General features: G+C 47.6%; 1 pseudogene; it reads right to left on the bottom strand.

Moving 5' to 3' along the window:
* Nucleotides 1–31,016: 31,016 nt before the first annotated feature.
* Nucleotides 31,017–64,215, bottom strand: LOC125947764 (uncharacterized; annotated as a pseudogene).
* Between the last annotated feature and the right edge of the window lie 7,874 nt (nucleotides 64,216–72,089).

Raw genomic sequence — 72,089 nt, 5'->3', positions numbered from 1 at the left:
ATGTTTTTGCCGCTAGCGTGGCCATACCCTAATGACACGTACACACTAGCGGCAAAACGCGCGCGGCGGTACTGCCGGCGGCAAGACGAGCGCCGCGAAAGCAGCCGCGGAAGTGTTTTTTCTTGCCGCGGCAGGGATCGCTCCTGGACCGATTTTTTGCGGTTTGCCGCGTGCAGCGGATGAAGGATTCCAATGTGAGCAGCCCGCTTCCGTGACGTGCACGCGGTAAACTGGTGTGTTGCGGACCCGCCCGACCGCTCGTTTCGTACTCACGTCCGGTGTTAGCCGGAAACTCGTTTCGCACTATTATCTGCACGCGTCAGCTACTAAGTGCTTCGTTTGGAAAAGGAAAGGTTGGCGCTATCTTCTGCAGCCCTTGAGGAAGCACGGCTCAGCTCCCGGACCGAGCTAACGGATAGTTCGAGAAGGGGGGAAATAGTCTAGTCTGTCACGTGATTGCCGCAGCGGCGCGCCGCCGGTTGGTGTGGCCGCCCTAGCTGCCGCTGCTGCGTTTTGCCGCCGGCGGCGCGCCGCGCGCGTTTTGCCGCTAGTGTGTACGTGCCATTAGACTCCCGCTACGTAAGCAGCCGGCAAGTACGAAGTGGGGAATGACGTCACTAGCCCTGCTCACAATGGAAAGCACGTAGCGCTCCTCGCATACGTTTATCGATTGCATACGCTGCCGCGGCACCGGCAGCCTACGAAGTCTTTCATATAACTATCATGCACCAAGATTTGAAAATATGGAAATGCCACGCAGCTGGACAGAACCAAGGTAATGTTTACTGTGGCTTGAAGATACTCTATTTTTCTCACTCCGCCTAATTACAAAGTTAGCCTTAAGTAATTAATCAACTTCTCAAATACTATCATTAGAGGAAAAGTTTGAATGTGAAAATTGAAGAACACCATCAAAAAACTCAGGATACTACTTTCTGTTGATCAATACGTGCTATATAAAAGCGTTTTTCCGAGCGTGAAAGAAGCCCGGGAATACACGCAAAATTGCCGTGCGACTGGCCGCTCGAGGCACTTTGCGTTGTATGACAACAAGGACAGGGAGTCGTTATGGGATATTGTAAAGCACGAATGCATAGATGACGATTTCGTGGACCTGCTGAGGGAGATATATAGACAACCGCGTAAAAATTTTATGCGAAAGCCAAAATTGCAATGAAGTGGTGGAATTTCACCAAGGAATGAAGCAAGGATGTCCTCTATCGCCATTGCTGTTCGCGCTTTATGTTAATGCTATAGAAAAATAACTGGAAAACAGTCAACTAGGATTTGATTTATCATACACTCGTAATGGGCAAACGGGGCCACAGAAGGTCCCATGTATGCAGACGACACAGTACTGCTAGCGGACAATACGAGAGACTTACAGACACTGGCCAACATATGTGGGAACGCAACGACTAATCTAGGCGTTTAATTTAGCACAGCGGAATCGGGACTCATTATCTTTAATGAAGAGACGAGTAACTACGTGGTGTCGATTCAACAGCAAGTCATACCCATTGCCAAGCAATTTAAATACCAGCCATATACATAAATGAAGGACAGACTTAGGCAAGCACCTACCAATGTAACCTCGAAATAACAGGGAAGTCGAATGCAGCAATTATGAAACACAGGGCGCTTTGGGTCCCGCAGGGGTGTCTACGTAAGCAAGCGTTTGGTGAGTTGCGCCACCACGTACCCGAGCACACGAGGGTTGGACCCTCCCGCGCGTAGCTTGCGCGGCTTAGCCGTGTCCGGGGAAAAGGGGATCCTGGGAGTTGAGCCGAAGCCGGGTGTTTGGACCTTTATGGCCCCTCGGCAGAGGCAACACACTCCTTTGGCCTCCGCTTCACGTAGACGGCCCCCCAGGGCTGACCCACCCGGGGGAAATCGGTAGTCGCCTTTTTCTGTCCTTCTCTTCAATCTTCGTCTTTCTCTCTCACTCTCAATCTATCCTGGCTTCTTTTCTCTTCCATTTACTTCCAGCCTTCCTGGTGGTGAGGGTTAACCTTGTCTGTTTAACCACCCTTGGTTATACGTATTTGGTTATAGCGGGTACGTACAGCTGACTTTTGTGGGACTTGTGTTTACAGGTCCCACATCGTCCCCTTGTTGGGCTCCATGGTGGGTGGCTGGTGTTCCTGCCGAAAAATTATTATTTTTGATATAATAATAATATAATAATAATAATAATAATAATAATATTTCCATCAACTTGGTGGAGGAGGCTGCAAGTAAAAGCTGCTCCAGTAGAGGCAGCTTGACGAGGCCCGCAGCCCCCTTTCAGAGTATTCGGCAACAACAATTCATACATGTATAGACATGTGCATTATATATACATACACATATATGTACCCACATAAGCCTTTTGATGGCCTTTTCTTTCCCCGCATTACCCGATCGCCCCCTTAAGCGGGGGCGCACCTAAGACGTATTCAAATTTTTTGGCCGGCAAACTGACAATTTCCCTCGATACCACGTAATCCATTGTGAAAAACCCGAAAAGTCGGTGAGAACGATCTCACCTTTTGAAGTTTCAAAATGCCTGACAGAGACAATAGGGGCCGGCTACAAAGCTACGAAATTGGCTAGCGGCGACCTTCTTCCTGAACTCCGAGATATCAAACAACATGAGAAACTGCAGACCCTCGTATCAATTGGAGACTTTCCTGTCACTGTGACCCCACACCGCACTATGAACACAAATCGTGGTGTTGTTTCGGATGATGATTTGATGGATCGAAGTGACACAGAACTATTAGAGGGATGGAGTGACCAAAATGTCATCGATGTCAGAAGAATCAAGATGAGGCGTGACGGAAATGAAATTCTGACCAAGCATCTCATTCTAACCTTCCACTCAAGTGTACTACCCTAGACTATCGAGGCAGGCTACGTAAAGATCAGAGTCAGGCCGTATATCCCTAATCCCCTGCGATGTTTCAAATGCCAGAGGTTTGGCCATAGCTCCCAGAGCTGTCGAGGTCGAACTACTTGTGCCAAATGCAGTGCTTCGGAAAACACATCTGAGTCGTGCAATAATACTCCACATTGCGTAAACTGTGAAGGAGAGCATGCCGCATACTCGCGGTCCTGCCCATCCTGGAAAAAAGAAAAAGAAATTGTCACGATTAAAGTTAAACAAAATATTTCGTTTAAAGAGGCACGAAGGCAGGTGTCCTACCTGCCAAAAACCAGCTTTGCCGATGTGACGCTTCAGGGGGCAGCGTCGCAGCGGCTTCCGGCTGCTGTCCGGCCCGCGTGTAGTGAGCCGGTGGTGAAGCCATCTGCCCCCTCGGCGGCTGCAGCTAGCACTGCTCCGCAATCCGAGAAGGGACCATCGACCTCCGGGCTGGTGGCCTCCAAGGTCTCGTCCCTCGAGACGAGGCCTTCACCGCGAACAAACCGCTCTCAAGAGCGGGTGTCCAGCGTGCCGCAAGAGCCGATGGACACATCTTCAAGCCAGACAGCGCAGCCAGCGCCTAAGGAGCGGCGAGAATCTCTCGACCGCTCCAAATAAGAAAAAGCCCGCAACACAGGGCCCAACAAGGGCTCTGTAAGTTAAGTTAGTGTTTTCACACGAGACATACAGCACAAACATCGTCTGCAACATGGCCACACAGATAATACAGTGGAAGCTCAGAGGACTACTTTGTAACCTCGACGACATCACAGAACTCATACATAAATTTAATCCGAAGGTGCTGTGTGTCCAAGAAACACACTTAAAACCTACACAGTTCAACTTTCTCAAGCAATATGCCATTTTCCGTAAAGATCGTGACAACGCTTCTGCCTTGTCCGGAGGTGTAGCCATAGTTGTAAATAAGTCTGTTGCTTGCCAACTGTTCGCCCTTCACACGCCTCTCGAGGCTGTATCTGTGCGAGCAATTTTATTCAACAAGCTTATAACGATTTGCTCCATTTACATACCACCCAACCATCACCTCAGTAAAACGGAATTTTACAGCCTCATCGACCAGCTCCCAGAACCATACATTATCACTGGTGATTTTAATGCTCATCATACTCTTTGGGGAGACTAGTGATGCGACGCGAGAGGTCGACTCATTGAAAACTTCCTTGTTAACTCCGGTGCGTGCCTCTTCAATAAGAAGGAACCGACATATTACAATATCCATCATAGTTCATATTCATCAATAGACCTGTCAATTGGCTCTGCCTCACTTTTCCCTGATTTAGAATGGCATGTAATTAAAGACCCATTCGGAAGTGATCATTTCCCAGTAACCCTAAACTTAGTAACCGAACATGACTCTCTTCCCCATCTCCCTCGCTGGAAACTGGCCTCAGCTGACTAGGAATGCTTTAGGGAATCCACGTACTTATCACGAGATTTTATAAATAATTTTACTGTAGATCACGCCGTATCATATTTTACTGCTTTTATCATTGACGCCGCTGAGAAGTTCATCCCTCAAACATGTGGCACTTCATTCAAAAGACGGATCCCCTGGTGGAATAACGATTGTAGACAGGCACGAAGGAGACAAAATAAAGCTTGGGGCAAACTACGTGAATGTCCTACAGCTGAAAACCTAATAGAATTTAAACATGTTATATCCCAGGGAAGAAGGACGCAAAGACAGGCTAAGAGGGCAAGTTGAGAGAGATTTCTCTCAGGTATCAACTCGTATACTCAAGAGGCAAAAGTATGGGACAGGCTAGTGAGGCTAAAGGGAAAAGAAATCCATCCGTTGCCGCTAGTGAACGACGAAGCGAACAGCTTGGAAGACCAAGCTGACCCTCTTGGCGAACACTTCGAGCGCATGTCTAGTTCGAATAATTATTCCGAGGCATTCCTAAATCACAAACAAATCTCAGAACGCAAGGCTATTGACCGCAAATGCAGACAGAACAAACCCTATAACATGCCTTTCAACATCGCCGAATTGAGAGCCTCCTTGACTGCATGTCGGAGCTCTGCACCTGGACCCGACAGGATCATGTACGACATGATAAAACACATCCACAGTGATACTCAAATAACACTACTCGCACTTTTCAATGCTATATGGGCTGCCGGGTACCTACCTACTGCATGGAGAGAATCCCTTGTCGTTCCGATTCTGAAACAAGGTAAAGACCCCACATTAGCAACAAGTTACCGCCCAATAGCCCTCACAAGTTGTATCTGCAAACTTTTTGAAAAAATGATAAACCGTCGCCTTTACAGTTCCTTGAGTCAAACAAAATGCTTGATCCATATCAGTGCGACTTCAGAGAAGGACAGTCTACAACCGACCATCTCGTGCGCATCGAAGCAAACATTCGTGATACCTTCATACATAAACAATACTTCCTGTCCGTGTTTCTCGATACGGAAAAAGCGTACGATACGACCTGGCGTTACGGAATCCTACGCAATCTGTCGGCAATGGGCATCCGCGGTAATATGTTAACTATTATTGAAAGCTACCTACACAACCGCACATTCCGGGTTAAAATAGGTAATGCACTGTCGCGTCCATTTATACAGGAAACTGGTGTACCCCAGGGAGGCGTGCTCAGCTGCACACTGTTTATCGTGAAGATGAACACACTTCGTGCCTCATTACCACCGGCTATTTTTTATTCCGTCTACGTGGACGATATACAAATGGGCTTCAAGTCCTGTAACCTGGCCGTGTGCGAGAGACAGGTACAGCAGGGGCTGAACAAAGTGTCCAAGTGGGCAGACGAATACGCGTTCAAAGTTAACCCCCACAAAAGTTCTTGTGTTCTTTTCACCAGGAAGAAAGGTCTCGTTGCAGATGCCACTATCAAAATGTATGGAGAACAAATACCTATAAACAAAGAACACAAATTCTTTGGCATCATACTTGAGTCGAAGCTTACTTTCATTAACCACATAAAACATCTCAAGGCGAAATGCCTAAAAACAATGAACTTACTCAAAATTTTATCGTGAGGCAGCGACAGGAAGTGTTTACTGAATCTTCACAAGAACCTCATTCGGTCACGTTTGGACTGTGGTGCCATAGTATATCACGGCGCCGCCCCGAGCGCGCCAAAAATGCTAGATCCTGACCATCATCTAGGTATCCGCCTGGCCACTGGCGCATTCAGAACAAGCCCCGTCGAAAGTTTATACGTAGAATCAAATGAGTGGTCACTCCATCTCCAGAGAACATACATCAGCTTCACCTATTTTCTCAAAGTACACTCCGATCGTGAACATCCTTGTTCTACGACCCTTATTGATTCGAAGTGTGCAACGCTTTTCTATAACCGACCTTCTATAAGGCGGCCTTTCTCACTGCGTGTAAGAGAACTTAGCGAAGAGATGGATGTCCCACTTCTAGAACATCGCCTAATGCCTCCAGCTAAGCTGTCACCGCCCTGGGAGTGGCAGGTTATAGAATGTGATCTATCCTTTTTAGAGGTCACAAAGCACGCTCCCAAGCTCGAAATTGCAGTGCATTTCCGCGAACTTCAATCGAAGTACTCGTGTTCGGAATTCTACACCGACGCATCCAAGTCCCATGCTGGTTTATCTTACGCGGCTGTTGGCCCCTCTTTTTCTAAATCTGACGTATTGAACCCCCTAACAAGTATCCTCACAGCAGAAGCCTACGCAGTACTGTTTGCGGTGAAACATATAAAGAAATTAAAACTAGAAAAAGCAATAATATTCACAGACTCGTTAAGTCTTGTAAAAGCGCTTACATCTTTACAAAAGCATAAGAATCCTGTTTTTATTGAGCTATACTCGCTCTTGTGTAACATTTACCTATCTCATAGACATGTAATAATATGCTGGGTTCCCGGCCATAGAGGAATCGAGGGTAATGTGCTTGCCGACGAAATCGCCAAATCAACAGCATCGCAAGGTATTGGTCTTCCCGCTGCTTTCCCTGCTACAGATCTGAAGCCTTTCCTACGACACAAACTGCGAAGCCACTGGCAACACTTTTGGGACACCGAAGCAAATAATAAACTCCACTTGACCCCCGCAGGGGCATCTGCTTCAGCAGGCGTTTGGTGTGTTGCGACACCACGTACCCGAGCACATGAGGGTCGGACCCTCCCACGCTTAACCGTGCGTGGCTTAGCCGTGTCCGGGGAAAAGGGGATCCTGGAGATTGAGCCGAAGCTGGGTGTTCGGACCTTTATGGCCCCCCAGCGGAGGCAACACACCTCTTTGGCCTCGGCATCACGTAGACGGCACCCCCGGACTGACCCACCCGGGGGAAATCGGTAGTTGCCTTTTCCTGTCTCTCTACCCTCATCTTCGTCTTTCCCTTCCACTTTTAATCTTTCCTGTGCTCTCATCTTTCCATTCACTTCGACTTTTCCTGGCGGCAAGGGTTAACCTGGTGTGGCTGTCCTACCTTGGGTATACCATATTGGGTTATAGTAACGGCATACTGCTGGCGCTGTGCAGACCTTTTTCATGTTCTGCCACGCCCCCTTGTTAGGTTCCGTGGTGGATGGCAGACGCCGTTGCCGAATGAATAATTTCTTTCCATGGGATCCTCGAACCCCTTTTCTACCGATCATGCCTCGAAAAGGGTACGCACCGACGCAACCTCGCTATTCTGTCCCAAAAACAAAGAAGTTTTCCCGAAAATCCACGTCCTTCACTGTGAGCAGTCATCTACGAAAGCTAGAGCAATTTCCCCAATTCTTGTGGCCAAGTGCCTAAAAGAGACCATTGGAGCGGGTTATAAGGTAACAAAGATGTCAAGTGGAGATTTGCTCCTCGAACAATACGACAAAGAACAATACAACAGACTCGCACACCTCGTAGGCTTTGGTAACATCCCTGTTTCTGTAAGCGCACATCGAACAATGAACACAGTAAAAGGCGTAGTATCAGACGAATACCTAATGACATTGAATGAAGAACAACTCCTGGATGGATGGAAGGACCAAGGGGTAATCCATGTGCAGCGCATCAAAATCAGACGGAGTGACAACGAAATCCCAACAAAGCATTTAATACTCACTTTCAGTTTAACTACTTTACCCGAGACTCTTGAAACCGGCTACGTAAAACTTCATGTTCTACCATACATTCCGAACGCGCGACGTTGCTTCAAATGTCAAAGATTTGGTCACGCATCCCAGAGCTGCCGAGGGCAGCTTATGTGCGCAAAGTGTGGCACAACCGGTCACTCTTCTGACGATTGCAATCATGACGAGGTACATTGTGCTAACTGCGATGGCAGTCACCCTGCATACTCCAGAGCTTGTCCAGCCTGGAAGAAAGAAAAAGAAATAATTACTGTAAAAGTGAAGGAGAACATAACATTCCGTGAAGCACGACAACGTATCTCCTCGTTATTCTTGCTCAAAACATCTTTCGCCGAAGTGGTGCAACGGGGGGCGGCGCCACAACGGCCTCTGGCGGCAACCCGGACCAGGCCTAGCGTGCCGAGGCCAACGCCACCCGCCCCTAAGGTGGGAGCGGCCAACGCTGCCCTGCCATCTCTCAAATTGTCCACACCAGTGGCCTCTACAAGCTCCGGCAGCAGCCAGGGCACCGCAGAGACCACAGGGGTCCTGTCGACCTCCGGTCCGATGGGGACGAAGACTTGGTCGCTCGAGATGAAGTCTACGCGACGCACACATCGCTCTCTGGAGTGGGAGTCCAGTGCCTCTCAAGAGGCTATGGACACCAGTCCAAGCCCAACGGCGCTAGTAGCGTCGATGGAGCGGCGAGGTTCCCTTGACCGCTCCAAAAAAGACAAAACACCAATTACAGGTATGACAAGGAAGTCTAGCACGGCTGTGGACGACACGAAGGACGCCGATAGGAAGACACAGCAGTGTAGGTTTAGCCAGGCGCACCAGGAACAGCGTCGAGCCCGAGCCCCACTTCAGTAGCGCTGGCGATCCGGCTGCGGAGCTCTACACGACGCACTTCTTCTTCCTTACACAGGGCCTAACAAAGGCTCTGTAAAGTAAGTCACTCTCCTCCCTTTTGAGACACGCAGCACATTTTTTTTCTCAACATGGACAACATCATACAGTGGAATATTAGAGGACTATTAAGAAACCTAGATGACGTCCAAGAAATTCTCTGTAAGTTTAATCCTAAAGTGCTGTGTAAGCAAGAAACACACCTAACTTCCAAGCATACCAATTTCCTCCGACAATACATGGTTTTCCGAAAAGACCGCGAGGATGCTGTTGTATCATCTGGTGGTGTAGCTATCATTGCTGATAGAGGTGTAGCGTGTCAGCATTTGAAGCTTCAAACTGCCCTTGAGGCAGTGGCCGTTCGAGCCGTACTTTTAAACAAAATCATTGCCATCTGTTCCTTGTACATACCACCACACTACCAGCTTCACAGACGCGACTTAAAATCATTAATAGATGATCTCCCAGAGCCCTATCTGATTCTTGGTGATTTAAATGCACACAGTAGTTTGTGGGGCGATTCATGTTGTGATGCGCGAGGTCGCGTTATTGAACAGCTCCTTTTTTCCTCTGGAGCATGTCTCTTGAATACGAAGGAGCCCACGTATTTTAACCTCGCTAACAAGTCATACTGTGCCATAGATCTTAGCATTTTATCGCCGACGCTTTTACCATATTTTAAATGGAATGTGCTTAATAACCCGTATGGGAGTGACCACTTCCCAATAATCCTGAGTACGCCGAAACAAGATCAGCTTCCCCCGCAGGTTCCTCGGTGGAAGGTTGACTCAGCCGATTGGGAACGGTACCGAACTCTTACTCACATGACGTGGGCTGAGATGTCCGGTCTAACCATAGATGATGCTGTTAAATATTTTACAGCTTTCATACTTGATGCCGCCTGTAAATGTATTACTCAAGCGAGCGGCATGGGCTCCAAGCGGCGTGTTCCCTGGTGGAACGATGCATGTAGGCAAGCACGGAGGAACCAGAACAAAGCGTGGGCGCTGCTTCGCGAATCTCCAACAGCGGAAATCCTGGAAAACTTTAAGCTTGTCAAATCGCAGGCAAGGAGAACGCGCCGACAAGCAAGACGAGAGAGTTGGGCAAAGTTTATATCAAGCATCAACTCGTACACAGATGAAAGGAAAGTATGGAATAGAGTGAACAAAGTTAACGGGCAACAAACGTATTCCCTGCCTTTAGTAAACAGCCACGGAGAAAGCCTGGAAGATCAAGCAAACTTTCTTGGTGCTCATTTTGAACACATATCGAGCTCCTCACACTACTCCGAAACCTTCCTAAATTACAAAACGCGAATGGAACAACAAAAGCTAGAAAGAAAATGTGCGGGAAGTGAGGCGTACAACAAACCATTCTGCATAGCAGAACTGCAGGCAGCACTGAACTGTTGCAATACATCCGCCCCAGGTTCAGACCGCATAATATATGATATGTTGAAACAACGACCCTCCGAAACACAAAAAAGCCTCCTTTCCCTTTACAACGTTATATGGCTTTCCGGCGAGATCCCCTCTCTTTGGAAGAAGGCTATTATCATTACAATTCTGAGGCACGGAAAGGATCCTTCATCTGTATCAACTTACAGACCTATAGCGTTAACAAGCTGTCTCTGCAAAGTATTTGAAAAAATGATTAACTGTCGCTTACTACACTTCCTCGAATCAAAGAAATTGCTCGACCCATACCAGTGCGGATTTCGGGAGGGCCGATCCACCAGTGACCACCTCATACGTATCGAGGCACGTATCCGTGAAGCTTTTGTTCATAAGCAGTTTTTCTTATCTGTATTCCTTGATATGGAGAAAGCCTATGATACTACGTGGCGGTTTGGGATATTGAGAGACCTCTCACACTTAGGTATACGCGGTAATATGTTCAATGTTATCGAAAGTTATCTAATCGCGCATTCCGTGTTCGAGTGGGCAGCGTGTTATCACGGAAATTTGTACAGGAAACTGGAGTGCCGCCGGGCGGGGGGCTCAGCTGCACGCTCTTTATAGTAAAAATGAATTCTCTTCGCCTATACATACCACGTAACATCTTCTATTCAACATATGTTGACGATGTGCAGATCGGATTCCAATCATGCTCTCGCAATGTGTGAGCGACAGGTCCAGCTTGGTCTCAACAAGGTCTCCAAATGGGCTGATGAGAACGGGTTCAGACTGAACCCACAAAAAAGCGCCTGTGTAGCTTTCTCTAGAATAACAGGCCTGCACCCTGATCCTGAAATTGTGTTGCGTGGTGAGCGTCTGCCTGTAAACAGGGAACATAAATTTTTAGGCATAATTTTAGACGCAAAATAACCTTTGTACAGCACATAAAGTATATTAAAAACAAATGTATGAAAACAATGAATATCTTAAAGGTGCTGTCACGCACAACCTGGGGTAGTGATAGAAAATGTCTTATGAACTTGTACAAAAGCCTTGTACGCACACGACTAGACTATGGAGCCATAGTTTACCAGTCGGCTACTCCAACTGCTCTGAAGATGCTGGAGCCTGTCCACCACTTAGGCATTCGCCTATCCACAGGCGCATTTAGAACAAGCCCAGTGGAAAGCCTTTACGTTGAATCGGATGAGTGGTCACTTCATCTGCACTTCATCTCATGTATTTCCTGAGAGTGAACGCAAACAGTGAGCAGCCCGCGTATTCCACCATAAATGATTTGTCCAGTTCTCAACTATTCTGCAACCGGCCCAGAGTGGCACAGCCTTTCTCACTGCATGTTAGAGACATAGCTGACGAAACAAGGGTTCCACTGTTTGAAAACCACCTTATGCCCCCTGCTATACGGCGCCCGCCGTGGCAGTGGCAACTTATACACTGTGACACATCTTTCGTAGCTATTACAAAGCGCGCAAATGTCGCGCATATCCGAATGTACTTCCTCGAACTGCAGCACAAATACTCCTCTCCTGATTTTTTTTACAGATGCATCGAAGTGTAATTCCGGCGTGTCTTACGCAGCGGTCGGTCCATCATTTTCGGATGCCGGTGTTCTGCACCCTAACACAAGTATTTTCACAGCAGAGGCCCATGCAATATTGGCCGCCGGTAAACACATTAAAGAATTTAATATCCCAAGGGCAGTTATATACACAGACTCTTTGAGCGTCGTAAACGCTTTGAAAACTGTGAAAAAATATAAAAATGCTGTAATTGCATCCCTTTACTTAGTACAATGCGCCACGTATGCGTTCAAGCAACATATCGTGGTATGCTGGGTGCCGGGGCACCGAGCGATTGAAGGAAACGTATTGGTTGACCAGCTAGCCACATCCGTCCACGCGAACGTTGTCAACTCTTCCACGACTGTCCCTGTAATGGACCTCAAGCCCGCCCTAAAGAAAAAGCTCAGGGCTTACTGGCAGCGGTTGTGGGATAGAGAAACAGAAAATAAACCACACGTTATCAAACCGTATCTTGGCAACTGGCCGCCGGTATCAAAGAACCGCCGCACAGAAGTAACACTTTGCAGACTTAGGATAGGACACACATACAGTACACACGCTTACCTCTTGTCCGGTGGTGATCCACCCACGTGTGATGAATGTGGTGGGCCACTTACCGTGCTTCACGTCCTGCTGCAATGCACTGAATTAAATGCTAATAGGAAAAAGCACTTTCCATTACCACAACGACAGCAAATTCCACTTCACGACAAATGATCTTAGGTATAGAACCTCTCTTTAATTACCAATCCTTGTTCCAATTTTTAAAAGATGTACACAGGTTTCATGTTATAGCCCCAGAAAATCCGTAGCACGGCCTCCTAACAGAGGTTGCTGCGGTAGCTGCATTGCAGAAAGCACCTGCCTCCTAGCCTTTGGGGCTTGGGCTCAAAGGCCTTAAGAAGGCATACGTGCTATTTCCATATTCTTGCATTTTAGCCTCATGATCACTTGTCATTCGTACTGTACCCATAGAGTACTCCACATATCGCTGTCATAATTTTATACTATATATCGTTTTACGCTTCTACGATAGCGATTGATTTTAGGCCACTTTACAGCCATGTTGCATCCTATAATCGCAACTAATCAATCAGCGCTTAACACAGCATTATCAGTCATGGCGCTCTTTGGCCATACCTGGCCCTTGCGCCACAAAAAACCACATATCATCATCATGATCAAGCTCCACTTCATTAAGCCACAGTTAGGGTTCTGGCCCCGTACAACTAAAACACGACGAACTGATGTCCTATTCTGTCGTCTCAGAATGGGACACACATATGGTACTCACAATTTTCTATTGAATGGAAATGATCCTCCAACCTGTGGTAGATGTGGCGAGAGGCTTACCGTCCTCCACGTCCTCCTGGAGTGCCGGGAAGCCGAAAGAGAAAGAAAGAAACATTTCCCGCTATCATATCGCTATTGTGTCCCTCTCAATCCCGCTATGTTTCTCGGTAAAGAACCACTTTTTAGCACCAACGCAGTTATTGCTTTCTTGAAAGATGTTGTGCTACATGTTATTAGCCCAATAAGTTCGTAGCGCATCCTCTCTCCAGAGGATGTTGCTGCGATAGTATTATAGCACATGCCTCCGGGCCCTTGTGCTTAAAGGGCTCTGTTTAGGTACTTGTGCTTCTGGCCAATTCTCGCATCTTTAATATTTTGCATGTCGTATCATTCCTTCGCAATGCATTACGCCCATAGTACACATAATTAGTCATTGCCATAAGCTTATTACGTATAGATTTTACGCACTTTACAGCCATGCCACATCTAATGTTCATGTAATTCACTATTCATGTACAACTAACAAGTCATTACCATCGTCTTGGCGCTCTTTGGCCACATCTGGCCATTGCGCCAATAAACCACAATCATCATCATTATTATCATTATCATCAGGGCGCTTTGGGGCCACAATAAATATGAGGTGGTGCGTGGAACCTGGAAAGGTATCATGGTGCCAGCGCTGACGTTCGCAAATGTCATTGTTTGGCTAAAATGGGATATGCTGTCGGGTTTGGAAGTTAACCAAAGATCAGTGTACCGTTTGGTTATGGGCGCCCACGGCAAAACCACAAATGAAACAGTGCAGGGTGACATGGGCTGGGCCTCGTTTCGAGTCAGAAAAGCTCCGAGAAAAATTAGTTTTGAGGAAGGACTCAGGAACGTAAACCAAAGTAAATGGGCGGCTAAAGTGCACAAGTATCTGTACCTAAACAGCGTGGACACAGAATCGAAGAAGAGGTCAAGAAAATTGGCAACCAAGTACAGGGTAGTTGTAAGTGTAGATAGACAACCAAGATTAATCAGACAGAAAGGGAGAGAAAAAGATACAGAGAATACAATGCAAAGAATGAAAACAAAAAGGACCATGCAAATATACAATAATGAGGAAAAAGAAATTGGAAGGGAGAATCTGAACGATAACGCCTTGGGGAAGTGCCATTTGAGGCTCGGACTCAAAGGACAAAAACATACCGGAGCAAATATTCGCAATTAGAAAAGGCATGTGTATGCTGCTGTAAAAGCCGGAGACCTCTCAGCACATGCTAATGGAATGCGAAAAGGAATTCACTCGACGCGACCCGTACGTAACGCACAACTTCCAGAAGAAAGTAGATGGAAGTATCAACCGGTCAGCAGTCGGGATACGCAAGAGTCGTTTAGAGTATTGGAGGAAAAAAACGCAGGGTGATGCGAGTGGATCCATTACAGGCATAGTCATCGGTACGAGGTAGATAGAGAAAATTAAAAAGGTGCACACAAGAACGCTAGAATTAAAAGCATTGATAGCATACCAGAGTAACTCAAGCAGGCAAAATTACCATTTGTCCCCGCCCCGTTTCAAAGGCAATGGCAATAAATCATCATCATCATCATCACGTGAACGCGCCAGTCTACTGCAAGACGAATGGCCTAATGACATTTCCTAGTACTAGCAGCCACTCAGTTGACGTCGCGAAGACCTTCCCGTTTGCCACCGCCAGGCCGCTATATCTCACTGCAGAGCCGACAGTACACAGGCCCAAATCGTGGCTAATCCGTCAGCCCTTACCCGGAAAACTGAAAGCAGCAGTCTGTGCAAGTATGGTTTCTGTTCATCTAAATCACGAAGAACCTACACCGCTCATGAAGACGCCGAAAAGACCATCTCGACGACGTACCTACGACACAACGCCACCCGAATGAAGTCTCGAAGCTAAGAAAACGCTGCCTAAAGAAAGACCCTACGACACGACCTAAGATCACTAACACAACACGACGCAGCCGTGATCCGGCGCCGTGACTTAACTGCAATGGTAGACAAAGAACCACCGATCTCGACATGCCTCTTGATGGCAAAGAAGTCACCGCGTTTGTTGACATAGGAGCCTACTATTCCATCATCAGTGGATACTTCGCCACCAAGTTGAAGAAAGTCAATACTGCATAAGACGGCCACAGATCTCGACAACTGGAGTACAGCTAATAACAGGGACTGGAATTGGCACAGCAATAGTTACAGTTCATAACAAGACTACTCTGCAGTGCTTGTTATCTTGCCAACAAACGTCAGTCATAGATATAAAGTCCAATTCGATAACCCTGCGTACATATCAAGTGATACCGTTGTACAGGGCTCCGTAACTGTGTTTTGAGTGTATTGAAGGTCAAGTCAGTATCCCGTCTCAGTGCCATCATGGTAATTTCTGGGAGTGTAGAAGGGGCCGGAGGCATAGAACGACTGCCCGGCCGTTCCACTATGAATCAGATCGCGCGGAGCGTTAGGGTGCTTTTACTTGGTTTATTCGTCGTTTTACAACCATGCTGAGAGCGCGACGCTGGCGTCCCGGGGAGACACGCTTGTGAATAAGGAAAATCTACTCTATTCACATGCAGCCACCAGTGCTCGTAAAACGTGAGTGAAGCGGAGAAGCCGAAAGCGGAGACCCGAAAGAAATCAGGAACAGCAAATAAAGCAGTTTGGCGGTTTTCTTTCCGGCGAAAACGCACTAGCCCGAGATTCCTGTCAGAACTATTGTTAGCGAACACGGAGCGTGGCGGCCCTGCGTGAGCCTTTTTCTTTTGAAAAAGCTAAAGAAGCTTGATGTAGACGATCTACTCCGCGTGAAAAGTTCTTCGGAGGTTGTGCAATTCGTCAAGTGTAATGACGGTATTGAGTACGGTTTATCTGTTGATGCAGAAGATAGTTACTACTCAATTCCCCAGGATACGCTTCATGTTTTCATAAGGGAATGTATTTAGTTTAATGATGTGGTCGACTTCCAGAACTCAGCTGGCTTGTCAATGGACAAATTTCTAACATTACCTGAGTTTTGTTTAAGTGTGACTTTTATTCTTTTCAACGAGGAGCCATATCTGCAAAGCCGGGGAGTGTGTATAGGCTCACGTGTCGCTCCTATCTTATGAAACAATATTTTGTCTTTTGTTGACAGGTCTTTGGAGCATGTTTATGATGGGGGCAAGTTTTAATAGTTTTTAGGTATGTTGATGATTTTTTAGTGCTTTTAAATGAAAAGGGTGGCCTTACATCCCCTGCTACCATTTCAGAAGCTTTTAACAACGAAGGCCAAGGGCTAGTTTTACGCATGAACTCCCTGACGCCACAAGCCTGCAGTTCTCAGATTTAAAGCTGTCTTTTGGTATTAGTGACGTCTGCTGGGTTTATCAACCACGTGCCCTGAAGTGATTACCGCCCTATAATTGCGCACATTCTAAGGTGGTGAAGCGAACAGTAGGCAGTCTGTGCTTGGAGTCAGCTCTGCGAAAATTGTGCGCGCACCAAATATGGTCTAGTTTTACAAACCAAGCAGGCCGCCTTTTGCTAGCTGGTTTCTTTTTGACGGTTGTCAATGCTATAGCCGAGTCTCTGTTGCAAAAAGTAAAGCTTAGAACACGAAGGAAAAGAGGTCCGTCGACCGAAATTGAGGCCGGAGGTTGTACCCGATGTGCACAAAGTGTCACTTAACCTTATAAATGTTGCTAACCGTCATGGCACACCTCTTGTTTTTTGTGAGCCAACAAGCTTTCGATGGTTTGCTTTCTAGTTTGCTGTGAGAGCAGGCGAGGCTGCTGCTCTAGGCAGGAAAAACCCGTTGTTAAGTGCTCCAGAGGGGTCCTGTATGCCATCCACTTGCACCCTTGTGGGTAATTGTATGTCTGCCAAACCGAACGTTGCCTGAACGACCGCTAAAGGGAACATAGCCCTTCCCCTATCGAGGAAATGGGGATAAGCGAAGCTTGTCGTGTGTTTCTTAGGTGTTCCTCCGAACGAATTGCACTGCAGAGTACCACGTTGTGCTCGAACCACAGCCGGTCATACGCACTGCAGCTGGCTCCGAAGTTCCGGTTGAGAAACTCGCGTTGAAGGCTGGCCGTCACACCGGGGAGGTTGGCGCTGGCGTTGCGGAGGCATGCACCACCGTTGTCGGGTTCCTGGAAGGCTAGACGACGCCGACATTTGGCCTCAATATCGCGCTCCAGCTACTTGGGGTCGGCGGCTCCCCCACACCCGAATACTAAACCGCATGTACCCGATCCAGTACGGGCAAGAGTGCCCACGTGTCACCAGCCAGGTACACTCCAACACATGATAGCAGAATGCAAGTTTAGCAAACAACACCCACCAGTTCTCACCAACCCTAACCCCAACACGATCCCCTTACCCATCCAACCCCTTAGAGAGCGATGAAAGATCTTGCTGTCCAGCCCCGCCTTGGAAGACCAGCTTGGGCTCGTAACCAGGGGCCAGGCGGCGAGAGCAGCATATGGATTCCCGTGAAGTGGGAACCACTTCCATCTGGCGCATGCGCTGAAAAGCTCATTAAATAAAGTTTTTCATTCATTCAGTCATTCATTCGCGTTCCCTGAACTCGGGGTCCGGAGCTCTTCACTGACGTTTCACCTGGGCTTCGGAAGCCCTCACGCTAAAATCGGCACGTCGAAGACGAGCCCTTTCTCGAGCGCGTTCATTCTGGATGAATTTGCATGAAATTTCTTCAAACTTCAATCTATCCGTTACGTAAGACAATGAATGGCTCATATCCCCTTAAGCAATGGCTCAAACCCCCGTAAACACGGCCTCCCCATTACGACAACAGAAGAGAAGTGAAATTCTACGCTGGAATGATTAGCGGCTTTGCAGCCAGCTGTGGAAGCAGACGACGACGACGAACGCGGCAGCAGGGAATGAGTGCGTGCCGATCACCTGCGCAGATCTTAGAGTAGCTGGTTTTTTAGCGTTACATCGCCAGCGCCAGCTAGCGTATGAAAGGTTCGCTTGAAAAAATTAACGCAGCTTGCACTGAACTGTGCAAGGCTGGAGAAACAGCGGATGTGTGTGGTGATCACCTAGCTTCTTCCAGTTTCGCTACGCTCGGCTAAGTTCTGCTACGTTCCGCTAAGTTTTGCTAGGCTCCGGATGATACTCCAGATGTTACTCCAGTTGAGCACGCAAGCACCGCATTCGTTCTCGGCTAGCAGCACGACGAGCTTCCAGCTGAACGGCTTCTTCTTCGGGAGTCTTGTACTTCTTCGGCCGTCCCATGTTACATTTACTCAGTGCAAAGTCTTCGAGAGTTGTGTGTGTCGTCGAGGCGACATGATCTTTATAGTCAATGTGACGTTGTGATGTGTGGAGTGCGCGACACGGTGCTGCGTATGGAGACAAACAAGAAGCAGACGGCAAGCAAGGCGCGCGCGGAGGCGAATTTCGTACTGGATGGAAGATATGACAACGACGAAGAGCGTCCGACACGCGAACACGTGGCGCAAGAAGAGAAAATAAAAGGAATAGTCATCCAATAAGAACAGACGGAGCTTTGAGTGGCCAATCAGCAAAAGAGGAATCATCTAGACCGCCAGAAAAGCGAGGCATGCTGGCCGAAGGGGAGGAAGTTCCAGTAAGCGACAACAGGAGAAGGTCGGCCGCTGGACCGGGAGATGAAGACAGGACGTCGGGTTCCGGACCCGAGCCACCAGGACTTCACCCGACCGGGGCCTCCTGCTAACTCGTTGCCGGGCGTCGCTACTCCAACCGATCAAGAACTGCTGACCGAGGCCGGCGAGCTTCAGCGCCCGTGGGCGAAACGTGAGCAATCGGGCTACAGGCCCGAGTTCTACGCCCAGCTGCCTGGACAGAACGCTGCCGCCATCTGCCCGTGACGCCAAGCCGCCTGCCTTCCCTCTCCAAGCCAGAGCTGCCGCACTCTGATCGCCTATTCGGCGGTCCTATGCACGATCTTTGGTGAGACCAACGCCGCTTCTTGCATCGTCTCATCTCCGCTTCTCCGTGTCGAAACTGTTGCGCGCACTCACACGCGTGATATGCCCGAACTTGTGCGCAATTGATACCATTATAGCTCTGACTGCGTTTCTTGCCAAGATATTGTTGCAATACTTTGTTACAATATTTCTTTGAGTGTTTATTTAAGGGTTGCTTTTCGTTTTAGTTTTATTCAAAGTTTGTGTGCGTTTTACAACAAACGGCTTTGTCCTCATTTGGGCTTTGTCCCCCAATTGAGGCATCGTCTGCAAAGCTAAAGGGCAAAGTTACGCTGCATCACAGACGTCATGGCCAAGCTTCAAAAAGTGTTGTCATGACTAAGCAAATCAAGAATTGAGGCGCGAAGCAATGACATGGCTGGGCGAAGTTGCGTAAGTGATTGCTACGCGACCACATTGATGGATAGGTTCTGCTGGAACGCGGTGTCGGCATCGCAACGTGGTGGAGCCGGTGTTGGCATTGGAACGCGGTGTCGGTGTTGCAAGGTGCGCTATGCAACGCGCAGTGACGTCATTGCTGGCGCGGCGGCCGAGGAGTGTTGCCGGAGCTACAAGTGAGGCGCAGCTGGGGCAGGTGGTTGTTAGGCAACGCAGGTGACGTCATCGTTCAGCGAGGTTTTTTGTTCGCGACACACGGACTAACCGTCGGCTTAAACAGCTCCGCTTTTAAAAGGAGAATAAGGGTGCACATGTGGTCGCCCATGTTACCGCGTGTGGGTGCGACGCTCGATTTTCTGAGAGAAGTATTCTGGGCAGGAGCGGCAGTTCCTCTTCTAGACTTGCACTGGACGCCTTATTTATCAAGAAGAATAGAGACTGGCGTATAAGTGGCCATCTGCCTCTGCGCAACTGCCTTTGATATACACGTGCTCGTTCTTACGGTTCGGTATGCCCATGCATTACTAGAAGATATACATGTAAAATATTTCCCTTCCATTAAACAGTCGCGAGCAGCGTTTGTCTTTGTCTCCCTTTGTTGTGTATGTTTTTTATTGCGCTAAGTTACATGTTCAGTTATGGAAAACCAACTAGCCCAATAATTTTTTTTTTTCAAGAGGACGGAAATCAGTTACAATAATGTTGGGGGTTATAGAAAGCGTCCCAGACATGTCCCATTAAAATTCAGTACACGCCAAACTAACTGTGCCACAGTGGTGGACCTGTCTTTCACTAACGGCGTCACAGGGGCACTGCGGCCAACGTACCCAAATAATACCGAAAGTAGCTATAATATTGTTAGGGGTCAAATAAAGCGGCACAAAGATATCCCAGTAACGTTGAGTACACGACAAACTGCCAGAGTGGTAGACCTGCCTTTCGCGAACTCCCTCGAAGGGGCCCTGTGGCCAACATGCCCAAAATTATCAAAATAAGCTATATTATTGTTCGGGGTCAAAGAACGCGGCACAAAGATGTCCCAGTAACAGTCAGCACTGTTGTGTTATCACAGCCGCGTTCTGACTTGCAGTCATGTGGTGTCGTTGTGTTTGTTGTGCTATCAGAGTCGCGTTCTTGCGTCTCTTATGAGGTTCGTCGCTGCGCAATTGTGTCTGCGCGTGTCATGTGCCTGCGGGTGTTCTGCTTGCTGGCGTGCCTATATAAGCACCTGGTACTGCTGCATTTTGGGTTGATTCTTTCCGTTACGGCCCAGCTTGCCCAATGAACAGGTTGATTCCGTTGCTCTGCTTTGGCATTTCCCTCCCCGGCTACAACATGATGGTGACGAGATGAGATTCCATCAGTTTGCAGAACGCGGTTAACTGAAGAATCCAGCGTGCGTCGCGGAGACGTCTCGGGATGGCAATGCTTGGAATGTTCGACTGGTTCACCGAAGACGGCAACGAAGATCATCGCGCTAATGTTTCCCGGTCCGTCCTTGCGAAAAAGGGCAGCAGGTTTCCAGTGGCCTCCAGAACATCGCGTACACAGTATTCGGCTGACCTGCAAAAGCAGTAATAACCACGTGAAGGGCATCGCTTCCGTAGTGCCGGCTCTGTCAAAATTGCTTGAATATATACACATTGAATGGCTGCCAGCGCACGGATCAGACAGTACTTTGTATGCTTATTTCAATAAATTGTACATCGATGAGAAATGTGCCACGTGAGGTAACCGTGTCATCATCCCTGAACGTTTACGTGAGGAAGTGCTCCGCCTATTACACGAAGGTCACCCAGGCACGACGCGCATGAAAACGCTCGCTCGTAGCTATGTCTGCTGGCCGAGTTTAGACGAATACAATGGTTGTCTAGTTCAGCGACGGAGCTCTTCCCAGTTGGCACACAATGCTCCACGAAAAGTGGCATTGCTGACGTGGGGGTGGCCGACACGCCTGTGGCAGCGAGTGCATCTCGACTTCGCGTTCACAGGGAACCAGTGTTTGTTGGCGTTGATTGGTGCGCATTCAAAGTGGTAGATGGCTAGTAAAGACGTTAATTTTGTTTTTCAAGTGGGCGTCGCTGGTGCGAGAAGAAGGATATAATATCGCATGTGGCTATTTCGCACTATTAGCTGGGTTAGTACACAATCTCAACTTCGCCGATTATCACGTCTGCTGCACAGATCGAGCGTTTGCATTTTGACGTGCAGTATTACTAGATGGTGTACAGGCACACTTTGCTAGGTATCCATCGTGTTTTCATAGATGGTCTCACGAGCTTTGAGGATATCGGCCGTTGCTTTCTGCGTGAACAGCGACGTGCCAAGGTCGCGAGCTTGCTTATGTTTGTGTGAGAATTCCGCTTAAATTTGTGAGCACTGAGCTAGCTTAATTACAGCGGTTAACTGGCACAACGAGCGAGAGTGTGACGTAAACTACGTTTTGCGAACACGTTCTATGCGCTCAGGAAGCGATTCCACAGTGCGAGCTTCGAAACTACACTACCTCGGAGGCCACGTTATTGAATTCGCTGGGTAGTGGGATTATCTGCAAGCAGACGACGGCAACCAGGGGAGTTACTTCCGGTCACGGTATTTTCGAGCGAAACCTCCAACAGTCACTGGCAGCTGTATCACGTGACGGTGACGTATCCTTCTGTCAGGGCTAGCAAGACTGGAAGCCGCAGATGATTTGCGGATTGTCCGGGACCGGATAATCGCAGATGTCCTGTGTGGTCTTCCCATCCTTTGCTGGTTCTGGATGCGCAGGCAGGCGAGTTGTCGCTTCTTCAGCGCGCTGCAGTTAAGCGGTGACGTCGAGATGCTCTTTGTCCGTGACGTGCGATAGCATGACGTCAAGCTCCGTCGCAGGGTTCCTTCTCTAAACCAACTTGAACGATACCATTTGCGTCGTTTCCAGTATTGCGGTGTTGCAGGCAAATAGTTCGTACGGGAAAACGACATCCCACGTCTTCTTTTCGACATATACGTACAGCGAACCGCAAAAGCTTACGGGATGCAATTTCCCTGAAAATGTGAATTATTGAACTTCTCATGGAACTTCTGAACTTGATGTAACTTCTACTTTAATGAATCACTGTGTAGTGAGCGAAGGCTAATGCATGCTGGAACATTTTATTTGAGGCTGTGAGACCACGCTTCGCGAGAATTGAGCTTCTTGCCAGATCCTGCGTCCCGTAAAATTTGCGGTTGACGGTACATCGCTAACATGTCAGCCAGCGCCTTGTTCAGGCGTTCCGTTAGACCATTCGTCTGCGCGTAATACGCGGTTGTCCTCCGGGGACTCGCCGTGCTATTTATTGCAGGATGGCTCGACTAAAAGCTCAGCTGTAAACGCCGTTCGTTGTCGGTAACGAGGAGTTCTGGCGCACCAGGTCGCAGCACAATGTTCTCGCCGAAGAATTTCCCTACTTCCGCCGCACTCTCCCTACGGGCAGGGCTTTCCTTTTGTGGCAGCGGGTAACGTAGTCGGTAGCCACAACGATCCACTTGTTTCCAAATGCTGACGACGGAAAGGGCTCCAAGTGAATCCCCATCTGCTGAAACGGTGTCCGAAGAGCCTCGATGCGCTGTAGCCATCCCACAGGCCTTGTCGCGGATGCCTTGCGCGTCTGGCAGTCTCGGTATGTCTTGGCCTAAGGCAAGGCTTTGTCTTCGCCTTGGCCTCTGGACATTCTGCCATTTTTTTTTCGAGGCGTGACGTAAGCGCGACGCGTACAGAATGTACGATTGCGGACGAATGCCACGATTTGCTTTCGTAACATGACGCCAATTTGACGTTTAGCCTAACTGTAATGTAGGCATTGATACTAATGTTCGTGGCAAATAAAACCAATTTTCCTCCTGGTAATACACAGCACGAGAACAAACACGGGGACGAATAGCAGACACGGACAACCCGCCGTGGTTGCTGAGTGGCTATGGTGTTGGGCTGCTGAGCACGAAGTCGCGGGATCGAATCCCGGTCACGGCGGCCGCATTTAGATGAGGGCGAAATGCGAAAACGCCCGTGTACTTAGATTTGTGTGCACGTTAAAGAATCCCAGGCGGTCCAAATTTCCGGAGTCCCCCACTACGGCGTGCCTGATAATTAGAACTTACCCGCCGCGGTTGCTCAGTGGCTATGGTGTTGGGCTGCTGAGCACGAGGTCGCGGGATCGAATCCCGGCCACGGCGGCCGCATTTCGATGGGGGCGAAATGCGAAAACACCCGTGTACTTAGATTTAGGTGCACGTTAAAGAACCCCAGGTGGTCCAAATTTCCGGAGTCCCCCACTACGGCGTGCCTCATAATCAGCACTGGTTTTGGCACGTAAAACCCCATAATTTATTTCAATTTTAAGCAGACATGGACAAGCGCTTTCCTCTTCGGCAAGTTTTCCTCCTGAGTAAAAACAAAGCAGCTAGGTCGAGGTGTACGTTTATTCCGTCGAAAACGCTTCTCGCATACGGCGTCTGCGGCGTCCTATCCATCGTCTGGTTCTTTACCCAGGATGAGTTTCCCCGAGAAACGTTGAGTGATCGTATATTGGCGCCAACGTCCTTGCTTTCCACCTTGACACAACATACGCCACCAACCACGTGGTGATGAACGCCCTTCTAGGCCGCGTTATCACTATCGCGTGAAACGCAAATGTCTCAACCCGATTCGGATGGCTGAAAAGCGGCCGGATGTTTCCGATAGCTTCGCGCGACGCAAATGTCGGTGCCGTCATCTGTTCTTCACTTCGCTGCTTACTCAACCGCGTCGCGTACATTGCTTTTTATAAAAAGCCACCGTTGAGATAACCTCTGACGATGTGAAAAGTAAATGATATTGACAACTATACGAACTCACCCGCGAAAAGTGGAAGAGGTCGCAGGAGGTTTGTAATGTTCAACCGTAGAGAGAGAAGTTCAAGAGCGGACACTGATACATAGCCCAGCGGCCTAATTGACTGCAGCGCACCAAACTTCGGCATTAATACCTGAATCACATTACCGGTTTCCGTATTGTGCGCGCGCGCGTTTTGAACGCTAGCTGGCTCGCGTTGCGCCAGTTGCGCCTCTGGGCGCAGCATTTTCTCGCTTCTGCTGCTCAAGCGCGTGCTGTCTTGGTGCGGAATCATTTTATTTAGTTAATATCATTGCGAACGATCTTTGGAAGCCTCCATCGTACCGGTGCGACGTGCAATTTCATAAATTAGACACAAGACGTCTTGTGCAATGAGTAAAAGTTTATTTCGTCTATACAAATGCTCGTTCCGGGCTTATTGTGCATTCATCCAAGCTTGTGGCACCAGTTAACAGCAGTACTTTCCGTACGAAGATCCACCGGTCGGCATCAGCTGACAGAAGTAAAGTACAAGTATGTGTCATTTTTTTTATTTAGACATAGGAATACTGCGTGTAGACGCGAAACATACGAGAGTGGTAAATGGGTGGCATTAGAAACAAAAGCAGTTTGCTTTCACATACATGGCTCAGCACACGACCTGACTTCAAGGTCGTGTGCTGTTGCCGAATTCCGATTGCACTCGAGCCGTACAGGTAATGGTGACAGATTCTAATCGCACGTACCATAAAATGTCCTAGGACGTCAGAATTAGTTTGGAACAGGTACATTGGCAGATCGTAGCCGTGAATGAAGCGGTTGCTTGAAGGAAAGTATTGTCATTTTCATGTATCGCAAGCTTTGCGCAAGTTTTCGTGCGTATTATTCTAAATGTGCGACAAAGTTTTCAAACCCGATTTTCTTTGTCAATATACCCTATAAAACACCAACGGATTAATATGCCCGACTGACTCAGAACTGCGCTTATTAATCTTACTCGCACGAGCAGACTGACGAGGATTGACGGTCCATTGCACTCCGTACCATACCTCCTTGGCGAACTCCGACGCATAATAGTATTTGAATCGCGAGCTTTATTTGAAGCAAATGTAGAATCACGCACGCACACACACACGCACACACACGCATGCACGCACATGCACGCAGACAAACACGCATGCACGCGCACGCACACACATATGCGCACACGCACGCACACACACACGCACGCACGCACGCACGCACGCACGCACGCACGCACACACACACACACACACACACACACACACACACACACACACACACACACACACACACACACACACACACACACACACACACGCACGCACGCACGCACGCACGCACACACAAACACACGCACATACAAATATAAAATACGCGTCCAAACTTTACGCCCACGCCAGCCGCATCTGCAGACTGCACTCTCTCCGGGTTTAACACGGAGAAAGGTGGCCTGGCAGCTGCAGTGGCGCCGCAGCGCGGCGGCTTCATGCGACATATCAAGCTCTCCCATAGATTAACTGCGGTAGGAGTTTCGTGATCAGAAACGTATAGAGGGACTATGCTGTTACCAACGCACTACTTTTTGGCCGCGAACGACGGCAGTGTTCGAAGTCGCTTTAGCGCTCACAGAATGACATGCTAATTTTGAAAATTATGCCGTTAACGTTGGTTTTTAACTATTCTGAATTAATAGTTTCGTGTTTACTTACGTTTGATGTTGCTTTCCGAGAGTAAGATCCCATATGTGCGAGCATGTGAGTTGTAATTCTGAAAACAGCACAGCTGCTCGCTAGACCGTTTTGAGGCACACAGTATCGTAGCTATATATACTAGCAGGGTTGCATCTTCTTCTGTGTCGCGTGTACGTTGGATGTCTTTCAAAGTTCTTCATTGGGCGTTTCTCAAAGGTTTGTTTTTATCTATGTCATGGTTTGTGTGGTCTCGTTCACTTGTTTCGCAGAATTTAGGTTAGTCTTGTGTGTATATTTCGAAATTTGACCCGTAGCCTCTACATATAAAATTTTCCACGCAAATTGACGAGATAATTATTCTTATACTTCCGAAGAACATCCAAAAAAGTCCGTCCAGCCCGAAGTAAAAAAGAAAAAAAAAAAAAAACTCCCAAGACGCCACACAAAACTTCCGCCCGCACGGAGTAAACAATATACTCCGTTCATTCGGAGCACAATAAACTCCCAAGCGGAGGTCGCTAGAGGACAAACAATATACTCCCGCAGTGTAGTTCTATCAGCTGCATAAACTTAGACACATTCGCTTGCTAACTGAATTAACAAACATGGTGACAGCGCGCATAAGCAGGCATGAATATTTCACACTCGATGACCTCAGACAAGCACTGTCAAAGCGCTAGCATGAGCAAGCACGCTGGGATCAGCGACCGAAGGTTCGTGCGGTCTACCGCCTCAACGGCCACTGAGCGGCCAAAGCACAGTGCTTACAAACGTCCGAGCCGTGTGGAGATCGCTGTGAAGATACGGTGCGTGCGACAATCCTCAGCCGCGCAACGTAAAAGTACACGCACTTGTTGGCAGAGTAGAAGCCACACCTCCTCCCTCACGTGCTGCCCTCCCGCTTTCCTCCTTTCGCATGGGAGACTGAGTCGCCAGTTCCCCTTGCGCTCGGTCGCAAGATGCGCATTTAGTGCCGCAGCTGAACGTCGCCTCCCCACCCTCCCTCCCTCCCATCCCCCCCACCCCGGCCTTTGCACGACGGGGGACGTCGCGCTTGCTCTCCGCCGTGCGTTCGCTATCCGTGAAAGCACACATCCCTCGCGCACTTTCACTCGCACATACAGCAAATGGCGCGCGGTCTTTAAACTTTACACGGAACCTCACGGTGACGACGACGGCAGGAATGCGCTTTGAGTGTCCGTATAATTGCCATACACAGACGGGTCGCCGAACAGGCGAGCACTCACATGCGTTGCCAGCCTCACTGGCTTCGGTGGTGTTCTGGCGCATCACGCATGCATCTGACGCTTTATTGGCCTGTCCTAGGTAAAGCAAGAAAAAAACTGTCAAACTATAGGTTCATTTATACGGAAAAGTTTTTCATTGTAGTGGCAAAGACTAAAAAACAATAAAACAATGTTAACTTAATTTCAATTTTTTTTCGATGCTCGCAGCCGCTAACGGACGGCATTCATACTAGCGTGACTTATTTCCTGTTGCCAGTTTTCGCCGAGTGTCCCATCTTGTTGAATTTATTTCTCAGAGGTTCAACCTAGATTATTTCAAGCAAAGTCGTTTAAAAAAATGATGGCTCAAAACGCAAGTCCCTCGACAAACCGAGATCGATGCAAATGCTATGAGCACGCCTTACGGGCAGAACTTTTTCATGTCCCCAAACGACGGGGAAACTGCGGCGATACACACGCCTCTTGGCAGCCATTGTACATGGCGCCCATTAGCACAATGTGCGCTGCTCATCGCACCACAAATAACGGCGCAAAACGTCTACATGGCGGCCCAGTGCCACGTCACGCAACGTCAAATTGACGTTTACGAAACGTCGCCCACCAGCGGCAACTGCCGCTCCGTCCTCCTCGCTTTCGCAGCACACTGGCCAACTGTTGCTGGATGACGTAAGAGGAACGTCGCCTCTAGGGGCGTGGCTTAGCGCTTGCTGCAGCTTCCCAGTTTCGGTTTCGCGCACTGATTGACGAAATTCGTCGGGCCACAGCTCCGCGGGTAAGCGCATTTTAACGCGATAGCGTTATGGGCCCCGGACACGGAGTAAGATAAACGGGAGCGCCGACTCAGCCGCCTCGCACCGCATTCGCTCCGGACAAACCGTGTAAAGGCCAACCTCCATGCAGCGAAAAGCGACGAACTTTCGGCGGCGGCCGCTCGGCGACGGCCGCCCGCCGCCTGACGTCAAAAGACTGTTCGCCGCCGATCCACTCTCCCCAGATATCCACTCTCCCAGCGAACCGCCGCCGCCGATGTCGTCGCGCGCCTCGGAGAGCGTGGACCAATCGGACCACAGCGCAGAGGTTGACTTCCGTCGATCGCCCGTCGACGGGAGTTTTTGTTGTTGACGCTTGGCTACTTTTCGGCTATTTCCTACCTTCGTTTCAAAAGCTTGTTTTCCAGCGCTGTTTCTCCTCCGTGTTGGTTGTTCTGCCTCAATGTTCTAGTGAATCCGCCTTTTGCATGTCCCGAGTGCGCATGCGCTGTACCCTAGCGGCGAGCGCCGAAAACGTTTTGTACGGTGTCGGCGGTTCGTGCAGCTGACGACGCACGCGTATGCAGCATAACCGTCGAGAACGCGAACTCTTTATTGTCGGCGCTGTGCCGGTCGACGACGCGGTATTTGCACTGTGTTTCGGTAGAAACTTCAGCTGTTCACAGCGATATTCGGTTAACGTCCGGTACATCACAATATATGCCGACACGACACCGATGTCGGCCAGAAGTCGACCTCACGCCCGCGCCAACGCTCGGCCGGCTGTAGTTGTGATACTGTGCCAGTGGGAGACCTATATTGTCATACAAGTATATGACGAAGAAGCGACCGACGACAGCGAGTGATCGTAGTGTGATAAGCTTGCGTGCCGACGACGCCGACAAAACCAGTGTGCTGATCGCCGTGCGAGCGGCCGCCGAGTGAGAACATCGCACCGACAACGTGAATATCGCCGCAAATGCGCTCGTGTATGTATTTATTGACGCTCAAATTGAGTCGAAACGTGCTTCCGACGCTGATATGCACGATTTCCAGCCCTTTACAGCCCTCCACATAAAGTTTGAGGCGGTGTGATCTCGTTCAGGCAGCTTCAATAGGCCTAACACAGCCTACGAGTTCGTCCGTTACCGGCGGACCTGAAATATAGTATAAGCAAGTACGACGAAGGAAACTGCTTATATAGTTCGGTACTGACCTTACCGACTTGAAGTAAATCACTCTTGGCATAGTACGATGCACACACAGAGTGGGAAGCGGCGACACGGCGCAGTGCTAATACCGCGGTACAGGCACCGTTCTTGAACGAAGGCTGTCGGTCGCAGTCGCCGGCGCTTCCATGAACGAAGTGCAACTACGGAAAGTGTGTTTTTATGCTGCCAGATTTAGTAGTTACCGAAAACACAGTTTGCGTCTTATGCTAAACAGGCAACAAGTGATGGCCCTTTCGATACTGCATCGTAAGCAAAAACACCGCTCGTTGCCAGTACGGCAGGCATCGGCATTTTCGCGTGCCAGTGCGGCTAGGTGGTCGTTGTCGCCGTTTTCGATGTGCCCGGGACGTTCATGCCGTCTCGTCTCAGTGTGATCGTTTCTGATATGTGCAAGATAAGTGTTCATATATGCTTTGAACATTTCCTCATTATTTCGTGTGAGCGGTGCACGGTTTCTACCGTATTGAAGCGAACAGCGAGCGGTGGCCGTACGTGTGCCGATGTAAACAAATGCGCCGTTCTTGCGTTGCATTAATACTCTGGGCGCAGTGTCGCCCCTTCAAAGAGCTATGGCCACTGTGGTCAAGACTCAGCTATAAAAGCAGTTTTTATCGTCCTATGAGCGTACGTTCAGTGCAAGTCTAACAGTGGCAAATGGATGAACTCGGCTGCTATATACGATACGGCTAACCTCCGCTGAGCGGAATCGACCCCAGCTTAAACTTGATGTGGGCGGCTGGCGAGTGCTCACGTTCGTGCATTTCAACTTCCGAAGCATGTTTGGACTCATATTCGGTACGAATAAATATAAATCACAGGAATACAAGCGTAGGCGCTGTGTCAATCGCGTTACGGTGCGATGTATTCGTTCAGAGGCACATCGCACGGTGACTGGTTTTGTCGGCGGAGCTGCACGAAATCCCGTCATCATATTTCGATGACTTGCGGTTGTAAGTCGCACCAGAGTCATTGCCGGCCTAGGCATCCTGTCCAACAAGCGGACACTCACACAAAACGAAAATTACAACGACTGACAAATGCACAAACCCATTTCAGCTCGCTTCTTGCAGCGTGCCTCTGCGTCCCGCGGGGCCCCGACGCCGTACATATTGTTTCTCGCGGAGCCCGCTAAGGTAGCGCCACAGCGCAATGCAAAAGGCGGATTGTTTTGTGTACTCTATGTAGTTAGAGGCTTCGCTTCCCGATGCTGCTCTACCCATGCATACCCGTAACATGATGCCTTGCGTACCGCCGTGTTTTGGAAAGACGTTTGATTCAAGTTTGCAGGTGTCATTCACTAGTACATGCGAGAAAAACGCGAGCTGAAGCATCGCGTAGGTGCGACATATGAGCGGCTCGCTACTTTAAGATACAAAAGAGCCGTAAAACATGGCGGTGGTCCCCGCTGCCCGCTTCGTATGGAATTTGGCGTGGCTTTTGTAGAATTCGCTTCGTTCGTAGCAAATGACTGCGTAAACGGCTTTCGCTTAGTCTCAGGCCGCTTCGACGACAGTGTATTATGGATAACCTTGCGGAGTTTTCGAGATCTTTTCTCGTTTCAAACGACACGAAGCCTAATGAGAGACCGGATGGATGGATGGACGGATGAGGCTAAGCCCTTTAAATCGGGCGGTGGCATACGCCACCTAGCCATGACTATTAACATATTTTGGACTTTGTGGTGGGTCAAATTTCACCCCTGCTTTGATTTTAGCCACCAGTCAGATAAACTACGTTTCGTTATTCCTACCCGCTTAAAGTCTATTTTGCCTTCACTGTCCCTAAACCCCAATGCTTTGAAAAAATCAGCCCCCGTTGCTTTGCACTGTAGGGTTAAGCCCTTTACAGAAAAGTATGAGGTGTTCAGCCGTTTCCTCTTCTTCTCCACACGCACCACACAACGTGTCTATACCTTGGTACGTGACTCGGTACATCTTAGTCCGCAATACTCCCGTCCTGGCTTCAAACAACAAAGAGCTTCCCCGAGAGTAATCATAGATATTTTCTTTGGCAATTTCTTGCTTGAAAGTTCTGTATGTTCCCAGTGCTTATTTCGTCTGCATCCCTGTTTTCCACAGACCCCTCTCTGTTTCCTTAACCTTTTTCTTAACCGCTGTTTCCTGGTTTGCACCCCTCCTGCAGTCCAAATATTTGATTGACAGTTTTCTGGTCAGCTTCCTCCATTTTGTATCAACATTCCTCATGTACAAATAACTGAAAACTCTCCTTGCCCACCGCTTTTCTGCCATTTCTCTCAATCGCTCCTCAAATTCTATATTGCTGCTGGCTTCCCTGCCCTCAAATGACGTCCATCCCATGTCACCCTGTACCCCCTGATTTGATGTATTTCCATGTGCTCCCAGAGAAAGTCTGCCTACCCCTCGCTGCTTAACTTCCAAGCTTGCTCGAACTACTGATCTCGTGCACAGGACCGCATGGCCGCATTGACCACATTGACCTTCAAGATATGTCAGCGCCACCTATTGGTGAAGTCGAAAGATAGGCGTGACGATGCATATGGCCTCTGAGATCGAAAGATCTCGCAGGCCAGCTAAAACTAATAAACGCGCGCTGCTTAGCGTACGCTGTACTATAGCGTATAGCGTACGCTATTAGTTGCGTACGCTAAACTAAAACTGTCTAATAGCTTTCCGTGTTTCCTCAATGGCAGGGCAGGCTCGAAGGCGGAAGCTGACGGGAGAAAAACTCAGCTGCGCGCGAGCAGAGAGAACCGTAAACAAACACAGGGTGATAGACGAAGGATAAGTATCGACTAAATACCGACGTGCCGCGTATTCACAAAAAATCAAAAAAAAAAACAATGTTACAGTTTAAATAGATTCCGGCTAACCCCAGCGAACGCTTATTGCATGTACTTTTTTCGGGTCAGGTGCCTCATTTTACGTGTAAAAACTCTTTTCTGGCCACAATGACTCGTTGCAGGCTGCGTCGACCGCATGGTCGGCGGCGTTCGCCGGCTCTTGGTTGCATGGAGTGTGGTGCGACGAATTCGCGACGGCGCTTCGCGCTGGATTTTTCGTCACGTGAAATCCGTCGCGAAAGTTCGCTGCATGGAGGTTGGCCTTAACGCTAAATTAGTCATCGCGTAGCACCGTCTGTCGAGGCGCGTGGAAACCACTCAACAGCTTGTTTCCATGTGCGCATGCTCTGAGTGGCGGAGACCGGCGGCGACGGCAGCGCAGAACCGGCAGCGCGGCACCCGTAGAGCGTGTCGTCTGCTACAAACGTGGACCCTCGGCCATTTCAATTTGACAGCAATCAAACACACAAAAAAAAACATTCTGCGCACAAATAATAAAAGATGTCTCTAGAGGAAACAGACGATAAATGATGCTGTACAAAAAGACACTAGAAGTTCTTGTTTTTCACTCCTCCACATCGGCGCGGAAGCGAAGGTGCAAAATTTTTGCGCTCCTCACTTTGTTTACCACATCTGTAGTAAATGTATTCATGCCAGACGGTACAAGCTATCTTGTTGCTTGTGCGTGAAGAGACGGGACAGCAGGACAAGAGGCGATGAAGTGTTTTGTTCCCGGCTGTAAATGTGGCTACGGCAAAGAACGGGAGAAGTTCTCTCTCACCAGTGGCGGCAAAAAATTCCTTAAAGTAAGCGCCCGCTTAAAGCGAAGGACAAGATATATGCGCGACACTTCGAGAAGCACCTTATTTCTGATAGGTACTTCAGTGAACACCAAGGGAATTGTCCTATTTGATGTAAAGAAAAAGCCTCGACTTCGAAAGAGAGCCGTTCCAACGATTTTTGAAGGGAGCCTGGCGCATGTCAATAATGCTGAATGCCAGGAGGAGCCAGAAGACGCCGCTGCGGATGGACAGGAGGAAGTCAATTTGGCTACAACTACACACAGTGTAGGCACCTTTGATTATCCAGAGACATGCCGTGATGAAAATTGTAAGCCTTTCCTCCGAGAATATTCCTTCAGTTGGCAGCCTGGCAACGATCTGTTAAGCAAAGAGAATAGTTTGAGTGTGCCTTCCAAGGAAGAATCTGCCGAAAAAAGCGGCGAAAGCAGGTCCACTGATCAAAACGGCAACGCGCACTCCCTGAGCGCAGATGGAAATTTCTATTCGCAGGACCTCTTGCTCCATCCAGAAAAAGTCAAGCTTCCGCCGTGATGGGGTCACCACAAGGTGCGAACAATTTCAAACACAAATAGTAGGGTGCTGCTCCCAAAGCAACACGGGGCTCTTTGTCTTTTCAATTGCCCCTCATTTGCTGAAACGCATTCGCAACAGAATGTTAAAAAAGAGAGTCTTAAAAGTTGGTGGTGAGCTGATGATTGCGTTGCCCTTTTTAACACCGATAACAATGGCCCAGTATTTCTGAAAATCTGCCCCAAAATCACATCGTCACATGTAAACCCGAGTCAAAGAGAAAAAATGAGGGTGAAATATGCCGCACAAGTGTTCAGCAATACTGTTGCAAATGGCCTAAAATACTTGCAAGAGAAAGAACTGCAAGCATTTCAGCAGTGTGATGGCACCATCCATTTCACGAGGCTGATGAATGATATCTTCGATGCCTTAAACAGAAAGCTTACGCACGAGGGTGTTCGTTTGGACGGAAATGATGTTGCTGTCTTGAAGGGAGCATTACATTTTTTGGATGCTTGGGAAAAAGAACTTGCTGACGGGAAAATATCAAAAGATATGTTTCTCACGAAACGCACGAGCGAGGGTCTTCGATTAACCCTACACTCAACAATTGGCTTGTGCAGGTATTTATTGTCTACATGTGGATTTTCCTATGTTTTGACAAGCAAATTCAACTAAGATCCGTTATAGCGGTTTTTCGGAACCATTCGCCAAGCAGGTGTACAATATGATCACCACAGGATGCCAACGTTCCTTCAGCTTCATCGCCTTCTTTCTGTACAAAAACTCATAAAACCTCCAAAATGCGGCAACTGCGAAATCACCGAGAGCGCAGAAAAGCCTTACTTGACTGTCGAAGACATTAAATCAATTTTCGCCTCGGATGCAGTACCAGACGGCAAGATCAGTTATCTGACCACAAAACTAGACGACCTAATTCAAACAGACCGATGGGAGTATGAGGATATTTTTCCTGAAACAGAGGATGATCCCGCGATCATCGATTGCGTAATATACTTTGTTGCTGGGTTCATGGGGCGAAAATTCCGGCAAAAGTCTCATTGTGTGACATGCAGGGACGCACTTGGATCCACATTCCAAGACGTTCACGAAAATCGTTCGAATTTCATTACCAACAAAACACGCGGCCGGTTAACGTATCCAAACGTGCATCTTTATAGATTATTGCAGGTGGCTGAGGACTACTTTTCTACCCATGCAGAGTCGACGGATATCTACGAGGCAACAATTGACTATGTGCTGGAGACACATAATCTCAGCTTCCCTTGTGAAGTTCATAAACAAGAATAACTTGCAGGAATTCTGCATTATTATGTTTTAATGAGAATGTGGCAATTTTGCTCGCAAGAAGACCGGGCAACACAGAAAGCATCGCGAGAAAAAGTTGTCGCAGTTTCACCTGAAAGGCGAAGCATCAATTGCGATAGCAAACTTGTAGAGAGCTATACGGAGTAATGATATTAGCTTTATCAGCTGTATAAACTTGGACATGCAGCAGCATCGGAAACACGCATAACTGTTGTCGACGCCGTCAGCGTTTTGCCCGCGTTCGCACAATATGCGTGCGGCGTTGGTGACTGTTGCCGGAGCCTCTGATATAAATAGGCACTTGGTGCCGCAGCTAAACGTCGCCTCCCTTCCCTCCCCCTCCCCCACGGCCTCTCACGCGTCTGAAGAAGGCACGTTTGCTCTACATATATGGTGATTGTAAAGAAGAAAAGAGACGCCTACTTCTGCAGCCCTTAAGCGAGCACGGCGCAGAACGCGCGTTTATTCTCCGCCGTGCGTTCACTCCCCGTGAAAGACGCGCCCCTCGCGCCCTTTCACTCGCACATACAGCGTTCGGCGCGCGGCGACTATTTCATCTCCAAATGACGTCATACGGAACCTCACGGCGACGGCGACGGTGACGGCGACGCTGACGGCAGAAATCTGCTTTTGAGTGTCCATATAATTGCTATCGCAATAAAAAAAAAAGCAAGCGAAGCATTTTGCACTTGATGGATACTAAGATGAAAAGAGTGATGAGCGTCACCTTTGTATTAAAAACTTATTTTCGCTCTTATCAGTCATTGCTCGAGACCGCACGAACAGCCGTTATATCTCCTTCCCCTTTTCCTAGTTTTATTGCGATAGCAATTATATGGACACTCAAAAGCAGATTTCTGCCGTCGGCGTCGCCGTCGTCTTCGCCGTGAGGTTCCGTATGACGTCAATGGAGATGAAATCGTCGCCGGGGGGTAAGTGGTTCTTGAGGGAAAGGGAAAGGTTGGCGCTATCTTCTGCAGCCCTTGAGGGAGCACGGCTCAGCGCTGCGTGCCGAACGCTGTATGTGCGAGTGAAAGGCTGCGAGGGGCGCGCGCTTTCACGGGGAGTGAATGCACGGCGGAGAACAAACGCGCGTTCTGCGCCGTGCTCCCTTAAGGGCTGCAGAAGTAGGCGTCTCTTTCCACCTTTACAATCACCATATATGTAGAGCAAACGCGCCTTCTTCCGACGCGCGAGAGGCCGTGGGGGAGGGGGGGAGGGGGAGGGAAGGGAGGCGTCGTTTAGCTGCGGCACCAAGTACGTATTTATATCGGAGGCTCCGGCAACAGTCACCAACGCCGCACGCATTTTGAGCGAACGCGGGCAAAACGCCGACGGCGTCGACAACAGTTCTGCGTGTTGCAGGTGCTGCTGCATGTCCAAGTTTATACAGCTGATAAACCTAATATTATTACTCCGTATAGCTCTCTACAAATTTGCTATCGCAATTGATGCTTCGCCTTTTAGGTGAAACTGCGACAACTTTTTGTTTACTTCTTAGTTTCTGTCATTTGTTTATTTTCTGTCCCTGTGCCATGTGGCCCACCTGACAAATGCCCTGCATTTGGCCTGTACAAAAAAGTTGTCGCAGTTTCACCCGAAAGGCGAAGCATCAATTGCGATAGCAAATTTGTAGAGAGCTATACGGAGTAATGATAGTAGCTTTATCAGCTGTATAAACTTGGACATGCAGCAGCACCGGCAACACGCAGAACTGTTGTCGACGCCGTCGGCGTTTTGCCCGCGTTCGCACAAAACGCGTGCGGCGTTGGCGACTGTTGCCGGAGCCTCTGTGGGCGGCTCGGATGTTTTCGACGACATCAGAACGGGACACGCGTCGAGCAGCGTCGGAATTCTTTACTACCTTCTCCCCTCGCAACGTTTTTATATACATAGGCACTTGGTGCCGCAGCTCAACGTCGCCTCCCTTCCCTACCCCCCCCCCCCCTGCGTTTCGCGCGTCGTAAGAAGGCATACGAATTCGCGCGTTTCTTCACCGCCGTGGGTTCACTCCCCGTGAATGCGCGCGTCCCTCGCGCCCTTTCAGACGCTGTATGTGCGAGGCATTGCACTCGCACATACAGCGTTTGGCGCTCGGCGACGATTTCATCTCCATTGACGTCATACGGAACCTAACGGCGACGGCGACACCGATGGCAGAAATCTGCTTTGGAGTGTCCATATAATTGCTATCGCAATAATAAATGAAATAAAATGATACATGACTTGTTTCTCCTGCTAACGGCACTCCAGGAATCAGAAGAGCTATGCCAGGTGTGCGCGCTATCAGGGCATGAGCGGAGCAGACGGCAAAATGGGTGGGCAAGCAAAGCGCCGTTGCTATAGCAACTGTAGCAACGACAAAGAGACCGACAGATAATAGCTTACTCTTTTTTTGGCTTGACCTACCCGCATATCCTCCTCCCCCGCCGGGGTGGGATGAGCACATTTTAGTTTTTCTTAAAGTTTTTCTTCATTCGTAGCGCCGTCTGGCGAACACGCCGTGAAGCAGGAGCCGGCGTTTTAGAATGTGGCCCTTCCACACGAGCAGAGTCTGCGCTCCTGTCTTATCTTACTCCGTGGCCCCGGGTCACAGTAAATCCGCCGTCGGCGTCCCCGGCAAAGAAAATTATCCCAAACCACCCCAACAATACAGGTCCTCCGCGTGGCACAGAGGCGCTGGTAAAATAATTGAGTTTGTCAAAGTAACATACGTCAGAAAAATCGTATATACGACTTAACCACAACCTACAAGTATGATAACGTCTTATTGTAATTTGAATAAACGGGAAAATATAATTCTGCGAAGGTGCAGAAAAAAGAAAGTTGTAGCTGCCGGGAAGCCTGACAAACCATCAGGAATGTTTGAATGCTATCGCGTTCCAATCTTAAAAGCGAAGTTCCTCCAAATTTTTTTCTAGATCTGAAAGGTAGCATGCTTTGCACGAAGAGCTTGCTTTAATTTCCCAGTTACGATGAGCCGGCTGAAACGAAAGCTTTAAACTTTAATAAAGCATTTTTGTTAATGCCTAATTACCATGTGTCACCCGTCAACCTCGGGGGCAATGTTATTTTTTCATCATTCATCATTAGGAGAGGAGGTCCCGGAGAACTGTCAGGCGGACCTCCTATTAGTAATTTAACAATGCAGTAAATTATGGCAACATAGCAGCGACAGACATCATAATACACAAAGTTAGTAAAACAAATAATCAAATACAAGAAAGGTGCTTACAATAATTCAAGTTCAAAATACCAGCAAATAATAAATGTATGAATAAATAAATATGTAGTAATTGAGACGTTATGAAAACATAGAAATGACACATATCACGAGGTTAATGTAACAGATAATTAGAAACAAATATATGCTTACAATACGCAAGCATATATCGCAATAAAGGGTGCAACCCACCCTTTTATTGTGATATCAATTATATGGACACTCCAAGCGGATTTCTGCCATCGCTGTTGCCTTGACGTTCCGTAAAAAGTCCAAGGGCGATAAAGTGGTCGCCGCGCATCGTACGCTGTATATGTTAGTGAAAGCATGCGACGGTGATCCGGCAATAGACCTCTCCCTGTTTACAAACTGCGTGGCGTCACTGCAGGGCCCCTCTCCTACGCCTCCGAATCGGGCGCTGGCTGGCAAAAAACGTTCATGCGAGCTGTTCTGTCTGCATAAGAGCGCTGTTTGTATATCTACTGCCGTGATCGTGAGTCCGGCAGAGTGCTATTTTTTCAAGTGACAGCATGTAAGAACTGTTCTTAGGAAGTATAATGGTATAATCGTCCCCGTTTTACCGGTACAACAACGTAGCGTTGTAGCCAAGTGCATGGTTCCCGTAAGTCAGTGTGTGGGGATTTTCTAAAAGTGCGCCTCCTCCATAGATCAAACATCCACAAAAATGTATTACTGCTCCAAAACGATATTTTTATCAAAGATGATGCACATTTTCGCGGAAACAAAGCGATCCTTCGCTAAATGACTGGTCTTCTAACACAAATTTGTATTGCATTGTGTCACAGACCCCGTGAACGAGGCGCTGACGCCGGACCAAATCCAAAGCCGAGTTATCAGCTTCCGAAAATAATCCCAAGAAAGCAAGGAGAATTAAGGTTGGACCTTCTGGTGCGCCAGCGAACGCCGGTTGCTGTCCAAAGACCGGGTCAGAGCCCAGAGTGGTCAAAACACAACAAAATATATTCTTCACACAAGGCAGTTACACACACACGTGCACACTTAGGCTAGACACAACGCAATACAATTCAGATGGGTATTAACAAACACAACAAAAATAATTCACGACAAGCACTAAGAGTCCAACACGTAAATTACAAAATGAATAGGAACACTAAATGTCCAATCGTATTCACCCGTGTCGGTATTGTCAGATGATCTCGGCGTAGCTCGGGGCAAATCTCCAAGAAGGAACTTCTTCTGGAAATGCAGACGCTCGATGAACTCGTCGTCGACTAGCCTGCCGAGAAATACCCTCTTCCGCAGATGCTCGGTCTTCACGTTACATCATTTCACCGGTGCAGATTGAACTGTACTGACTATTCTCGCACGGCGGTTATATACTCTCCGTCGGGGTTCTCGAACCTTCCTATTGGAGTCGTGATCCCGTCGCATGGCTAAAGCCTGGTAACATTCTAGTCTTTTCTCGTGCCTTCGACTGCCGCCGTCGGAGCGTCGTCGAGGAGGTGGGGGGGGGGGGGTGAGGACTCTTCCCTTTGGCGTACGCTAATGCTGTAGCAATCTTTCTCGACTCTCCGGGTAAGAAGGCGTCTCGGCGCGCGCGTGTGCTCTCTCCCTCTCCGGTTAACGTCGCTTCGTCGATGCTCTTCTAGACGTCTAGGCGCCGTTGTTCGTGTGGCTGTTTGAGGCGTATGCGCTCTCCCCCTCGGTTTAAGTTGCCGTGGCCGACGTGTTCTTTCGCTGGCTTGCGTAGCACGCGGCGCGCACTCCGACTACTCGCTCTTTTGTGACACATTGTCATGAATGCACTGGTTTGCGCCCCATTTGCACTGTAGCTTTAAACGATGTACAAGACGACTTTCGTTTGCAACTACACGGTGGCTCAGTGGAGCCGTACCAAGTAGCGGCGCCCAAATACACATTAGAGAGAAATGCAGAAAAACTTATTACCCTGCTTCAGGGGCATGCTAAGATACCCAGGGGGACAAAATTAATCCGGAGACTTTCGTTACACTGTCCCCCATAAACCTCTGTGCAGCTTAGGGATGTTAAACACCATAATTCAATTTTAATTATTAGTCTCGGTCATGTAAATGTACAAAGCAAAATCTTGCATAAGTACATAATACGTTCACTGTAACTTCGCTTTGTCTGCTGCCTCATTTGCTGTTCTCAACTTTACAAGAGCCAAGTTTTGCATGTTTACGTGCATCATGACGGCATGAAGTCTGAGCCATGAAGGTTAATTCAACAATAACGAAAAAAAAAGAAAGTTCAGTTTTACTTAAGACCCCTGAGATCTGCGTTAAATCACGATAATTTCAGTGGTTTGCCTTTTGTACATTCTCCGTGGTTAAATCTATACACGCAGCTTCGGCAGTGGTCAAAACATCCTAGGAGCTCAATTGTAGGCATACCTCTATGTCGATAAATTATTCTCCAACGAAGGTTTTTTTCTGCACTCAGCTCGGATGGCCCCGATACATAGGCGGAAAGTTTTCATTTTCCCAGGGGGGGGAGGGGGGGGGGCCGGGGCCCGACCAGCTTGCCTAAGCCGTCATATATATATATATATATATATAGTTCAATTTCATAACCTGAGTCCTCTCGTACCACAAAAAGACTCGCGTCTCTTGGATGCGCCATGCAAAAAAATGTCACAGTTTCGCCCTAAGGGCGAAGCAATGAATGCGATAGCAACACAGCAATGTCATATGAAGTCAGGTGAGCGGCTTTGGTAGCAATATGAATTGTAGTAAGCATGAGCTGATTAAGTAAGCAACTGGCTGCGGCGTAAGTAGACCGACATGAAGAGAAACTCTATGACCACGAGAAGGCGCGTGTGAAACGGTGGTGTTGATGAGAAGCGCTTCCCGTGGGCAACGCGTGCGAAGGGACACACCTGTAGCTCTGCACTGCCGATCCGGGCAGCATTGCATGTGAGCGTGCGTTGGAAAATGTGACCCGACTATTACTAACTGAATGAACAAGCGTGGTGTGAGCGCGCACAAACAAACGTGAATAGATCACACTGAATAACTGCAGACAACGACTGTCAAAACGCTGGCAGCAAGCGCATATATACGCCGCAGCGGCGAAGGTACGTGCGGTCTATCGCTTCAACGGAAACTGAGCGGCGAATGCACGGCGCATAAAGGTCAGAGCCGTGGGGAGATAAGAGACCATGCGGGCGAGACGAGCGCGGTTGTTGGCAGAGGAGAAATGCGCCCCCCCCCCCCCCCCGCTCCGTCCGGCGCTGGCTTCCGGCTTTCTTGCTTGCGCGTGGGAGATTGAGTGCGTTCGCTCTCCGTGAAAGCGCGCGTCCCCGCACGCTTCCGCTCGGGCATACGGCGCGCGGCGAAGATTTTATCTATAGGGAACCTGACGGCAACGGCGACGGCGACGCCGACTGCAGAAATCCGGTTGAAGTGTCCATATAATTGCTATCGCAATAAAAGCCGATTAAGTTATTCACGTTAGGGAGATATGTGTGTTTTTTGCCTATAAGTCGCATAACTACACATAAATGAAAACAGCCATGTAACGATTTGTGAAAGTTTTAATATACAAAGACACAGTCAAGAAACATTTTCCTGACTAAAGGTCAGTTGAAAAGATAACACATAACATATATAAAACATACACAATATATAACAATTTCTGTACACAACTTATGATTACAATTATTAGCATAAAACAACGTGACGCCATGATGCAATACATTATTAACTTGTCAAAGCATGCCTTATGCCACTGGTTTCATTTATTTCCCGGTGGCGGAATAAATGATTATAGAGTAATAAATTATCAGGCGCAGAAGTACAGTCATATTAACAAATAAACAAATAAGACACAACGATATCTCAACAGTGGGAAAGGGCACAAGAGGAAGTAGTAAGAGCGTGGATTGCGTTTTTGAGCAGCTAATGCAGCATATGACAAATAAATATTAATAAGGAAAAATCACAGCATAGACTGGGAAGCTTTCGAATTAGCGCAACGAAGCGTCTTTGCGTACCCAAAAGGCCTCACCCTACTTGCCCTGTCATGCACCCCGTTTTCGTTCCTGGAAATAACTTTTTGCTTTGTTTTCTTAGCCAAATGGTTAGCTTTAACTTGTGAGTTGGCAACTTTCTCTTTCCTATTAACGACATCATTTCGTTGTCTGATGGGATGGTTTCACCTTGAGGGAAAATGTGTTCATTCGGGCACTTGTTCTAGCATTGAAGTCGTCGGCAATTTTATTTAAATTGATTTTGCGGGAGAGTTCTTTGTGAGTGTGCAAAATGGCCAGATGGTTCAAACGGGCTTGTCCAGTCGTCGACCGCAGGTACGTTTTCAGTCGCCGAAGACAAGAAAAGGAGCTCTCGTTTGTTCTTGACGAGACCGGTATGGTCAACGCAATTTTTGTTAGCTTGGCCATTTCCGGCAAAAGGTTTCGCAGGTGTTCGCCCTTCTCCCCCGAAAACATCTGCACGACGTCCTCAAATGTGTGCAATGGTGCCGACTTTTGTTGGCTTCGATGTCAATGAGCATGTCTCTGTGCAAAATCAATCGTCCTCGTTCAAGGTCGTCACCGTAGAACTTTGTTATGTATGCTTCGTCTTGCTTTCCTGTGGCAAAATGCTCAATGTGTGACATATGCTGCCACATCTCAGGTGGATATCTGTCGCTTAACGAGGACAGTACAGTGTCAAGTACTTCGTAGTACCTCTGGCGGTACATGTCCTCCGCTGATGTGAACACGTGAGCTGAGGAACCTTCTTGATACCGGTGTGGAGTTTTCTTTCGCCTAGCAACTGGAACACACGGGTCCTCAACTCCTACTTTTCCTGCCGCTGCCAACACCTCCTCCCAAACCAAGGGAAAACTTTGCCTTAGTTCAGCTATGCTTGCAGTGACGGATTTCACCATTTTCTCCGCTTGGTCAAACCTGAGCGTTCTTTTTTGTAAGGCAGTATTCAGTGCTTCCATTCGTGAAAACACTTTTACCAGAAGCGTCAACATGAAAAACGATTCAAACTTGAACATCATCCTTAAAAATCCGCTAGCTTTCGCACCGGCCTCAGTTCGCTCTTCGGATGCTGTTTCAGAGAAAAACGTTATGAGGCTGCTATAATTTGAAAGAACTGATCGCAGTGATGAAGCCTTTAGCGTCCACCTTGTCGGGCAGAATTTTCGCAAGTTCACATCCTCTTCTACCTGAATCTCTTGAAAAGAAGCAACGTGCTTTGGAAAGCAGGTCACGAAGTTTATCAGTTCAGTGACGGCGTAAAGAAAATCGCGTTACATGTCTACTTTCTGGCCGACATCATGCAAAACCAAATTCAGGATGTGCGCTAGGCAGTCTACAATATATATATATATCGCGCGAGGTTCCTGTTCTTGCATGAGAGCTTGTACTCCTCGGTGCTTTCCTCTCATGTTTGCCGCACCATCATAGCACTGCCCGCGGCACTTTTCAATTGGCAGATTAAATCTACAAAGAATGTCTTTCAATATAGCAAAGAGGCTCGTCGCTGTGGTGTCCGTCGTGTTGAAAAACCCACAGAACAGCTCCTCTACTTCCAGGCTTTCTGTGACCACCCGAAAACAAACTGAAAGTTGTTGTTTGACAGAAGTGCCTGCTGTCTCGTCCATAATGACAGCGTAGTGCTCTGCCGCACGAACTTCGTCTGTGAGTGAACGAAGGATGTCATGTGCCATGAGTTCCACCATCTCGTTCAAAATCTGGTGAGGAATCCATTTGTATTTTGTTCTTAAAAGCCACGATCGCAATGAAGGAATATCATTAGCCCGGAGTTCCAGCAGCTGCCTCAAATTACTCTCTGTGTCTTCGTGGCCACGTATTGCTAAGCCTTGGGTCGACAGGTACAGTAGTGACGACAGTGTTGTTAGGAGAGCCTGTCGGGCGTCGTCCATTTCTTTCGCCTTTCCCTTGGCGCAAGCATATGCCACATTCGCGCTGCCTTTTCCAACTACGACGGCATTACATGCCTCCTTATGAAAATTAGACCTCTCATGGGATTTAAATCTTTCAATCGCCTTTTTTCCAGTTTGAGAAACCATTTTCACAAATGCCAGGTAAGAATCCTTGTCTTGGGAAGTGTTAGGGAGCGGCAGTTTCATCTCTGATGCTGTGCAACAGGTCTCGCAAAACGCCTTGTCACTGTGGACATTGTAAGATAACCACTTGTAGGTACTTTTACAGGTAGGCTGGAAGCGCCGCCCTTGTTTTTCTGTAGATGGTGCATCAGAAACCTCGCCGATGGATCGAATTTTAGAAGGACCGTCTTCTGCAGTGCACACAGAGCTTGGTGTGCTAGTGTCATCAGCGCGCGGATGAGCTTCAGCGACTGAACTCGAAATGCTGGATGAGGGACGGCTCTCCTCGCAGTCTTCACCGGGGGGCTTTCCGTTTCCTGATCAGATATTTTTTTCCATTGCTTTTGAACAGTCTGCAAGGCAAATGAATAACATTCTGAATAGACGCTCGCATAAACATACAAAGTTTGGTATAATATTCATATTCAGAGTTGGTCAAGCGCGTAGGAACCCTGCTCAATTTTTAAAAAAAGACAAAAAAATCTTGACCATTTCTGGAAGCATGAAGAATTATCCCGCGGTGAAAAACCCCAATTTTCACACAAAAAATAGGATTTGCCAAGTCTGAATGACGGCGCCGCCTGTGGCAATGAGCTGTAAAATTTTCGGCTACCCATAATATCATTTAGTGCGCGCAGCTATATAGGTATGCGTCTTCTTGAAATTAGAAATGCAATTCTTCAGAATATGGGCCGACCAGCATGCCAATAATTTTATACCCTCACGTGGCAACGATTATGGGACGATCAACCTACATTTGTCTACAAGCTATACGCGAATACACATGGCATACGTACTATCACGATGAAAACAAATGCAAACAGCGGAGCGCGTGGCCGAAGCATAACAAGCCTGAAGGTATAGGGCGCGCCGTCCAGTTATCACCATTGACAGGCGCGCACGTCTGGTTTGATCGTGCTGTGCGATGATGCACCCCCTATACTTAAAGTCCCTATATAAGAAAAGTACCGCCATCCTTTGACAAACGCCGCTTCTCTCTATCCTCTATTTCCGATTGGACGATGATAGCGCGCGCTTTTCACTTCTTTATATTTTCTTTTTTTCCGCCTCAAAGCTATGTTGAAAGTCCTCTGCGCAGCCGCAGTCGCCGGCGGCGGCAGCGGTGCGCGCCGGGACTGAAAGCTTCAACGTGGACTTTCTAGGTGCGCCACCGTCAATTTGGCTTTCGCAAGCAAAAAGTAAAGAAAAAAGTTGTCGCAGTTTCACCCGAAAGGCGAAGCATGAATTGCGATAGCAACTTAGTAGAGAGCTACACGGAGTAAGGATAGTAGTTTTATCCGCTGTACAAACTTGGACATGCAGCAGCACCGGCAACACACAGCACTGTTGTTGACGCCGTCGGCGTTTTGCCCGCGTTCGCACAAAATGCGTGCGGCGTTGGTGACTGTTGCCGGAGCCTCTGATATAAATAGGCACTTGGTGCCGCAGCTAAACGTCGCCTCCCTTCCCTGCCCCCCCCCCCCCCCCCACGGCCTTTCGTGCGTCAGAAGAAGGCGCGTTTGCTCTACATATATGGTGATTGTAAAGGAGGAAAGAGACGCCCACTTCTGCAGCCCTTAAGGGAGCACGGCACAGAACGCGCGTTTGTTCTCCGCCGTGCGTTCACTCCCCGTGAAAGCGCGCGTCCCTCGCGCCCTTTCACTCGCACATAACGCGTTCGGCGGCGCGCGCGACGATTTCATCTCCATTGACGTCATACGGAACCTCACGGCGACGGCGACGGCGACGGCAACGGCGACGGCGACGCCGACGGCAGCAATCAGCTTTGGAGTGTCCATATAATTGCTATCGCAATAAAAAGCAAGCGCTTTAGGAGAGGAGGCGGCGAAGGAAAGAGTAGATGGCGGTACTTTTCTTATATAGGGACTTTACCTATACTGCGATATTTTATTGCGATAGCAATTATATGGACACTCCAAAGCAGATTTCTGCCGTCGGCGTCGCCGTCGCCGTGAGGTTCCGTATGACGTCAATGGAGATGAAATCGTCGCCGCGCGCCGCCGAACGCTGTATGTGTGAGTGAAAGGGAGCGAGGGACGCGCGCTTTCACGGGGAGTGAACGCACGGCGGAGAACAAACGCGCGTTCTGTGCCGTGCTCCCTTAAGGGCTGCAGAATTAAGCGTCTCTTTCCTCCTTTACAATCACCATATATGTAGAGCAAACGCGCCTTCTTCTCACGCACGAAAGGCCGTGGAGGGGGGGAGGGGGAGGGAAGGGAGGCGACGTTTAGCTGCGGCACCAAGTGCCTATTTATATCAGAGGCTCCGGCAACAGTCACCAACGCCGCACGCATTTTGTGCGAACGCGGGCAAAACGCCGACGGCGTCGACAACAGTTATGCGTGTTGCCGGTGCTGCTGCATGTCCAAATTTATACAGCTGATAAAGCTACTATCATTACTCCGTATAGCTCTCTACAAATTTGCTATCGCAATTGATGCTTCGCCTTTCAGGTGAAACTGCGACAACTTTTTTGTTTGCGCTGTCCAATTTGCGATGTCATCATTACTGCGCCGTCAACTTTTCTCTTTTTGAAGTAAAAGAGAAGCAGAACACAAACAAAAATATCACAGTGTAATCATCGGTCGCGAATAACCAGACACTTGTGATCTCTGCAGCTATATTATAATTGCCATCGAACAAAAATATAAAGCAGATAAGACGTTTCACGTAAAAAGAAGATGCAGGCGCTACATTTGTGAACTACATCCACACGTCATGTTATTTTAATTCTTTGAGCGCACTGCCGCACGACGGTGGCATAAGATAACACGCTCTATCTCCTGTTCCTAGTCCCTCAAAGTGCCACCGGGCCATGATTGCCCCGTTAGATCTCTCACAGGCGTACAGACGGCGCAGTTACTTTGTTTACAGGCGCCGTGACACCGCGGTACATTAAACCGCAGTCGGCGCGTTTCTTTTTCCGAGAGCCGCGAAAACGAATTGTTTCGATGAGCGATGCGCCAAGCGAATATGCAGCTTGCTTTTTCTTACGCCTGAGTGTCTACCCACTTTCGTTGCTGGCGCTCGCATGCGCGTTTTAACTTTCGTCATGGCAATGTGTGCTGGCTTCACTCCGAAGGAGCTCGGGCTCATAACTTGACACAGGAATGACTTTTCGGGAGCGGGAGCGGCATGAGGACGCTGAACAAAGTGTCACACGGTAAAGAACTACCACAGAGGTGCAGATCACGGCTGTTGTGAAAATATAAATAAGTTCTGTGGCTGTTAGCATGTTTGTGAATACGTTGTGCAGCATGACCAAACATTTTGCAATACATTATTCAAACTACATACAAAGCCACTTTGTCAATCTATTGCCACTTGAGCAAACTGTTGCTATTTTTAAAGGCTATTCTCTCAATTTCTTAAACTGGAATAATATATCTGCCACTGGGAACCAATTTTGCGAGAACGAATGATCCTCAAAGGCTGATTCTCTACGCGATCAAGCATTCCGCGCCTACACGATCCTTACATAAACACAGTAGTTGTCGTACACAGTAATTGCCTTACACAATCAAAACCACGCACGTTCGCTTTTCACTTGTTCCTGAAGGTTCTCTCACTGCCTCCTCGGCTCGTATTAGCGCCTGATAAGTTTTGCCAACTGAATACCTCGTACATGCTTTATTGTAGGAGCACTCTCTCTGTAAGACTGCCGTCCTGGTACAGAACGGCTCAGAACTATGCGATAGCTCCCACTTTTTCCTTTTATTAAAACTTACCGCCACGCAATGTTCATAAAGACGCACCCCTCCATTAGAATGAGATCGAACAATTTTCCGAATTAGTCAGCGCCGACCACTTTTGGTCACTCTGGGTGGCTCAAGCGCGGGAACTTGCGCTCCTGCTGACGTGGTAGCCGACTTTGACGCCGCCAGATGCGCAAGGCTGCCATAAAGAACCATGTACGATCGCGCGCGTATAGTATTATAGTTAACGCAAGTCAAAGTATCATGACGATGCACTTCACATTGCTTTCGTGCTGACGACGCTTACTGCGACAGTGAACCTCTACTAAAGACGTCGAGTATTCGAAGGGGTATGCGTTAATAATGGGAGACTTCACTCACCTTTTCGGACCGATCAGGTCGCAGACGTCAGTTGTCAACTTGTCTGCATGGGCAGGCACTCGCTTAATTTCACAAGTGAGACGAGTGAGGCGCATCCAAAGGGCCTGGACACGATGGCACTACCTCGTTGAAAAACCAGCGAGCTTTTTGAAGTCCTCTACATTTCCAAAGTTGTGCGCATGAAAACCACAACGGACACAATGGGCCCTTATGAAAATGAACCATGAGTTTCTGATTAGGACGTTATGCATTCCTAATGTGTCATCAGACAGGCATCAGAAATGCATCGTCTAATGTTATTTAGCATCACAAGTACATCAGAGACTCAAATGGCAATGCATCTTAGGATTTCTGATGAGAGGAGTAGGTAGCTTTTTTTTTGGTATTGCTATTGTCAAAGCACATCAATTGTGTATAACGCTAAGTCGTAAAAAAAACAAAAAAAAACCACCTTACCTGGAGTTAAAATTTTTAGCATGCACTCAATGCATTCTGATTTCATTACTTGAAATGTTAACAAGGTGACTGTGATGCCAGCAGTTATATAACTTAAATTATGCTCACTACACTCGATGTTTGGCAGTCACACAGGAGAGACATTGATCTGTGCAATGACACAATTAGAACTAACAACATGTGAAAGATTCTGGGAATGAAATGATGAAATGACTGAAAAAAATGCTCTTCTGATAGGCATGCATTACTATAAAATGAAGCCATATCAAAAGTTATGCGATAATTATTTTTGATAATTCATTGCACAGCCAACTATATAAGAAATGAGTGTACCACAGTTCATTCAAAATCTTTAGTATTAAAAGAGTTATCCTTGTTGACATATGAAAGAACTGCAAACAAATTGGTAGCTATTTAAATACAGAAGCAAACAGCCATTAGAAAAGTGAGCACTCTTAGAATCTTTCGGGATAAAGTGAGGAAAACAAAGGGAGACATGAGTGCGAACTAAGTAAAGTGGCAGTGCATCCACCCTATAGAGATGATTGGCATCTTTAATGCTATTAGCAATGCATGTTAAGGTTGTGGGTAATTATGTTTTATATAATGATCATTATAGAAGGCGGCACATACCCAGTAAAACATACCCAGTGACCAAAGTTGGCGTCAGAGATACTACTGAAGGGCTCCACATACCAAGAGTTACATAGGCACTGACTAAAATCAGTGCAAAGGTTGGTTTTGAACCCAGTTGCCTCATCACAAACGGATGCTGTTCCCACTAGTCAATGGACTACCCAGTGACCCAAGACGGTTGGAAAGAGTTTCGGCGAAGACATACGCATAAACTGGGTAATTTCTCCAAGAATGCTCGTAGCATTAAAATATGGGAATTTTCACATGCTTCTTTTTTTAAGCATATACATGCTGAATAAGCTTTCCTGATAAAAAGAAAGTTGTCAGATGTATTTACAAGTGAAATTGGAATGAGTGCTTTATTCGTGGCACATGCCTACATTTTCAACCAGTCATATACTATCAAAAGTATGTTTACTTAAGCCACAGAAAACTATCGCATACTGGTTTCAGAAAAGTGAAAAGCTGCACTAGTCATCAGAATATGTTTACCTATATTCCACCTAGGCACATAGACTATGCTTATCATTGTTATAAAAACCTCAGTATCATACACAAATAAACAAGTTTTATCTTCTATTTAGCAAACACAAGAATATGTGTACTTGCTCTTTCATTCACCAGCAAAAATAGTTTTGTTCGCTCAAGCAGCTTTGGTAGGTTGAAATGTAAGTTTAGAATGGGCTGCAACAATAAATTTGGATGGAGCCCTATGCAGCAGTGCTACCATTGGTGGTAAATTAAAGTAGAAAAAAAGTACTGCTAAAAATTATCATTCACAGAACGAGACAACATTCATTTTTTCCCACATTTACACTTGTGCACACAGTATTTATTAGTGCAACAAAGAATTCACACAAGACAAAGAATTCACACAAGGCATGAGTTAACAGTAAAGGAAATGACCAATATCACTACACCAAAAAGTACAAACAAGCACTTAACATTTAAAAGCCTGAATCGCCAAGTCTAGACACTTTTACACCATTTTTGATGTGCTGAACAAAAAACAATGAAAGCACACAGCTAACAGCAAAGTATAACAGCTATCTAGAGAACACATCTTGTCAGACTAGATTAGGTGCAAACGTGCAAGTTGTCAATTATTACCTTTGTATACTGTCCTGCACGACTCGTCTCGTTGCATTTATTAATACAGTTGGTCTGTACAATTACAAAACTGCACGTGAGCATTTAACAGGTGGTAACAGCATTTTAGGAGAAAAATGTGTTGCTCTAATTCAGTTAAATAAAATAAGATACAAGGATGAAATGGTATATAGGGAAATTTAAGAGAGGCATAGCTTAACAAAAAAGAGAAAGGTTGCCCAAACTACAGTCAATGAAAGAGAGGACTCACTAATTACATGTTCACTTCTTTATGATTCATTTTGCTTTCATCAAATTGTATACATAGTTTACATGTGAGGTCACATTCACTGTCTCTTCCGACTGTCCGCCTTTGCTAGGTACCTCGCTTGTATTATGCTCTGTGTTTGCCGCTCACTTCAATGCATACATGCCACATCATTATAGGCCTAGGAGCTGTGCAATGGGAAAAATTAGAAGCCTGGAATTTTGCCCTTTGTACAGACAAGCTCATGCGGCTGCCGCAAGCTCACTATTGGCCCTTTTCACAGCGATCTCATGGGCACTGCCATGTTTGATCACATGGTGATGCATCCATGGCTTGCCTCAACTGCCTCCGTGTTTACAATGAATGTGTATTACGCCGATGCGGTTAAGCAAACCTCTGTTTCGGGAGATATCGTAGATTGTGACTGGGTGATCGACACAAAGCTTTGGCCACAGCTTCAGAGAACACGCAAAAACGCTTTTGGAGCTGATTAAGTTATGTTCAAAAGGGGCAAGCAGTGTATATGGTGCTTTTTCTAAAAGCGGGGCTAAATATGTATTCCAAGCTATGCAAACATTCCTTTTGAATTGAATCATGATTAGTGTGTTTTGCTCTGCGTTATTTATTTGGCAAATATTTTGACCAGCAGCTTGTCACGTTTCTGACTGAATAAAGTTGCTTGGTGCCAGTCACTATCCGACTATTTTCTGCCTAATCCCTCGCGGGTGTGCTCAGTTCCAATAGATTTGTTCTTGCTGCACACAAGGCTTGAAACATAGCTGTTTTGTAATTTGTAATATCTTCTAGCAAAGATGTGCTATCACTATAGCAACTCGCTTGCTCTTGTGGACCATCACGAAACATTCAGCTTCGACCATTTGTGCACTACGGTGTAGTCCGTCATTTATTGTGCGCATATATTCAAGTGTGCACCCATTCACTTATTTTTGACACGTTGGCGATAGAGTGGGTGTAAATTTCCGTTCCACTTGGGGTAGATGTGTGTAGAAACTGTGCGCGAAATTTACTATGACAGGAAGTGGCGATAATCCCTTTTTCATTGTTTAACGAGCGGTATGCACTCTCGCCGATGTTCTGGGGCTGAAGTCCTTTCTGTGAATGTTAGCAAAACAACGCTGGCAGATGAGCAAATTTCCGTATCCTCGAGGAAAGCCGTACATCTCAAACTGCTGGTAACACGTATGGACATTTGCAGCAGCAGTCCGCGAACTTGGCCACACAGCTTCATTCCATTCCTTCATATGCCAGTCACTATTTTTGCAGCCAACTACTGCACACGTATTCAGTTCGCAAGATTCAATCCAGCATGATTGGAGCACAGTGTGTAAGTGAAAACTCAGCTGCATTTCTGACAGCTGATCGCGCAGAAGCAAGGTAGAAGCAGTAATGGTTTCGTATTTGTGCACTGTCACTGAGGCCACGTGCGGCAAAAACTGCTCTGCTAAAAGGGTCAATAAATTCAAATTCAAATTTGCAACAGCATGACCAGTACAAACTCATGCCTGTGCATATGCAACTACAGATAGAGATGATTTCAGCCATAACACATGCAAATATAATTATAATTATGTGGTGCTGCTTATGAATAACGTGACTCTGCAAGAAATTAAGGTCTATAAATTGCGGCAGGCTCACAATTGTTTTAGTTAAAAACCTAGCAGCGAAGCACCTGCCATAAGGTGCACCTTATCATCTTGCTCAGTGAGAAAAGTCAATGAAAGCATGTTCTTTTGCGTGCAGCAGTGAAAACTTTCTTGCCTCACAGAAGACTTGCCTGTCACACAGATTCAAACATGCGCGCGCAGTTTATCTTTTGTGTGTGGGTGTGTGTGTGTGCAAAAGACATGCTTTAGCTCGTGTGTCCACTCCTTTCCGCGAATTTTGGCTTACTAGATGGGAGGTGCACCCTGCCTGCGTGAAGTGAGTATAGTATAGTGTTATGAAGTCCAAGCAGCCCCAAAACTTTTAAGCTTGCAGTGACCTTCCATGCTTTCGTTGTTTTTGGGTATAACGGCAGCAGTTGTGAGTAATTGGATCCTGCTAATTAGCTTTAGTTTAGAAGCTTTGTGTTCACGAGAGCAACAAATTGGGTAAGCTGGTTTAGATTCATGGTTGGGGGCAGTCTAAGACAACCATGAAGACAGCAATATGACAAACACAGTGTGAGCGCTGAGTACCGTGTTTTTAGTCTCACTTTCTTTGTCCCTTGCCCAGTCCCCAACCATGAATATATTGCTTAAATAAATAAGAGAGGTGATACATGTACATGTTCTGGAAACGATTCCGACTTATCAGGGCTAGCAAGAAGGGACTGACTTTTTCTTTTAAATCACTATCAGTTCGTGCTGCCCCGTTATCACTTTTCGTAAACAGACCTATTGTGTATGCCTGATTCTGCAGTTTGGCTTCAGGGCAGTGTTACTTCTTTTTAAGTGACAACTGACAATTGTGCAAACTGACATGATCATGACACGAGAAGAACCTCAGATCAACAATAGGGGGGAGCGCGAGCAATGGCAGACACACTTGCAGAAAAGACCAGAAGTGAAGCATGTGCAAGCTACGTATACCTTAAAATGTCTCACGAAAACATGTCATAGACCAAATGAACAGAGCTCAAAATTAATTTCTATAAACAAATCATGACACAACAGACAAAAATAAAACTACCATGGTGCACCAGTACAACCTCTTGAAACGGTTTGCATTAGGAGAATGCACACTCAATGGATGTGTAGTGAATGCTGTCCAGGTATCATTTTGTAAAATAGTACTACTATAGACTATGCACGAGACAGAGAATGGCACAAAATGTTGTTTACTCTTTGTGGTTTGCTGTAGACCTATAGGTAATGTCTAAGCACAAAGCTTATGTATCATGTTAAACAACTGCCCTGAATGCTGTGCTGAAGCCACGCCATCATACAGGAGGCCAACATAGGCATGATATAGTAGACTTGAAATGCACGAGAACTATGTCGGTAGCTGATGCAAATATTATATAATGACTGGCACTTAGACATCTCAGCGTTGCATTGGGTTGTCTGTACGTGAGCACTCCCACGCTTGTTTCCACGCCAAGTGATCAGACAGTGAGAAGATCTTGCAATTCACGCTAGCAATCCACAGACACTGCTGCTCTTTGTCGAGTGGAAACGAATACAGTAAAAAAAGATCACAACACGTACAAACACCGTAGCTGATTCACATTGCATGTTTGTACAGCAAAGAAAAACTTCCACATACTGTGGTTACTGCAGCACCCAAAGGCTACAGGCTACACAGTGGTTCCTCAATGACTTTGTGTAAACTAACATCACATAATTTTTTCACAGAACTAGCTAAAGCATCTCCAAATAGTTCCGCAGCAAGTGATGGCAACACATCTGGGCAGGACCACGCCATCTTGCACAAGCCAGAGAATGCGAACTAAAAAGGACTTTACCACAATGAGTCAGATAAGAAGCAGGCACACTGAAAGCAGAGCAAATTACCACAAGAGGTTCTATAACTTATTTGATACTGCTTTGCCTTTACAGGTACTGCGGAGGTACATCAAATCATTCAGAATAACATAACCCAAAAATCTTACTCTTAATGCAAGTTAAAAATAGGGTAATCCCCCAAGTGAATTTTGCCAACACCTGTTGTTTTTTGGAAGGAAATTGAATCCCAAGGCTTCCTAGTGTTGAACAGCAAGGCACACAGGAGATGAACCTCCAATACTGTCATAGTGCATTGACAAAAGCAGCAAACAATCAAAAAGGCCAGGCACATCAGCATACTTCATACGCTAGTGCAGCTAGAGGACTGCAACTACCGGCATGCAGTGCAACATTGGTGGTGTAGTGCCAATTGTGATGAACCTATAACAACCATTGTCCATAAAGTTTAAAGACCGAGTCCATAAAAAAAAGGCGTTCCGCACTTATCTATGTAGCTCCCCTATGAAACAGTCTCTTTACAGTCCACGCACAGCATTTAACGCTTCTCGAGCATTGAGAAGCAGTTAGAGAAAGCCTGTTTTGACAGAGCTGTCAGCTCCTCTTTCATGGCATCTTGAATGACCTTAACACTCGCCATGCAGCATCAGTAAAACGCAAGCACATGGGCGTTTTTGCATTTTGCCTCCATCTAAATACGGCCGCAGCGGCCGGGATTCGATCCCGCGATCTCGTGTTCAGCAGCGCAACGCCTTAGCTGACTGAGCCACCGCGGCGGGTGAGAAGTGAACATCATCATCATCACCATCATCAGCCTATATTTTATGTCCACTGCAGGACGAAGGCCTCTCCCTGCGATCTCCAATTATCCCTGTATTCCATGCGTATTTCAATTTGCAGGCGCAAGTAGGAATACGCTAGCGCAAGGCAGGGGTAATTGGAGGTGAACATAGAGCAACGTATTCATTCTCCAGGCATAACCTATCCTTACAATTAGAAATAATTGTTACTTGGCTAAATCCTTCTCTTTAAAAAATGTAACAAACTTATTCCTGTGTATATATTTAAATATATTGTATGTGTGTGTATAGTGTTCACAGTCGAAATTTAAAAAAAACAAAAAAAAAACGTTGAAGTGAGAAAAAATGCTTATGAGGTAGCCGCCGCTGGCGCGCCTAATGCGCTTGTCGTCCTATGGTCAGGATTTGCAGAAATAAAGCGAAAGTGTGAATTTAAAACCGTGCACGTCCGCGCTGATGCAGTAAGCTTTCAGCCACAATAAAATTTTTAGTGAAACGTTGAGGCAACTCTATAAAGAAACCGCAAATGATGTGGGCAACAGAACTCTAGTGATGACACTTTGGCGAGAAATGGGGGGGGGGGGCTCGAGCCCCAGAGCCCCCTCCCCCCCCCCCCCCCGTAGTCGGCGCCTATGCCCCGATATACCTGCGCTCACTAATAATCACGTCTCATTCATTCTCACGTGATCAATAATTACGTGTCCTGCAGTTCTATCAGCGCCTGATCACTACGACTGGTTTTATTACACGCAAGACGCGTCCAGTCTCGTAAGCGAGATGTATTGCTAATCGCGTAGTACACCACGCACGCGCGGGCACGCACACCCACACACACATAATGTGGTCCATTTCCCTACGCCAAGGTAAGCCGATCTCGTCGCTGTCCTCGCCGCACACTTTACCACAACAAATGTTGCACACTTCCATGGAAAAGTCGATATTCTTCACTGCACAATCCATCACAGACCAGCACCACGTGGTTCACGTTCGCAAGTAAAAAATTCACAGGCCTGCGCTGAACATGCAGCACAGCGTAAGATGGTTGTGCGGCGCAAGAGTAGCACCAATTTCGGCACCACGCACAACAGGGTCTTCGCGGCGAAGTCTCTTCGCGTCGATTTAGACGAGAAGATCTGAACTGTCCGCCCGGCGTCAACGGCGAGCTGCGGCTTGTAATGCTCTATGCACGGCAGTCAGCTGAGCCCTATGATGCCTAGTTGTAGCCGCGCACGTGATTCGCTTCTTCAGCAGCGGTTCGTTCCTCGCGAGGAGACGCCATAACGTGTACCGAAGAGGTACACAGAATACGGGCGCACATCTACATCGGGATAGGGTTGATTGCGCGCCTCGTCTGAATCGCATCTCGCCAGGTGGAGGGGCCGCACGCTCACACGCAAAAGAGACGGCAAGCGACTCTTCCGGATTTCATCAGCGAAGCGAGACACGGCGCAGAGGAAGGTCTGGCTTCGAAGAATCAGCCGCGCGGATTTCAACCCAGCACAATGCTCCCGGCTGTGTGAGGTAAGCAAGCGATTATTCAATGATCCCTAATCTCACATGCTGCCACTTGCTGTGTGAGGCTTCGTTAGTTTTTCTCCCTCCTAACTGCCGCACTGTTCGCGCTGCATGTTCGCGCTGCATTTGCAACTTTCGTGGCCGTATTTCATCTTGTCCTCAAACGCACGTGGTTTTTGTTGACTCGGTTATACAATCCATGGCGTTGTGTTTGTGTGGCCTGAATGTATCCGAACGGCACGTTTTGAGTGTATCGCAGTATGTTACGAAGCGGTGATGGTATGTAGGGGAAAATGGGCGCTTACCTGCGGAAAGACGATTAGGGCTATTTAGTTAGGGCGACTTTGCACCTTCAGCAAAAACGCAACTCGGTGGTCGGCGAAGATCAATGTTCTTGTCGCTAAAACTTGTCGCTATCGTCCTAGATCCTCGAGGACCGATAACTATCTCGAAAACGGTAGAAAGTGCTGCGCGTGAAAAGTGTGCTCAGTATTCTAGTCGTGTATCGCGTAGCAGAACAAGAGATAAGGACCTGTGCTGGCGGCGAGCTAAAGAAAGAAAACGGTATACAAGACTTCCCGGCGATAATACCTTGTGCCGGGAATGTTGTGTTACGCCTTATACTTGAAGGAGCGAGGTTTTACGGTGACCTTGTTTTCTGATTTCACGTTTGCGCAGGATCACTTCACAGATGATCAATTTGAGCCGGTGATCCTGCAGAGCTGTGGCACAAAAAAATTGAAGCGTCAAGCCATTCCATCGCTCTTCGTTCATCGGAAGCAGCTGAAGCCGAGGAAGCCGCCTGCCAAACGTTAGAATACACCGTGCACTTCAAAGACATTACCGTCTGCTGGCAGCAATGCTATCCACATTGCAACGCCCTTGATTATAGAGTTAACTCATTCCTGCGTGGCTTTGTCAGTGGCCAGGACAAACCTGGTTGTGAACTCATCGTTTCTGCTCTGCATTTGATAAGATAGTAGATACAATACGCAGGGTAGAATTTCTCGGACCCGCGCGCAGCACATGCAAGCGGCAATATGATCCGCAAAAGCAGCCTCGCATACACCTGTAAGATGACCGCTGCCGCGCTACTCAAGTCCGCAAAAAAAAAAGAAAAAATGTGTGGAGTAGTGTAAGGCTTCCTGCATGCGAACGAAGCCACTAGCCTCATTATCGACGGACCCCTTCCGCCGAATGATCGGTAGCTCACTAGTCAGTGAAACCTGTAAGACAAGTGCATATATACAGCTGGTGGATCATTCACTCCCGAAGCGTAGTCATTGTTAGAGGCCCGCTGTGCACGTTAGCCACTGGCCAACGAGGGACTGGAGCTACTGAAACGCGGAGATGACGGCGCCAGTTCAACCAACGCCGAAGTCGCGCGTGGCATGGCTCAGTTAAAGCCTGACTTAGAGGCTTTAGGCTCACTGTATCACCGCTAATAGTACAGCCATCTAAGCGCAACGGCATTTATGCGTCCTCTCGTTGTTTCGGCAGCCAGTCATAACATAACGCGAAAAATTCCGATCAAAATACGAGTTCAAGAGCGCGAGCGACACGTAGCCACAGCGTTTCATTCGGAGAGCGTCTGCAAGAACATGCACCGCGTAGGGGGAGCCACGGTCGACAAAAGAGAGAGTGAACGCCGGCGCAGGAGGAGGAGAGAGGAGATGGCGCTACTTTTCTTCATTGAGGGGCTTTACTCTCGCCGGCTGGAAGGCTCTGGAGGGAGGGCGAGAGGAGGCGCGCGTTCTGCGCCGTGAGCGTCCGCCCGCGTGGCTCTATCTTGCAAGCCAACAGCGGCGGGGGCCGAGTCCGCCCTTACTCTGTTTTCGGCGCTAATATCGTGTTGATGCGAACCCCGGCACGCTCGCTGCTGCTGTTGCGCTGACTCCCTCCAGCATTCTGAGAGTTTCCGCGGTCAGCGAGTGAGATGCGTTCAAGTTTGCCTGTCCGCGCGTGACACCATGCTTGCTAATTTAGTTAGTGTACCTATGTTTACTAGTTTATACGACCGATAAATCTACTATCCTTACTTTGTATAGCTGCCCACTGTTTTGCTATCACAATCGATGCTTCGCCTTTCAGGAGCAACTGGAACTTTTTATTTGCGATCGCCTATCGTGACATGATTCTTGGCCTTCGTAGAAACACCCGTTATAATGCAACTGACGGTGGTATGCTCCAGACCACCGTGAGTTGCATTGCTCTCCTCGAAGATGGAGGCTGTGCCGAGTAATGTACTGGATAACATTTCGCAATGTGGTGAACGTGTTGATTAAGTCATAGATCCCGGACATCACTGAAGTGCGACGTAATGCTGACGCATTTTTCTCGCATTTACCTTAAGATCGACAATCAATTGTTACTGCCTGTGTGCTGGAAACATAATAGGGACACTTTTGTGTGACACTTTGGTTTGATACTTGTTTTGTTCTCTCTTATCTTCATATATGCGTTGCGCAGGAATTATTGCTTGTTTAGTCCCGTTCTGTGATTGCACATAAAGCTGTAGTGGCGTCCCATTCCGTAAGTTTACCGCTCACCCTTGTTATGCTAGAACGATGAATGGTGAACATATCCCGAAAGAACTTTGTTGTCTACGAAAACATTCCGTCGTCGGTGGTACGCAGTGCCCACTTCAAACAAAAAAGATTACTGAAAATGCTGCCTTTTAGGAGGCTAATACCCAAAGCTGTTACAAAGATTTTTTTTTGGGCCACTATCGTACGATGTACCATCTGTTGCAAAATCCCGAAAGTACCAGGCTAAAACAAAATCGCCTCCACCTGGATCTGCAGGGAAACGGCGTATAAATTCGTAGGAGGAATTTGTTACCAGTAATATACAGAGAAGCGCGAAAGATGCGAGGGGACCCCAGCCGGCGCATTTCCAGCGCTTGTTGCCGCACAGCATATAGCGACATTGTGTCCCGCATGTGTCCATGCTGCGACAAAAACAAGGAAATTGTAGGAGGCAAGAGTCGTCTGAACAGCAAAACGCATACATTACGGACACAACGCATAACGCAATGCTGTGGTAGCGTTGGTGACGCAGCAAAACGCTGGCAGCCCCCGACCGCATTTCACATGAACCGGCTTGAAAACCACAGTATGACGTGACTTTATGTGCATATCAAATGACATGTCTTTATGACATGTCTTGTGGCATATCTTGTGACATGTCTTTATGTGTTTTATGTGCATAGGTACATATCAAAATTGGCAAACTTTGTCACAGGGAAGTTCCCGCGCTCCTTGCTTGTCAATACAACAAAAAGATTCACCTAAACAAGAAAGGACCATCGCTCGTAACGGTGTACAGTAATATTGATGTTCTAGAGCTTGTTATTGGTCAAGTAACTGCCCTTTATGCTGTCTGTGCTGCCAGGAATACCATTTTTTATGCAGAATTAAAGCGTTGTTGAAGACTGCGTCTCTCACGTTGCGATACCTTTTTTGTTTGTGCACGCGAAGGCATAGTGATACCCTCTGCAACAAATTCAGCAGTATGTGTGCAGTGAAGACAAGTGAAACCGCCGGGTCTAAATACATGCGAGAAAGTAAACGCCCATTTGAGGCATTTGTCGTATCCATCACGTTTCATTCACTGAAAGAAAACGGACAGTAGTATGGTGAGCGAACACGCGTTGGAGTCTGAAAGTACCATGCTGCTCCTATTTTTTAGTGCAAAATGGTCACTTTTGTCGCGCAAATCAGCGCCTGCACCGACAGCGCCGACGGAGTGAGCAAGCACCCCATTGCACAGGCCGTATTCCGAACTAGGGAGCCTACAAACAGCGTGGCATGAAGGCTCCCTATCCCGAACGCGAGACGCGCGTTCCAGACCGGCCGTACGACTGTAGCCTGGCCTACACGTCACGACGAACTTGGCGCGGCGTATGGAGACGCAATGCTCCCTCGCTTGCGTGACACGAGGCGAGAAGCGGTGCTCCCCGGGCGCTGCCCGTGTAGATGCGAGCGTGTGTCCAATGCAAAAACGACAAAGTAGTTGTTTACGGCGCGCCTTGATAATAGCCTGACAACACGCAAATATACATTTACGTTTAATTCTGTGTTATTTCTTTGTAGCCGTAAGCGGTAATAACAAGCGGTGGCATAGTTGAGCTACAACTGCCGATAACTTGTGAATGTACGAAAATTGGCTATTTATTACGTTTACTTTAGAATTGGAAAATATATTGCAAAAACGCAACTGACATCGGCAATCGAACAAACACTGTTAGAGTGTGAGGCAGAGAGGGTACCACTGCGGTAAAGCCAAGCTCAAGATTGCAGCTTTCTGGTGGACGTTCGGCGCAGTGCAGTGGTCCAAACGAGTTTCCTTTAATCTGTCGCGCTCCTGTTACAGTATGGTGTTTATTGAAAAAATCAATTACGCTTATTGAACAACAAAGCTGAGATACATATGGAATTATACATCCCAAAAGATATCTGTCGCATTTCAGAAATAAGCACTACTGTCAACATGTCTATAGATGCACAATATTAGGATAAAATGTATGTTGAAACACTGAGTGCAAACGAAGGAGAAGAAAGGGAACCGAGGGGCCCGATTTTTAATAAGCATATCATAATGAGCCAACAAACAATAACACCGAGGACAACATAGGGGAAAATTACTTGTACCTAATAATTGTATTAAAGAAATGATAAATTAATGAAAATGAAAATGGATGAAAAAACAACTGTCCGCAGCTGGGGAACTAACCCACGTCTTCGCATTATGCGTGCGATGCTCTCACCATTGAGCTACCGCGGAACCGTTTTCCCATCCACTTTCTGGGGTATTTATGTTTTGCAACTAGAACTAACCCTGGGAGTGCTAGCCAGCGCCACCACTCACTTTCATTTTCATTAATTTATCATTTCTTAGTACAATTATTAGGTACAAGTAATTTTCCCCTATTTTGTCCTTGGTGTTATTGTTTGTTGGCTCATTATGAGTGCCAACGAATATTACATACAATAAAGAATGCCAAGTATATATGAAGCTTTTTTATTATGTATTCGGTCCAGTTTACAAAAAATACGCTCTAGTTTGTTTTCGATACATTTTCTCTCCCAAATATATTTAACAGTGAAGGCATGGTGTGTCTGAGCGACTGCTTGAGATAATTTGTGTGCCTGTATGTCAGTAACCACTTGTCTTGGCTGCGTGTTGGCGCATCACTTTTTTCAAGTTGAGGTCGGGACCGATGTTTTAAAAAGGTTCTACAATTTTCGTAGCCGAAGGAAAAGAATACAGTAGCCGTTATTCTTGGAGAGTAGTTACTCGTATTATGTTATATTTATCAAAAAATTGCTCTGTAGAATTGAAATACGGTACATTCGCTATACAGGGCGTTTACAGACGAAGGCGAGGAGATCAAGGTAAAAATCTCCATTCACTGCATTGTGATCTCTCTTTCTACCTCGATGCACGTTGACAGATCCAGTTAAATAGAAACGATTGAATATTCTCAGGAATGTGTTGTGCGATGAAACTGTCTAGGCGTCGAGCAGAGCTTGTAGCTAAGTGCACCTGGGCTTGCACATAAACAATGTCGACGTATTCAGCTGCGGAAGATCTGCCACGCATGGCTGCCGCCCATCCTCGAGATCAAGTGCCGACAGCGATTGCAGTGGTGCATCCGTCAACCTATGTGCGTCATGCGTGTTATAATGGCAAGCGCAGCCCACAGACAGAAGTACGAAGAGTTGATAACCACGCTTGCTCATACCCGTACCTCAATGCACTGGATACAGTGTCGTCTCTCTGGGCGTTTTGGAAGGGTATGGCAGGTGCGCTCATTGGCGTGTCGGTTTTGCCTGTTAAATTGGTCAGGTTTCATCACTCCGCAAAAATTACCAGCGGCCGCCTTTAGAAAATTCAAAGCGGCTATGAGCTATTGGCAGGAAGGGCTTCGATTCTCCCATTTGACCCGACCACCTGTTTCCTCTGGTTAAAAAGTTAGTTATTTAAATTTTGATAATTACTGCCGCAATTAATGTTTGTACTCATTTTAAGATGTCTGCTGCGACAGAAAAAGTAATGTCGAATGTAGCGCGCAAACATTGCCTTTCTCTAATTTTTGAGAATTTTGAGCACATTTCTTGAAACACCCTGTATGTCGATGTGCTCGTTTCTGATGTTGAAGTGCACGAAGATTGCGCTTCGTGGTGGTAGCCCGCACAAGCGCACAATAATTCAGATGCGATTCAAACGAGGCACAATGTATCTGCAACTTCACTTTCTCCGGAAAGAAAAATGATTGCATAACTACTTCAATGTGATATGCCCAGTTAATATATTCGGAAACTGTAACGCCCAATACTTTCTATTTGCACAATGTTTCAGTGGGCGCACCATCGAAGAATAATTCTTGATTTAAATACGACTTCCTGTCACTTGCCTTGAATAATATGGCGTTTGATTTCGAGTAACTAATTCTTAGAGCGTTATTTCATTTCATTTCATTTCATTCTTTATTTGTTTCTTTCTGCACAAAGGACAGAAAATGAAGCAAAAGCAAAATGCTTGAAGCCTGACAGAAGGCCTTTGCTCCAATACAGTGCGGCACGCAGGCCATAATATATACTAGAAAAAGAAGGAAGAAAAGAAAGTTAAGAGACCAAGCCGACAAACTGGAAATAATACTGCGAGAACTCTAACAGATGTCAAGATCATGGCCAGAGACAAACAGGCTCGTATCGTCAGCGTGTGACACAGTGGATGCATCACTTACTATTTCAGCAATATGGTTTACATAGATATTAAACAAAACTGGACCCAAAACGCTACCTTGTGGCACCCCTGATTTAATTTCCCTATAAGAAGAGCAGCTTTTCTCTATAGCAAGCAACAGTGTCCGACCAGACATAGTGGGGCTATCCTTGACCTGGCTACAATCAGAGTGCTAGCCACGCTCCCATTCACATCTTCTACACGAAGGTATGCACAAGCTCCGTAAGCTTTTGTGCTTGCGTCGACGAAAATGTGTAGCTGAAGGTCACGCCGTTCTGCAACTCCACTCTTTAGGTGACGGGGAACGTTGACTTTCGACAAATGTATCTACTCGTTTCTGCAGTCGTGCCATTTTTCCGCATTGTGATCAGGAAGATCTTCGTCCCAGTCGACCTCAGAAACACATAATTGCTGAACCAGCATTTTTCATCACTACGTACGGTGCGAGAAATCCTAATGGGTCGTAGATCATCGACACTGTCTAGAGGACAAAACGCTTAGTGTCCTTTGGCTTCTCCAAGGAAGTAACGATATTATCACGGTTGTAGATGAAGGTGTCTGTTGCTTTCGAACAACCCACCCCTAGCACTCTCCCTTAATGTCCAGCGTTCTCATAGGCTAGAGGTGTTAGAGCATCATTTGAGTCGAACAGTCGTTCTAGTTGCCTACAGCTTGAGCTCCATTTCCTTTTAAAGGCATGCTAGCATCATCCATCAGCTCTTACGCGCACTTTTAAAGAGTCGCCGCTGCTTCTAAGTCATGCGCTCCGAATAAGAGGTCATTGACGTAAAAGCATTTCAGGAGTAGTTGTGCTACGGCGCTTTTCTCGGGATGAACTTGTCTCTTCAAGTGATGCTGTATAGTAGCCGTAAGCATGAATGAACTTGCCGTAGATCCAAAGGGTACTCTGGTCGTACGCCAAACCTCGACTGCTTCTGCCTTGAAAGGAACAGCAGGACTTTTGTCAAACCACAGAAATCTGAACAGGTCACTGTCCTCTTTTCGTATCTTCACTTGCAGGAACGCCTTCTCCATGTCTGCTGTCATGGGCACTATAGGTACCATCTGAAGCAAAGGAGAACCTGCAGTAAGTCCGCGTTTAGGTTCGGGCCGGTTTCGAGGCAACTGTTCAGGGATCTCTCGCCTTTGCCGTGAGATGACGCATGAAAAACCACGCGGAGCTTGGTTGTGGTTAGTGCTCACGAATAACCTCCCTGTGTGGCATGTAGTACACTGGGCTTTCTATCGATTCCTTGTCAAGTACAAATTCAGCATGGCCAGAAACAATGTACTGACGAATCGCCGTATCGTATCTCTCAAGCAAACCTTCAGGCTTCGAGATGCGCTTAACTAGATTTCGTAAACGATTCAGTGAGACGCTGTAATTGTCTTGTAGCAGCTCAATATCCGGTTCTCTACACGTCATGGCTACTTAGTACTGTATTTCCAATCTTTGCAATTTTGTGTTGGAAAACAGCCAACGTGTCTGCGTGCCCATGTGTTGCTTCGTTTGGCGCAATTCCCATAGCATCCAACGTACAAAAAGGAATGCAGTGTGCTTTGGTCTAATGCTTTAGCTTCTTCAATTTGCACTAGCAGGACGCAGATCATCACTTCGAATGTTCTGTCTATGAAGCTCGTTTTCATGACAGGACCCTGTAGCGTCTAGCCGACAGTGGTCTTGACCGCGACCAATCCTTGCACTTCCGTTTAGCGTATGATGTCGCCGCTCAAGATGTTCCACAATTGATGAGATTCTATGAGCAGGTTTAATGCCATTCTCGCCACATCCTCGAGACACAGTTTGATCGTCCGCCAGCCGGTAACATTGCTCGCATAATTGGCTACGAAGGAACATTCCATAGCCGTGGTAGGGATGTAGTGGCAAATTACTGGCATGGCTATTGATTCAATTATGTGCTTGCTGTCATCAAAATGACTACGTAGACGAACTTTGACGAATTTGTAATTTCTCACACGAGGAGCGTCTAACTGCAAACGTGTTCACCGCTAGACATGTCTCTCTAATGATTTTAATCCCACCAGCTCCTTGTTAGTGAACGTGTGTTGACTGCCTCCGTCGAAGATGCCTTGTATATAAGACGTCTCGTTGAAACGGACGACCCAAGAACAAAATGTCTCTAAATTAATGGCCTCATCAAGTTGGCAGCTTGTAACGGCAGTCGACCGCGGACTTTCTGCCTTCATTGGCTTGGTAGCGTCAGATACGACGTTATGTGACTTCTCGGCCCTTGTCGCTCGGAAAACTGGGTTGCACATCGTTGAAGCATGCCTGCCTTTGCATGCTGCGCACACCAATTTCCGCCGCACTCGTTTGCGCGGTGACCCTTTATAGTACATCGGTAGCACCGCATAGCTTGAGCCAGCCGGTTCTTTTTCTCTAATATGGTGAAGGTAGCGCTGCATGCCTCGGTTGCATGTCTTGTAGATTTGCAGAAGAAACATTCTTTGCGGATTTGTTCAGATTCTTCCGATGCATACAGGACTGATGACGATGACACATGCTTTCTATGGGACCTGCCGCCTTTGAAGGAGGACGCCGATGGAGCACACTGCTCTCTTGTTTCGAGCTCTATCTGGGTATATCACAAGAGCTGCTCGAGTTTCTTGCAAGACGTTGTGGTTGCCTCCCCTGAAGGAGAGGGTGCCGTGCCATGTGCGTCATCCTGCAGACGGCTATGGCGGTGGTACGCCATGACGATTTCTTGTGGCAGAGACTGAAGCAAAACGTCCTAGAGCATCTCCGCAAAGCTGCTAGTTGGAACTTCTAGGAGGTTGAGGCCGCGGTCATTCAGCTGAATCCGTCGTACAGCCTGCGCAACTCCCTCGTATCCGATGGAGACGTCACGGGCTGCAGTTCGCGGAGCGCTCTGAAGTGATGCTGTACAATCCGGCTCCTGTCTCCGAACCTCTGCTTTAGCAAATTTATGGCACTATCATAACACGCTTCAGTCGTTCGTAGTCCGGAAATGGCAGCTGCTGTTTCCCCTACCAGGTAGTTGCGGAGGTACTGGAATTTATCAGTCGTGCGCAGAGTTGTATTCGCGTGGACAGCGCTGTTGAATTGCTCCCAAAACGACGTCCATTGACACACGTCCCCATGGAAAGTCTCGATGGTCAGCGTTGGGAGACGAGGTCCGAAGCTCTGTGACGCACTCAAGGTCCATGGTTCATTCCCGGGTTGCGGCAATATATGTTGCGGAACGCCGGCCACTTTCAGGTCGTGTCGCCAGAAAAGACGGAACCACGACACACCCAATAAAGCCTTTAATGTCGAGAGAAGAACCCAACAGGTATCATGATGATGATAAAGGTGCGCGCACTTCTTGGTGCGACGCGCGGAGGCAGCAGCCCACGATCCCTTCTTCGTCGTCTGCTAATCTCCGACAAGGCTAAATGCAAAAATGCCCGTGTGCTTGCGTTGTAGTGCACGATAAAGAACCCCAGGTGATCAAAATGAATCCAGAGCCCTACGGCGTGTCTCATAATCAGAACTGGTTTTGGCACGTAAAACCACATATCGAAGAAGAACAAATAAATATTGGAAGAAGGTGAGTATTCAGTAACTGTTTTCAGTGCACGTAAGCAACCTACACAGTGTAATGCGGTTTATTGACAGCTGAGAAACTCGGCCGTCTCAGTCGAGCGTCAGACACCGAGAGCGCGAGCCCATCTTCGTCGGCGGGCCGATGATGATAGTGCGTCCATAGGGCGCGCCAGTCTTCTTCGCTACAACTGCTCCCAGGAGAAGGAGCCATCCTGGCCACTCAAGGAGAGGAGAGGACAAGGGGGTCGTAATTGGGTTTAAGCCTCTGGACGTGCACTGTCTCGCGTCCACGACGCCTCAGGTCAGTAGATGGCGTTAGCGGCTCGACGACGAAGTTGACTGGCGTCGTCTGTTGCACGACGCGGTAGGGACCATGGTATTGAGCGAGGAGTGTAGAGGATAGACCAGGGGTGCTTGAAGGTATCCACAGCCAGACTAGTGAGTCCGGCTGGTAGGTGCAGGGAGGTCGGTCATCATCGCGACGGAATTTTCGGAGACTCTGGTTTTCCGCCGCGAACGAACGGGCCAGCTGACGGCATTCCTCGGCATTCCTCGGCATACTTGGAGGCTTTAGACAGAGGCGTGCCTCTGATGGGTCAGGCTGGTAGAGGAGAACGGTGTCGAGCGTACAGGTAGGTTCACCGCCATATACGAGAAAGAATGGGGGAAATCCCGTTGTGGCCTGTGAAGTGGTGTTATAGGCGTACGTAACATTTGGCAAAACGAGGTCCCAGTTGGTATGATCCGATGTCATGTACATGGATAGCGTGTCGCCCAATATACGATTGAACCACTCTGTTTTGCCGTTAGTTTGAGGATGATAAGCTGTAGTGGTGCGATGGATGGTATGGCACGCGGTCAGAAGGGCGTTAAGAACTTCAGAAGGAAACGCACGTCCTCTGTCACTCAGAAGTTTCCGCGGTGCCCCATGACGCAGTATGAAGTGATACAGGAGGACGGACGCAATGTCGCGGGCTGTCGCTGTTTGCAGCACTGCAGTTTATGCATAGCGTGTGAGGTGGTCGACAGCGACAATAATCCAGCGATTGCCAGCTGATGTGCAGGGAAGAGGTCCGTAGATATCGATGCCGACGCGGTTGAATGGTCGGGACGGATAAGGAATGGGCTGCAAAGGACCAGAAGGACGACGAGCAGGAAGCTTGCGTCGTTGGCACGCTGTGCATGAGCGAGTGTACTTTCGCATAAAATTGTACATGCCACGCCAATAAAAGCGGGAGCGAAGTCTGACGTAAGTATTGAAGAGGCCGGCATGGGCGCATTGCGGGTCTGAATGGAGAGCGGAGCATACATCTGTGCGCAGATGGCGGGGAACGACTAACAACCATTTGCGACCGTCGGAAGCGTAATTTCGACGATAGAGAACACCATCCCGCAACTCGAAATAATAAGCTTGGCAGCAGATAGCGCGTGAAGGGCGTGTTGTTGAAGTGTCAGAAATGCAATCCATAAGTGCCGCATTCCAGGAATCTTTGCGTTGCTCCACAGCCATGTTGATGTGCACAGGCGACGAAAACGCTGATTCGATGGCTGAAATGCAAGTCATGTCACTTGGTGCAGGCGACCGAGAGAGGGCATCCGCGTCGGTGTGTTTACGGCCAGACCGGTAAATGACGCGTATGTCGAAGTCTTGTAATCGCAGAGCTCATCGCGCAAGGCAGCCAGACGGATCTTTTAAAGTCGATAACCAACATAGAGCATGACGATCTGTAACGACGTCGAAGGGGCAGGGTAGGGGTAGGGTACAGGTAGGGTGGGAATTTTTCAAGGGCCCAGATGATAGCCAGACACTCCTTTTCGGTGACGGAGTAGTTGGATTCCGCTTTCGTTAGTGCTCGGCTGGCGTAGGCTACTACGTATTCATCATGCCCACTTTGTCACTGTGCAAGCATGGCACCAAGTCCTACGCCACTGGCGTCAGTGTGGACTTCCGTGGGGGCCGTGGGGTCGAAATGGCGCAGTACGGGAGGCGAAGCGAGCAAACACCGCATAGTTTCAAAAGCATCGTCGTAAGCTGAGGCCCAAGTAGAAAGTCGTGTGTCGCCGCGAAGCAGCTCATTCAACGGAGCAATGATAGAAGCGAAATTCCGCATAAAACGTCGAAAGTAGGAGCGGAGCCCGATAAAGTTCCGAAGTTCTTTCAGGGACGTCGGTTTCGGGAATTCGGCGACGGCGCGTAGTTTGGAAGAATCAGGGGGTATGCCATCTTTCGATACGACGTGTCCGAGTATAGCAAGCTGCTTGGCTCCAAAGCGACATTTCTTCAAGTTGAGTTGGAGGCCTGCGTCGGTGATGCACTGCAGGACTTGTTCAAGACGGTACAGATGTGTGGGAAAATCTGGAGAAATAACGACGACATCATCAAGGTAACATAGACATATCTTTCATTTTAGCCCATGAAGCAGATTGTCCATCATTCGTTCGAATGTAGCAGGGGCATTGCAAAGCCCGAACGGCATAACGTTAAATTCATATAGGCCATCTGCGGTCACGAAGGCTGTCTTCGGGCGATCGGCAGGATCCATAGGCACTTGCCAATAGCCTGAGCGTAAATCGAGCGAAGAAAAATACCCCGCACCTCCACCAAATATGTAATGCGGTTTATTGACAGCTGAGAAACGCGACCGTCTCAGTCGAGCGTCAGACAGCGAGAGCGCGAGCCCATCTTCGTCGGCGGGCCGATGATGATAGTGCGTCCATAGGGCGCGCCACTCTTCTTCGCTACAACAGTTAAAATTTTCGATACACGTCACCAAAAAGTGACCCTCCTTTTTTCAAAATATGAAAGATTTGCTGCTTTTTTTCTGCCGGGAAACAAGTAGTAGTGTATGTCTCAGTTAGAAACGGCCTCAAAAGTAGAGATGGCCAAAACGGCTCACTTCAGAGAGCGGCACGGAATGGCTCAGCTCACTGAAATGAACCGGTTCATTTGAACGGCTCACCGGTTCACTTAAACGTGTAACCTGTGTTATGCATATTATATAGTTATGTGGCTTTGAAAAAAAACATATATGCATAATTTAATAACCGTGTTATTGGTATTTTAGCTATGTTTAGAGAATATTTTTGCATATATTAAAAGCTTGAATTTTTAGTTGTAATGAAACTTTCTTTTCTGATATTGGGGATAAAATGCTTATGATACGGTGACAGGCAGAATGCGACCTACTTTTTTCAGAAAAAAATATGTAACTTCATCGTCATTACAGAAGCTTGTCCGTTTTGTGGTACTTTAAAATCAACTTTTGTCAAACTACGAACACAAAATGATTGTACATTATGTTTCAACTTTATTCATTTATTCACAGGCGTACATTCACTATAATATGAGTAAGCTGTAACGCCATGCAAAATGAATGTAGAAATCATTTCTTGAAGTATAATAGAAAAATCATACGAAAGATCCACAAAACTGCCGCACTTCGATGGGGGTGAAATGCGAAAACACCCGTGTACTTAGATTTAGGTGCACGTTAAAGAACCCCAGGTGGTCAAAATTTCCGGAGTCCCCCACTACGGCGTGCCTCATAATCAGAAAGTGGTTTTGGCACGTAAAACCCCATAATTAAATTTTTTTTCAAAACTGCCGCACGTACATTTCGTTTTTTTCTTCTCTTGAGTGCACGCGCGATACTGGCGATCATGCCATCATACATCAGGAAAAAAAAGAAAAGAAAGAAATGAAGTTCTATTACAACACAACAGATCATTGGCCTCGTTTTATTGACGTGCTCAGAAAATTAATACATGCTCAGAAAATTCACTGAAGTGGATGTCATGGGCGACATTTTCATGACTACACTAATTAGCACAAATGAAGACCAGGACGTAAACTGTACGTTCACCTCTTGTCGTTAAAGGGCCCCTAAACCACCCAGTGGTCGAAATTTAGTTCTCGGGTGCTATGAAGAATGCCCCGAGTTTGGCGAAACTCGGGATCTTCACGAGCTCTGGCGACGCCCCAAGATGAAAGAACTAATGGTAACAAGACAAAGTTTGACCGTCGGCACACCTTCAGTTTCATTGGTTTATCTAGATTCACTCTGGGTGGCCATCATCCCTTGGGCGTTGCCATATGGGCGGTCGACAAACTGGGGCTCACGTGATGATACGGTCGGTGCATGGTCGTGCATTCTTTCACTTTTTTGTCGTTCTACCGAGTGCATTAGAGGCACAAGCAAGTTATCAAATAAACGCATTTAGTACCATGATATTAGTCACATTACCGTAGGGTATAGGTGTTTTAAAGTTTACAAATTGTACACTGAATGTGTATAAGACTAATTTGTAGTTTAATCGTTTCGCGTTATACGCGTTTCGCGTTTCGCGTTAGGAGGGCACGCTCGCCCTCCTCTTTCTTCCTCTGGATTGGATTAGCGCGGCTCGCTACGTGCTTGCGCTAGCATTTCCGAGCACAGATTGGTGTGCGCTTGGTTTTCGCACTGGGCTTTGGACAGATTCCTCGTTGCTCTTTCTCTTTCCTCTGAATTTAATTGGTGCGGCTCGCTACGTGATTGCGCTCCCATTTCCGAGCACAGATTGGTGTGTGCCTGGTTTTCACACTGGGCTTTTAACAGATCGCTCGTTGCTCGCGCTTAAGTAAGGCAGCGAGACGAAGTGAGCGTCGCTAGCGCAGAAGTGGTTTGCCGCGCTCTTAGCGTGCAAGCACTGAGGTACGCAGGAACGCACTCATACAAGGGTGAGAAAACTACGCTTTATTTTCTTTTACTTTGCGATGCACCTTCATACTGGCAAGCGTCGAGCGATGGCTTCTAACAACCGCAGGAAAGAGTCTTTATACTGGGTAGCCCCAGCGATCCGTGGCTTCTAACAAACGCAAGAAAGGGTCTTTGCAGCGCACGTGGCCGTTGAGTGCCACCACATTCATTCCAGGTGGGACTCCAGCATCAGTGCAGTTACTCTGTACCCACTTCTGACGAGGTGGCGCTTCACTTTTTGACAATAACTTTCTATTTTTTGCGTGTGAACGCCCGTGTTGGTTTCCAAAAAGTGCACGCTGTGGTTAACTGTCTCCCAATGCAGATTGAGGCATAGCCCCGTTAGCATCCACTGAAATTGGGATACAGTTGTATGCGGCCAATTCGTCCCTATGAATAATGGTCCCCGGTTGAACATTGGCTGCAATAATGGCACCTAGCGTCGCCGCCTTTCGTCAGTCGACCTTGAAAAGTAGCAGCACCCCTCAGGTCGCGCAGACCATGCCGAAGACGCATGGGCCATCATCTTTAACACCACCGTAGTTTTGGTGGCTCGGCGGAACGTTGTCGCCCGTCATTAGGCGGCCTCGATTGCACTTTTGCTCGCCGCGAAGAAG

This window comes from Dermacentor silvarum, chromosome 8, assembly GCF_013339745.2.
Source record: "Dermacentor silvarum isolate Dsil-2018 chromosome 8, BIME_Dsil_1.4, whole genome shotgun sequence".
Lineage (NCBI taxonomy): Eukaryota > Metazoa > Arthropoda > Arachnida > Ixodida > Ixodidae > Dermacentor > Dermacentor silvarum.
This window is presented reverse-complemented; position numbering and strand designations above follow the sequence as displayed.